This window comes from Schistocerca serialis, chromosome 7 (assembly GCF_023864345.2).
Source record: "Schistocerca serialis cubense isolate TAMUIC-IGC-003099 chromosome 7, iqSchSeri2.2, whole genome shotgun sequence".
NCBI classification, from domain to species: Eukaryota; Metazoa; Arthropoda; class Insecta; order Orthoptera; family Acrididae; genus Schistocerca; species Schistocerca serialis.
In genome coordinates this window covers 318,616,148-318,688,236 of record NC_064644.1, presented here as the reverse complement: position 1 = coordinate 318,688,236, position 72,089 = coordinate 318,616,148, and positions in this window count along the sequence as shown.

Below are 72,089 nucleotides of genomic sequence, written 5' to 3'. Positions count from 1 at the left end.
ATCACGGGAACAATACTGCTCTGTGTACCTGTGCAGCTTCGCAAAATCATTGAATCTTTCCACAAAGTATTTCACTTGCCGAAAACCAGACACATCTAATGGTACAACCTGGAGGAATGGTAATCACGTCTACTCCCGCACTAAAATTGTACAATGCCTGATCCTTTTGTCCTGTATAGCTGTCAAGGAGTAAGGCAAAAACTTTGTCCGCGTAAGGAGCAAACACACGTTCATTAAAGTCTTTCACTAGTCTTTTCTCCATTTTTCCTGACGCACTGCAATTCACAATGACATTCGGCGTTTGCGCAAGTATCCTATTCACCTGTTGCTGAACTTGCGGTCCAAATACACCATATTTCCCTGCAAACATAAATTAAATGTAGGTAAAAGAAATCCTGCTTTGTTCAGAGCATATTGTATGGTCTAACTATGTGAAGTGGCATGCAGCTGGTGTTCAGTACATTCCGTGTCGCCTTCTCCAACTAACGATAACGTGCGGGTTGATTTCATTTCATAGTTAAAACCGGACTTATCTGTGTTGATAATATATGCGTCTTCATACTGTTGGAACCTGATGTTATTTTCTGTGACAAAAATCTTGGAACATTCTAAAAGTTCTTCCAGTTCATTCGCGTAGTTCTTGCTTACATATTTCGTAATCTTCCTGCTCGTAATTTTGTATTTTCTTTTGAGCGTGACAAGCCAATGAGATGAAGCCTTGAAGCCCAGGCCGATTTGTTTAGCGTAATGCAATCCCCAAATCTGTAGGTCTCTATCATGCACTGCACTTAATTCATTTCTGGCTTTAATAAATTGTCGGTATACATGGTTTCATAGTACACTGAATTTCTGTCTTCGGGTTCCACCTCGTTCCACAACTTCTTTGCAATATTTAATTGTGCTATTTTCCTCCATCCCTTTAAATTTCTTAAATTTATGTTACTTCACTCCATAATCTATATTTGCATCTTTTAATTGGTTTGGACAGTAACCTGTATAGAAGCAATTCTTTCATGTAACCCAAAGAAATACCATCAGATTGAGGTCACAGTATTGCCTCTTCGTGTTCTTCGTACGGATCGTCAACAATCTCATCATCTGCTACATACAGCCCCGCAGCAATCAGCAAGGTATCGTCATCACCACACGTACTGTTTATCAGCAAATGTAGGAAATAATCATACAAATGTTTGACAATCGTTCGATCCCTTAAGAAACTTTCCGATTTCTTACAGTTCGGAAAATATTCATTGACCTTGTTATGGAAGTCGCGAGCTATATTTGCCGGATTCATATTGCCCACGGAATACATCTCAGTATTTAATCCACTCTCGTCCAAAGTAGCCAACAGTCAACTACGGGCCAGGGAGCCTCGTTAGCAGGAATACTCTCTCTTCCGTGCGCTGTAGTCGACTGACGTCGTGTGTTTCGATGTTTGTTTAGGTGTAGCGTCCCCATGCTACGGCGCAGTTACCTCGCATCGGACGGACGGACGGACAGATAATAATTGTCTGAAAATAAAAAATTAAACTCTTCACTCAAGGGAACACTTGAACCAGGGACCTGTCGTTCCGCAGTTGCTCACGCTAACCACGGGACCACGGCGCTCCTGAGCTCACACCATCCTTTCTGTTGCTTATCTTGCACATGGACTACTCAGTTTGTATATTTTGCTTATTTCTTACATAGTCCCATACAACTTCTTCCTGTTTTCTCGATTGATCAGTGTTGAGTTTCTCAAGGCCTATCCACTGTGCCAGCTTATAACTAAATCTGATGGGGGTGCGATGGGGAGATTCCTTTGTCAGCATCCTTGCTGAAATAATTTATAACCTAGAAGTTCTTTTAATTTTCTTAGAATGTTACCAGAACTGTTCACGTTTCTTCTAAATACAGTCAATTATGCGATAAGGAATAAAGGTACTCTAATGCATGAAGCACTGTCGCAAGGAATGAAATTACAGATCATATTGCGTGCATTAAAATCGAGAACAATGCAAAAACAGACATAATGTCTTATGGGATAACAGCAATCAGTGATTTTATGTTACTTTAAATCCGTCTTGATTGCAATTTTTTTTTTTTTTTATTATTCATATGACCGGTTTCGGTTCATTCAGAACCATCTTCAGATCTGATATTTAAGTTACAGGAGTAACCCGTCCAATTCAGCAACTTTCACGTGCTACGTGAAAGTTGCTGAATTGGACGGGTTACTCCTGTAACTTAAATATCAGATCTGAAGATGGTTCTGAATGAACCGAAACCGGTCATATGAATAATAAAAAAAAAAAAAATTGCAATCAAGACGGATTTAAAGTAACATAAAATCGAGAACACTCGGCATGCTATAACATAAGATTTTAGTTGGTGATGACGCATTTTCATTAACACCAATAATTATTAGTATCAACAGTAATAATTATTAACATAGCATCAATAATTACTCGAAGCAGGCCACAATAAGAAGGGAAAGGTTTGCAAACTACTCTCTAGAAGATACAATTGTACAGTGGTAATATTTCAAAATTGTAACATATGTTAACGGAGAGCACTGTGGCGACGTTTCAAATAGATGAATATTGAATAAAGAATGCAGCTTCTTCAATATGTATAGCCTTCCTTCCTTAACAAAGATTTAGCCAACACGAACGATGGAATTTTAGCTTGTAACCGATAGCATTGCCACAGCTAGAATTACACTTGCTTCTACATTTCTTAATTAAATTGTGTATGTGCTCCTAACTCAATAAGTTCTGACCTGCAGCTCAGATATTGTCAAACCATCGATGTTATTATCGCACATGACTGTCTCAGCGGCAGCAATATGTTGATTATTTTTGTAATCAGCATCACTGAAATCCCACAAACACCTATGTAAAGCATAGATATCGAAAAAGCGAAGATTATTCTCCGGTCCCCAATCCATATTACGTCTACACTATACGAACACACATAACCTCAAAACTCACGCAACTACTGTCGCCAAAGTTGGAACACACTGAAAGTGTTAAGTTTCACCAACCAGTTGCGCAAACGCGCGGTGCGCATGCGCAGTGGCCGGTAGCGCAGTTGCCTCCAACCTAGTGTCATCGTGTAAACTAGGCTTAACGTAAATAAAAAAGTACGCAATAATGTGATTTTATTTCTATTAGCTTCTTAAGCTGGCTTCTCCGACCCCGGGTTCGACATCTCAAATTGTTCAGTTGAGCGTCCTCTATGACCTGTTAAACTTTTGCACACTCTTACAGCAACATCCTGCATATTAGGGACAGCCGGATACACGCGCGGCGTGCAACCTTTCCCGGCCACGTCCGCGCTGTGTGTGTACAGCGGCGAGTGGCGCAGCTGCCTGCTGGCGGGTTGCCCAGACAGCCGGCTAGGACCGTGCCGCCAGCGACACATGCTGCGGCTACCCGCGGACAAGTCCCGATGCAAAGCCCTAAAGCGAACAATCGTATCACCCAAGGAGAAGCCCAGAATGCCATCACTGACACAACAGAATGGAGACCACCTGAACCTAAGGAAATCGTGACAGCTGTAACGGTTTCAGCACAACAGACCTCGAAAGATAATGGGAAACGCATTAATTCCTCCGTTGTTGAGAATGATGTTATGCAAGAACCAACCACATAGCGAACTGATTCTCCTACTGAGACTGACATCCAATGAGAGCACTAGAGAAAATTTGACTCGAAACACCATCCTATTAGGACACTTGAAGAGTACTGAGAAAGACAACCTTAGACAGCAGCTGGTAAGAGCCCTGAAGAGATCCAAGAAATGGGGGAAAGCTCTCACGTACCAAGAAAATTCTCAAAACAACGCATGACCTGGTAGATGTCTGAAAAACAGACAGCCCAAGCCCGAAAAAAGACTTATATATGAACCTGGCCTCTCCGATTGAAGACCCCATGGTAACGTGCGACCACTATGGATCCGATAAGGGGATTGCGTGGTCTGATAACACCGAGTGTGATTAGTAGTACCACTGAACGACACCGGCCTATGAAATTCCTATGCTCAATGTAAACAGAACTGTTTTTGACGTGAAGATACAATCACTAAAGGACTACATACGCGCCGCCGACATTGACATGGCAAAGATGCAACAAGCAGTTCAATGAAAACTGCAGATGTATGCGAATATGAAGCAATTTTGAACTTAGGTAATGAGTACGGCCCGGGATTACTGTTCAAAAGAGGCATCTCATGTACCGCACTGTCTATATTTGAATCTGGACGAGGAATAACTGCAAAAGAATATGATCTACCTCTCGTTAATGTAAGTGCTCCATTCGGATCCAACGGGAAATGTGCAGGAAGCAAGCGGTTCTGTGCTGAAATTGTACCATAAATAAAGTATTCTTCACTGAACATAATTGTGGGTGGTGAACTTAACTGCGTATTGCGGCAAGGAGATTATGTTCCGAACTTCAGTTTTTGCGAGGAGGTGTTGTTGCTATCTAAAGGACTAGATTTAAAAGATACTTGGTACCATGTTCGACCGCTTACAAGAGGATACACGCACGTCTTCAGTACTTCGGCAAGCGGACTAGACAGGCTGTATGTACCAAAAGGCTTTATGCATAATTTAATTGACAGTGGCCTCTGGCCCATTAGCTTCTGGGAAACCAAGAGAGGTAAACAAAAGTTCCTCCTCACTTTCAACGACGAACGGGGCCACGAACTCAATAAAAAACTACATGCTGCTATATTATACCCACTATTACGCCGAGTCGGCAACTTATTCGACGGCAAGTGAGTCGCCTTATCTTACATTCAACCAACGATCAATCTGAATGACAACGCCAACCTTGTAGCCCACATTACCGTTGAAGAAATATCTACCATAATCAAAGATTCACGCACAAAGAAATTGGCTGGTTTAGATGGCCTGCCAAAGGAATTTTATGCTTGCTTCTGGAACGTCATAGTTCAGCAAAATGTAGGACGAATAATTCCGGAACGTGCAGATGCCACCTCAGTTTATGGAAAGACTGGTTGCCCTGATAACTGAAAAGACATGTAGTACTACGCTGAAGGATTTTCGACCACAGACTCTACTCAGTTCCGACTATAACATCTTCAGCCGTCTTATAAATATTAGAATGAAGTCGGCAATTCCGAAAATCATTGACCCTTATCAAACGAGTGCTGTCCCAGGGAGATCTATGTCAAATGAATTATATGAATATTGGCAGATTATAAATTCGTCGTGGCTATGTAAACGCAGCGTTGGTCACATGTTTCTAGAGTTTGATAAGGCATTTTACCGCATCAACCTCCACTTCCTACAACCTCTAATGCAGCGGATGGGGTTGAGTGATTATTTTGTTCAGATCATACGCAAATGTACAGTCGGAACTTCCTCTATAATCAAATTAATGGCCAGCTAAGTTCAGCAGTCCCGATTAAGCAGTCTTTGACACAAGTCTAATATTTTTCTATGACACTGAACGCAGTCGCCGTAGAACCATTCCTGTTAAACCTGCATCACAGGTTACAAGGTTTACAGATGTCGGGTACAAAAACCGTGTGTCACGCTTATGCTGACGATATCATTGTAATAGTTAACACGAAATCTGAAACTGAGATAGTTCAAGAAATAATCAATGGTTTCGTTACCTCTCCTGTTGCCAAGCTCTATGATCAGAAATCGAAGATCTTACCTGTCGGACCCCATAATGAGAACACGCAAATAACATGGCTACAAAGAGTAGAGAAGACGAAGCACTTAGGTATTACTTTAATGCCGAGTTAAGGGGAAACGACGCCTGCCAACCGGAACCATAAACTCAATATATTCAGGGCTACTCTCCTTGAACGTAAAATTAGAACTTTTAAACAGGAGAGCTCTATTGATGAACAGCCATGGCCTAAGCTAAATATATCACACCGTGGCCGTGTTATCAGTATCCACGGGCAAAGAGCAGATTATTTTACCTGCAACGTATTGGTTTATCTGGAATGGAAATATCCTTAAAGCCACCATGTCAACCATGTACTAATCCGCCTACTTCGCAAACCTCGAAAATTAATAGGGCTCCTCAAGCATCCAACACATTTTCTGGGAAAGGTTATTTTCTGTGCGGCGCCCTCGATCCCTTGGTGCGTGAGTGTTCGTTAGCACGAGCTCCTAGACACGGCAAATGACGCCAGGTGAAGATGGGGTAGGGGGGTTGTTTCCGTCCGAGGCGTGAGCCATGGTGCGCTCGCATTCAAGCTCCCTCCGATTCTTCCCGTTCTCTTATCTTTGCCAGTCAATGACAAGAACCCTTATGCACGCTGTTGGATTCTGGCAGCTCCGTGTCCTTGCTGAATTATTATTGGTATCTGGAGTTTTGGTGTTTACGTAAATTATCTTACGTAGACCAGTACCCTCAGAGATGTTATGTGGCCAATGGGCAAGATTGGTCTCTGGACGGCGAGGTGCGCGGTAGTTAGTCAAATTATAATTTCTCATTCCCCGTTACGCCCTTGCTTGTTAAAGATGTATCGCTCAATTTGTGGTTCGGATGAGATTTTACTCAGAAAACTGGATTAGTTCTCGAATTTGCAAACCCTAACTTCTCTTTTAAGTTTCCGCCTAGTAAGAAGACAGCAATTTGCTCTTGCCGTTGCGCAAATGTGGGAGTTTCGGTAGACTGTAACTCCGGTGAATTGTATGTGGCCCATCTTCAGGGGCGCCAGGCAGGGCAGTTGTTGTATTTATAAGGGAGTTTCACGAGGTTTTCTCTAATAACTTGGGGGTCACTAACGTCATAACCACCGTTTTTTCTCGTTCCTAAAGCTCAGGGCCAGGACTGCAGGTTGATAACAGACTCCTTAAGAAAGAGGTAATCTGAGAATCTGTCCCCGTGCAGGACCTTCACAACTGTTTTACGTAGTACTTGGGGGCTAAGTGGTTCTCAGTGCTTGATCTCAACCAAGCTTATTATCATACTCCTCTTACGGAGTAGTCTAAAGATGTCACCGCGTTCTGTACTGATTGGAACCTTTATGAGTTCAAAGAGGCGCCGTTCGGCATGTCCACTGGGAAGACGATTTTCTCTCGTTCGTTACAGCATATCATGGGCTACTTGAAATTTTCTTGTGTCTTTAATGACCTGGAGGATGTTGTCATTTATAGTCGTTATCATATTTCCCATCTTAGGGAGGTCTTCTCCAAGATTCAGGATGCGGGGTTCACCGTTAAGCCAACCAAGATTACACTTGTTAGGAGACAGGTGTCCTTTCTGGGCCATTTAATTTCCGGAGACGGCATTGAGAACGAGATAACGTGTTGAGGAAATTTCCTCTGCCTCGAAATAAGGAGAAGATAGGCAGATTTATTATGATGGTGAATTATTTTCGTGTTTTTGTCATTGATTTGGTCCAGATGGCCGCCCCCGTGAATAAACGGCGTAGCGGGATCGAGAGGGGTGGAGCCAACAGGCGACTTTTAAAGCTATCAAGACCGTTATCATCAATCGCCGGTCTTAGCCGTCCTGGATTTCGGTGAAAGATTTATCGTTTAAACTGATTGCTCCAATGCAAGTATTCTTGCTGTGTTGTTGCAGGAGGATCAAGGTAAAAGACCCGCTTCAGCGCCTGAAAGGTTGTGTGGTCCTGTTAACGAGTGCGGGGTGCTAGCTGCTCTTTTGGCTTTAGAGAAGTTTCAGTTCTATCTTGAGCGTATGGAATTTGATCGCGAGACGGACAACCAGGTCCTAAGTGTTCAGGAAATGTGGTAGGATGGCAGTCAGTATCTCTGCGTTTCATTTCATTGTGGGACTCATGAATGTTCTAACAACTAAATCGCCCACGCCCTCAGTCGCATGTCTCAGGAGGAGGGGGCTGTCGAGTGCAAGGGCGTTAGTATATCTCACCCCGTTGAGTGACCAGTATCAGCTGAAATTCCCAGTGGTTTGTGGACCTTACAACCAGACAGGATCAAGATTCGTTGTGGTATCCATTAAGAAAGCAACTCTTATCCGTTGGTGAGGTTAGCGACTACTCCATCAGGAATGGCATACCTTGTAAACACATGAGCGAAGTCGGGTGAGCCGTGTGGCTCGATCAGCGATATTCCCGCCGCCAGTATGGGTCATCTTTCCGCTGGTGTGCGCAAAGCGAGCGGTGGCGTCACCTACCGGGCCGATCGGGGTGCAAGAGGTAAGCTCTAGCAAGTAGCGTGGAATTGTGCTTTGGGATGCCTACCAGTAACTTTGTTAGCCAAGTCTGGCGGACCGTGCAGGTGCCGTGCGACGCAGCAGGATGAGCACATCTAAAAGGGGTGTTTATCCGGGTGACGGCGCCGTAGGAAATATCGACAGCGTGAAGCAGTCACGTTACTGGGAAGCCGTTGGTGTATTTCGTTTGCCATATGTCTCCTGGCACCAGGATCTGCGGCAGCTGGCTTCATCAAACAAGCAAGAGGGTAAGGGCCTTGCTTGCGCTGCAAATTGTGGCCGGAATCAACTACTGGTTTCTGTGCTGTTGACTTCATTTTCTTCGCCGGCCGCAGCTACTCGTACTGAGTCTGTCCTCGAATGTGTTTAATTTCAACTTGCTTAGTACGCAATGTTCTAGTGAGAGCTGTATGTGATGTGATGATTAACAACATTTAATAGGGACTGGACTGCTGATACATTCTGTTTGTAAGTTGCTACTGTCAGTGTTTAACCGCCATTGAAAACAGTCTGGTTGGTCCTTGTCTAAGGCCGCCTGGTTATTTTAATTATATCACACGACGGAGTTAAGCTGGCCAGTTGCTATATATATACATGGATAAAATCTTCCCTGGATATATTTTGCCGTGAATTGCAGTAACATAGGATTAGCCGAGCGGTCTGAGGCGCTGCAGGCATGGACTGTGCGACTGGCCCCGGCGGAGGTTCGAGTCCTCCCTCGGGCATAGGTGTGTGTGTTTGTCCTTAGAATAATTTAGGTTAAAGTAGTGTGTGAGCTTAGGGACTGATGACCTTAGCAGTTAAATCCCATAAGATTTCACACACGTTTGGACATTTGTTTTGCAATAACATTACTGTTACGTTTCTATGTGAAGTGATAGTGTGTCTGAGAGACACGTGTCTAACTCTAAATGGGTATTTCCATGAATTCTTAAATGTTACAGAGAGGCAAGTTGTTATTGTGTGTTTAAATAGTAGAAACTGAGTCTTTTAATGAAAGTACAACAATTCCTTCAATGACAGTATGAGGATATGGTAATTAATTGTGATTTAATCAGAAATTGAAGTGTGCCTATTTGCTGTAAGTCGCCTTTCGTTTTGCGTCGGGGGCCGGGAGAGGGGGGGGGGGGGGGCGTTCTCGATATACCGGTAGCCTGCACACTAGCTACTTGTATTTGATCGCATCTTATCGGGACTTCTGCTGTTTGTCTTGGTAGCGGGTGCGGGGTACTGGGTAGCGTCCTGCTTGTGCTGCTGCATATTTTCCGCTCCCTTTGCCCGCGTGTGCCGGCTGGGCGTGTATTTAGTTCGCTCGCGGCTTAATGTATAATTGGCCTTACACACACAATAGATTTGTACTACTTAGTTGGTGTTCATTAATAGGCCAATTAATTCTACAGTCATGTGCTGTAATGAATTATTGTGTTTCTAGTTACTTAAGGCAGTAAAGAAGTAGGCGAGTGTCAGCAATATGTCTCGTGGTCTTATCGTGGCGTGTTTATCTTCTGCCGTTAGGTCAGACGATAGAAATGCCACTTGCACGCTTATAGTAGCTGATTGACGGTGACCAACTTCAAACAGAACTTGATTAATTTTCACACACATTTATTAAAATAATAAGCATAAAAATTACTTAACTTGGTTCTGGATACTATTTACAATCGACAATCTGACGCTCCTTTGGTATTGGTACGTTAATCTTATTCTCACATATATCTCTGATACTTGACAAAAGTGTCTACACATTTATCTTCATGGCTATGTACAGGAATATGGTAATTTTATTAGGCGCAGACTGAAACTTGACTATAGACTGGTACAGACTAATGCAGACTGGCACAGACTGTTGCAGACAAATGCAGACTGCTTAATCGGAGGTCTGTACACTCGTTCTAACACCTCGCACGTTCATGTATCACTGCGCGAGTGTGATCCACGAGGAGAAAAGGTTCTACGTTAGCGGCAATCTCATTGGCTGCGTTACATATTAATACGCAGATCGTAGGAAGCAGAATTTGGTCCGTCTCTATGGCAGCGCCATCTCTTAGTGCGGAGACAGACGAGCGCTGCGCCTGCGCTGTTGTGCTTAGCGGGCCGCGCTCTAGTGGGAAAGTTGTGTACGCGCTGACTATGCGGAACTATGTACACAACAGCCACAAAACCCTGTTTGTCAACATAATTTACGTTCAGTGCGATGGTCTCACGTCACCTTAGTGGGAAGGACTGTATGCCTGCGCGGTACCACTCCATTGGTCGCCGTCGGAGTCAGTATCTTGCTGTTTCAAAAAGGGGCCCCATTATCCACGCACTGCTTCCGGCGGAATGCGTTCCTTAGTGGGCCAAACAGAGGAAGTCGGAAGGAGCAAGCTTCGGGCTCTAGGGCAGATGAGAAAGAACTGTCCAATGGAGTTTTGTGACGATTTTAGACGAAAAATTATCAATCAGCCTTGTAACGCGTAAGCATTCACTAACAGATGGTCCTTCAGTACTCTTTATGTTCGTCCGTCAGGGGGTGAGAAGCCCAGCGAGCACAAACTTTTGAGTTCTCATATTGGTGGATGAGTGGCAGCACTGCCAAAAGGGGACGTCCAGCTGTGCAGGGAGGTGTTTGTGATCAGTCTGCTGGCCGCTGTGACACAGCGGTTATAGTCGCTCCAGTCAGCAACGGCGCTATTTCTAGGGTCGCAGGTTCGAATCCTGCCTCGGGCATGGATGTGTGTAATGTCCTTAGGTTAGTTAGGTTTAAGTAGTTCTAAGTTCTAGGAAACTGATGATCTCAGATATTAAGTCCCATAGTGCTTAGAGCCATTTTTGTTATCAGTCTATCATTCCGAATAAGAGTGTCCTCACGTTCCAACATTGCAGGAGTTGAGCTGTTTGCGGCCGGCAGGCATGCGACAGATCTGACAGGTTTGCGCAACCTTGTTGTGATGATGACAGACACCGCTCCTAATGACTCATAGTGCCTTTGTTCGCTATCACATCTCCGTAAACACTCTCAAGTGATTATGAATATCTGCGATGTTCTGGTTACCTAGCACAAGAAGCTCAATGGCAGCTCTCTGCTTGGAACGCACATGCGCCAGAGATGCCATTCTGAAGGCTGCGTAAAGCACGTCAAAAATTGGAAATTTGTGGTATGGTCTTATGGAACCAAGCTACTGACGTCATTGATCTCTAAGCTTACGCACTACTTAATCTAACTTAGACTAACTTACGCTAAAGACGACACACACACCCATGCCCCAGGGAGGACTCGAACCTCCGACGGGGGGAGCCACGCGGGCCGTGACATGATGCCTGAGAACGATCGGCTATCCCGTGCAAAGCGCCTCAATCGGAGCCTCATGAAACTCTGGGGGTTGAAGCGGGGTTATCCCACGATGTCCTCCAACCAATTCCACGTCTTTTCAACCAAAATTGTCCGAGAAAAGAAATGTGGTGCATCACTTATTGATCGCCCCTCGTATTATAGGTCACAATCAATAGTTACAAATCCACATCTAAGACGAATTATTCCCGAGGACTGTCGGATAGTGAAAGAAAGCTATTTCCGTTGGGCATTATTGACCTTGCGTAGAGGGTGACTTCAATCGGGTCAGTTCTAAAGTGGAAATTTATTGCCTGCCGGAGTGGCCGAGCGGTTCTGGGCGCTACAGTTTGGAACCGCGCGACTGCTACGGTCGTAGGTTCGAATCCTGCCTCGGGCATGGATGTGTGTATTGTCCTTAGGTTATATATAATTGCATAGGCTTCCGCGGCCAGAGTCAGTCGACATAAATGTTTTCAGGGTTTGGTACCGCGACATAATGTACAAACTACTGCTGCTATAGAAAAACCAACGTTGGTTTTTCTATAGCAGCACTAGTTTTTACATTATGACGCGGTGCCAAACCCAGAAAACTTTTAGGTCGTCCTTAGGTTAGTTAAGTTAAAGTAGTTCTACGTTTTAGGGGACTGATGACCTGAGAAGTTAAGTCCCATAGTGCTCAGAGCCATTTGAACCATTTTGGAAATTTATTGTTCCCTTGTACTAGGATACTAACAGACACCATACAACAGCAATGGAAAATTTGTTTGATAATAAATTGGAATAAGTATATAAGTTACTCTATACTATGGTAATTCTTCAGGCTTTCCCGGCGAGGTATTTTCATGTGCATACCAAGGAGTCTGACTGCCGCAACTCAGACCGCAGACGGTGCGCCTAGCAGAACATAGGCATAAAAGCTGGACAGACAGCACCTGAAGAGGACTGAAAATCAGTCGAAGTATCGTTCAAGAAAGACGCGAGTAACCGGCAGAAACACGATTATTCAACATGACAACATTGTACTAGTCTGTGTGTAAGTGGAAAGATAGGGGGGGAGGGGGGAGAGAACGGAGAATTAGGGGCGAAATGGGAAATCGGAATGCTAATTATTTTCCCAAAGATTTGAGTGAAGCACAGAAGAGAATTAAGATCCCACTGAGAACGACTTGTTACAATCAAACCGTGGTTAGGAAGGTCTCGTTTCCCATACAGAGTTGACAGTGTACCTGGCAGAGCAATGATTCTTCAGTATCAAACGGCAGAGTGCCGAAGCGCACCTGTTTGGCAAGACTAGAGACTACGGTTGCTTGGACGTTAACACGGTGCGGTCACAAATTACGTTGTAATTGGACCGCCAAATTACGTGCTCGGCCGGAGCCATAAATTAGGTGTCCATTCCGGCGGCCTTGCGAGGTGGCGGTGGCGGCCGGCCACCGACGGCCGCTACCTGCAGCTGGCCCTGACTCGCCGCCGCTGCCGCCGCCCCCGCCGCCCCCCGCCTCTGCCCCTGGCAGTAGGGACTGCTAATTGGCCGCGCCCGTAATTGAACTGACCGACCTGGCGCGTCCCTTCGGAAGCCGCCCCGGCGCCGGCGCCGCCGCCCACCGCAGTGCCGGCCAGGGGCGGACGTGCGACGGCTCGACGGCTCGCAGAGATCAAAACGGCGCTCGCCGCTGCGGAGCAAAAGCCGGACACGCCGCACTGCAGCAGCAATTTCCGTTGCTGCTAGATCACTCTGCAACGGTTCGATGAACAGCACAGCGCGAAGTTGGTAAACTTTCACAGAAATACCGGTACGCTCCTTTATGTCTTAACCCTTTCGCCGCAACAGACGTGCTTTCTGCGTTCTGTGCAGCCAGTGGCTTTGTTGTCGCTGTACTGATCACCAAGTGTTGCTACCTGTTCCGAGTGACAGCGTCCTATTCTGTGAAAAAAAAATGATTTTTGCACATCTTATCTTGATCGATAAAAGACAAACTCCTTTCATCATTCGGTACAGTTACTGCGTTGCATATACACTGAGGAGCCGAAGAAATTTGTACACGCGCCTAGTATCGTTTAGGAGCCCCGCAGGAAGCAGAAGTGCCGCAACACGACGTAGCATGGGCTTGACTAATGTCTGAAGTAGTGCTAGAGGGAACTGACACCATGAATCCAGCACAGTACGGAGTTGAAGATCTCTTCTAAACAGCAAGTTGCAAGGCGACCCAGATATGCTTAATAATGCTGATGTCAGCGGAAGTGTTTAAACTCAGAAGAGCGTTCCTGGAGCCACTCTGCAGCAGTTCTGGACATGTAGAGTGTCGCATTGTCCTGCTGGGATTGCCAAAGGCCGTCGTAATGCACAATGTACATAGACAGATGCACGTGATCAGACAGTATGCTTACGTACGTGTCACCTGTGACAGTCATATCTAGACGTATCAGGGGTCCCATATCACTCCAGCAGCTCACGCTCCGCAGGAATACAGAGGGTCCACCAATTTGTACAGTCCCCTGCTGACATGCAGGGTCAGTGGATTCATGACGTTGTCTCCATACCCGTACACTTCCATCTGCTCGATACAATTTGAAACGAGACTCGTCCGACGAGTAACGTGTTTCCAGTCCTAATTCGGTGTCGATGGGCCCAGGCAAGGAGTAAAGCATTGCGTCTTGCAGTCATCAATGGTACATGAGTGGGCCATCGGCTCCGAAAGCCCATATCAATGTGATTCGTTGAATGGTTTTCACGCTGACGTTTGTTGCTGGCCCAGAAATGAAATCTGCAGCAATTTGCGGAAGGTTTGCACTTTTGCTACGTTGAACGATTCTCTTCAAAATGGGTCTCAGCACTATGGGACTTAATATCTTAGGTCATCAGTCCCCTAGAACTTAGAACTACTTAAACCTAACTAACCTAAGGACATCGCACACATCCAAGCCCGAGGCAGGATTCGAACCTGTGACCGTAGCAGTCCCGCGGTTCCGGACTGCACGCGACTAGAACCGCACGGCCACCGCGGCCGGCAACGATTTTCTTCAGCCGTCGTTTGTCCCGTTCTTGCACGATCTTCTTGCGGCCGTAGCGATGTTGGAGATTTGATGTTTTATCGGATTCCTGATATTCCCGGTACAGTTGTTGAATGGTCATACAAGAAAATCCCCACTTCATCGCTACCTCGAATATGGTGTGTCCCATCGCGCGTGCGCCGAGTGTAACACCACGTTCAAACTCATTTAAATCTTGCTAACCTGCCAATGTAGCAGCAGTAACCGTTCTGACAACTGAGCCAGACACTTTGTCTTATATAGGCGTTGCCGAACGCAGCGCCTTATTCTGCCTGTTTATATACGTCTGTATTCCAATACGCATGCGTATATCAGTTCCTTTCGCGCTTTAGTGTAATTTAGTAATCCATTGCATGAAATTTTAAAAAGTTTGCGGTGTAAAAACGTATTGTATAAACATTGCAAAAAAATGGTTCAAATGGCTCTGAGCACTATGGGACTTAACATCGATGGTCATCAGTCCCCTAGAACTTAGAACTAATTAAACCTAACTAACCTAAGGACATCGCACACATCCAAGCCCGAGGCAGGATTCGAACCTGCGACCGTAGCAGTCCCGCGGTTCCGGACTGCACGCGACTAGAACCGCACGGCCACCGCGGCCGGCAACGATTTTCTTCAGCCGTCGTTTGTCCCGTTCTTGCACGATCTTCTTGCGGCCGTAGCGATGTTGGAGATTTGATGTTTTATCGGATTCCTGATATTCCCGGTACAGTTGTTGAATGGTCATACAAGAAAATCCCCACTTCATCGCTACCTCGAATATGGTGTGTCCCATCGCTCGTGCGCCGACTGTAACACCACGTTCAAACTCATTTAAATCTTGCTAACCTGCCAATGTAGCAGCAGTAACCGTTCTGACAACTGCGCCAGACACTTTGTCTTATATAGGCGTTGCCGAACGCAGCGCCTTATTCTGCCTGTTTATATACGTCTGTATTCCAATACGCATGCGTATATCAGTTCCTTTCGCGCTTTAGTGTAATTTAGTAATCCATTGCATGAAATTTTAAAAAGTTTGCGGTGTAAAAACGTATTGTATAAACATTGCAAAAAAATGGTTCAAATGGCTCTGAGCACTATGGGACTTAACATCGATGGTCATCAGTCCCCTAGAACTTAGAACTAATTAAACCTAACTAACTTAAGGACAGCACACAACAACCAGCCATCACGAGGCAGAGAAAATCCCTGACTCCGCCGGGAATCGAACCCGGGAACCCGGGCGTGGGAAGCGAGAACGCTACCCCATGACCACGAGATGCGGGCTGAACATTGCATGTGCTCATTTTAGCTCCTACATTGCTGTGTATGAAATGAAAATAATGTATCGACTTATTATTTAAAATTGGGTCTTTTCGTTTTCAATTCGTTAGTTTTTATATCTGGCGACGTGTCGCATTCGGTGCGAACATTTTCGTTCTTGCGCAACGGGCATCATGTGGTCATAACAACCGTCATACTACATGAATGGCTGAAGCTATCGAAAAGAGGTTTGTGGCAAATGGTAGCACTCAAAGGGCCACGTTCACTGAGGTACGGAAGTAACCCGTCCACAGCATTGAGAGATCATCGAAACGCGATGCATAAATACGTTACGTCAATAGCACTTAAGGAAACCCCAGGGGCCGCGTTTAAACGCGTCGTCAGCAAATGGGGGTGGCGGAGCATGAGTTAATTCGTACCCGACAGTCAGAGGTTAACTAAATACTAGTTGAACAAGTCACAGCAACTAACATGTTTTCTGATGCAAGTGCGGGAGGACATCAGCTCACCCAGTGTGAAAGAGTGGTAATGAGCCTGTTTATCCCAAATGAATTAATTACACACCCCTCAGAATAATTAATAATAATTCACTTACTGCTAAATGAAATAATATTCATAATTAATTATGTCCACTACGTTAAAAATATTCTTCAATGATTTCACAAGCAATGGTAATTCTAAAGTAAAACCTTGTCGCAGTTGAAAGATTATAATAATGACGTATAAAAAGTTAAACAACTTGAGTTGCGAAGTTGTACCATGATCGTCATTATGTGAGGATAAAAAGTAAGTGTTATTTGAGAAGGGGAATGTTTTACGTCTGTGAGCAGAGCTGGAAGCAAACTGGTCATCCGAATCTGAAAGCAACTATTGGACCGAGCGAGGTGGCGCTGTGGTTAGAACACTAGACTCGCATTCGGGAGGACGACGGTTCAATCCCGTCTCCAGCCATCCTGATTTAGGTTTTTCGTGATTTCCCTAAATCGCTTCAGGCAAATGCCAGGATGGTTCTTTGAAAGGGCACGGCCGATTTCCTTCCCAATCCTTCCCTAACCCGAGCTTGCACTCCGTCTCTAATGACCTCGTTGTCGACGGGACCTTAAACACTAACAACCTTCACCACCAACTATTGGAGTGGAGCTTGAAGTTACTGAAATTCCATAAAAATGACTTTACTGTCCTTATGGATCGTCTCAGGGCCGCGGCTCGATATCACCATTTCGACCTGCAGATGGAGGCTGAATAGGCTACAGAATCAGTCATTGGTGGCCAACCATTGACCAGGCTAAGCTCGAATTAGCCCAAAATCTTTCCAACAACCTCACTTCACCCTTCCAGAGATGGACACCGGTGGCATTGCAGGCCAGCAGAGGAGAAATCTGCCGGTAAAGAAGGAGATGAAGAAGTCAAAGACGCAAATGCCGAAAATCGAATGAATTTTTACCGACAGCATCTGAACAGACGAACTTCTATTTCTGCGTTCTGCGTTCCATACTCTGTTCGGGTTGGCTGAGTTATGGGTGTTGCTGTAAAAAGATTTCTTAAAAGAGGTAAGCCCTATTTCTGAGACTTTCTTCAGGTGATTAATGAGTTAAGCGTTTCCTTCCATGTAGTAGTAGTAGTAGTTGTTGTTGTTGTTTTCAGTCCAAAGATCTGTTTGCTGTAGCCACCACGCTCCTGTATCCTGTGCAAGCCTGTTCATGCCCGAGTGACTACTGCAACTTAGATTCTTGTGAATCCGTTATTGTATTCGCCTCTTGTTCTCACAAAAAAAATTTTACACCCCACACTTCCATCCAGTTTTAAATTTGTATCGGAATGTGTCCTACCAACCGATCACTTCTTGTGGTCAGATTGTACCTAAACGTCCTTTTCTCCGAAATTGTCTTCAGTATCTCCTCTTTAGTTATGTTATCTACCCCCTAATCTTCAGCATTCTTCTATAGCACCACATTTCAAAAACTTCTGTTCTCTTCTCGTCTAAGGGGTTTATCGTCTATGTTTCACTTTCATATGACTACACTCGATACAAATATTTTCAGAAAAAGACTTCCTAACGCTTCAATCTATATCCGATGTTAACTAGTTTCTCTTCTGCAGAGACTCTTTCCTCTCTACTTCGGACATCATCAGTTTTTTGCTGCTCAAATAACAAAACATCTCATTTCGTAATCTTAGCATTACCTAACTTATTTAGGCTACATTCCGCTAGACTTGTTTTGTTTTCGTTAATGTTCATCTTACATCCCCGTTTCAAGAAACAACTCATTATGTTCAACTGCTCATCCAAGTCCTTTACTGTCTCTGAGAGAATTACAGTGCCATCAGAAAACCTTAAAGCTTCCATTTCCTCCGCCTAAACTTTAATTCCTACTCCAAATATTTTCTTTCGTTTCCTTTATTGTTGGCTCATTGTACAGATTAAATAACATCGGCGATAGGCTACAAAACAATGATGCCCTTCTCAACCACTGCTTCCCTTTCATGCCCCTAGGCTCTTGTAACTACAGTCTGGTTTCTGTACAAGTTGTAAACATCCTTCCGCTCCCTGCATTTTACCCCTGCTACTTTCAGAATATCAGAGAGTATTGCAGTCAACATTGTCAAAAGCTTTCAATAGTCTACAAATATTACAAACGTAGGTTTTCCTTTCCTTAACGTATATCCTAGGGTAAGTCCTAGAGCCAGTAATGCCTAGTGTCCCTACATTTGTGCAAAATCCAAATTGATCTTTCTCGTGGTCGGCTCCACCAGCTTTCCATTCTTCTGTCAAGAATTCGTATTAGTATTTTGCTACCACAACATGTTAAACCGACAGTTCGTTAAAATTCACGCGTCTCCGGTCAGTACCTACCATGTGCTGCTGAAAAATCCATCTCACTCTTTCTCCATCTCATTCTGTGTACAATGAAATGGGACTAGAGCAACAGAGTCGATTATCTCGCTCTAACGTCTAGTTTATTTACGTTAACCAATGGTGGAAGGTCTTGCGTTGTGAAAAATTTCGTTTTTGTGCATTTAATTGTTAGTGGCGTCCCACCCTTAGAAAGAGGTCCCAAACTGCGGGCTCACACTACACTTCATGGACGCAATCAGTGTCCTCCGGTGCGCCCAGAATAAAAGCAGCTTTCTACATTTTGTTAAAAATAGAGCGTTTTCTAGACGTCGCTGGAAACAGCATTTCATCTGTTTCCACCTTAAGAGACGCAAAACAGTCACTGGAGGTGGTTTACACCACGGGAAACCGCATAGTTATAGTCTGTGGGGTGCCCGGCGACCAGTTGCGCTATCTCAAAAGGAAATTCTGGTCGAGTGAGTGGCATGGAGCTCCGACCCGTCCAGCTTATCCAGGGGTCTTTCTGTCTGGCTACAAAGCTTAGCTAATAGCCTGAGCGTTGGCAGCTCGCCCCTACGTGCTTCCAGTTGCTTAATACTTTCATACACGTTGCAAATACGAATGAACACGTAAATTAAGATTATTAACTACCGACAGTCATTGGTACTAGTATGCATTTTATTTCTCGGTGTTAAATAATGATTACTATCTAATGAATCATTTTATTCTGATTTCATATTAGTTGTGGGACAGTTTTGCAAAAAATCGTTCTCAAACTACCTTTCCAACACGCGAAAAGAATTTTTAGTGCTGTACTACCAACAGCACCGTTTAGTGCGGAAAAAGTACTGCTATTTTGAGTAAAAAAAAAAGGTTCAAATGGCTCTGAGCACTATGGGACTAAACATCTATGGTCATCAGTCCCTTAGAACTTAGAACTACTTAAACCTAACTAACCTAAGGACATCACACAAGACCCAGCCATCACGAGGCAGAGAAAATCCCCGACCCCGCCGGGAATCGAACCCGGGAACCCGGGCGTGGGAAGCGAGAACGCTACCGCACGACCACGAGATGCGGGCTATTTTGAGTAAAATTATTTTGGTAGTAGACCGTGTCATTGTAAAACATTAACGTAACTTAACTGGCAACGATTCGACTGGCATGGTGCGGTCATTATCACGGCACTTAACTGCTATTTATTGGTTAATGTGTTCCTTTATACACAGTCTGGTTTGGTTATCTAGTGGCCACCGACGTCACATACCTGAAATGTCAGTGGAAAATGTGAGCAGTAGTTGCTATGGTGGTGGATGGTTGTACGTTAAGCTATTCTCTTTGATATTATGCTTATTGATTCGAAAGCAGCTCTAGTGGGTGATTAGTAGGAAATAGCTTGTCGGCAAGCTGTAACCTGTGCCTTGTAGCAAGTGACTTGTACGCGAATTTCATGGTGATTTTTGGGTAATAGTGAATCGGCAGCTTGTATCCAGGGGATTGCGTCTTCCTGCAGCGAAGCGTTAAAACCGGAAGGCCGCTATTTATGCCGTCAGACCCAGGTCAAGTGGTGATGCTATGTGGCGATCACACACTTCCCGTCCGGAGTATTCGCTGGCAGCCAGACCGTAGGTAACTGAGCCATAATATCTCTTCATCCTATTAGGGCGTTTGAAACTTTCAGTAGCCTCTCCATCTTCCGCTGCTGCATACATGGCTGCCAGGAATCAAGCGAGGCTCTTGGAAATAAACGTAACTGCAACGTCCTTGTTGATGTTCAGCTGCAACTGACCTGTTGTTTTCTTCCAGTCGTATGTAACGTTCAGGCTTCTACATTCGAGTACTGATGGGCCTCTCGGCTACACCAACACAGACGTCACCAAATTCACACAGAAATTCGTAGACGCCTGACATGTAAAGAGCATCTGTGGGATCCTTACCGGACCTCAACAGATCTGTGACATGGCAGCCATTCTGGAATTTGGGTGTAATTCCTTCGCAGAAACTTTCCTACAGAAGCCTCTCACTTGAGGTGTACAAGCAACCAGTTTGTTGTGATCTTGGTCTGTTTCGTCTTCGCTGTAGCTCGTACTCGTTGTATGTCCCTCTTGTTGCATCCACCCACACGGAAAGGTCAAGTAATTGTCTTTAGCTCGTTCCGTTAATGTGCTACGTGGTTAGCGGCAATCATGTAGTGAGCTCATGTTGGCGTACGGAGCACCGTTTGGTTTTTTGCTGGATGGCAGTGCGACGCCGCATGCAGATACCTGTTGGCGTGCTTCGGTTCCTGCAGACTTTATATCCTTGATTGCCGATAGGTATTCTGTACTCCTGCACATCCAGATAAGGAATCGCTCATCTGTCTCCCTATTATAACGAGAACTTCTGTATGTCTTCTTACGAAGGCTGTTGCGGTGCTCATGAAATATGCGTCTACATTTGTTGTTGTCTTCCTGTCACCAACGACATTTGCCTAATCGACACTTACTAGAGTGGCACAGGCAATAGACTTCCTATACTCGATTTCCTACGAGTCACTTACTGGAGCTGCCTTCCAATCAGCCACGATATATTACAGGCAATACCAATACTGCGCAGGCACACCCTCCACAGAAGCCGTTCTTCTAATTGTCCCTGGGCGCTGATGACCACGCTGTTTAGCGCCCGTAAACCTCAAACACACACAAATTGTCCAGTGACATCACAAATATCTGTCGCCGGGAGCTACGAGATAACCGAAATAGCTAGTAAATAACCGCTCTGAAGAGACCGCCACATATCGATACAAATTTTGGCATTGCAGTTGCTTTAGAATTTAATAATGACGCCGCATAACACAGACATCGTTTTATTTAAATTGAGAGTGACTGTGGAAGCCTAGTGCTTTATCTAGTGGATGTGACCGTGTGCATCGGTTGCGTGCTACTACATTAAACTCTTTTCCCAAAATTTGTTTATTTCTTAGAGTATACTTTAATAACCGTACACACACAATCATGCTTTGGACGAGGCGTGCTTTAGTTTGAACTAGACTAGTTTACCATTTACTACAACAAAAATTTAAGCAAAGCTTTCGACGATATCTCAGTACAGCGACTGCCTCACGACGCTGAACGCTACTTACCCCTTGACTGAGATACGTATGCCAGACGAAATAACTTTAGTACGATCTGATGAGCTGAAATATTGTGACACTGCTCAGCTCGAGATAAAATGCCACCTAGCGACGTGGAGTGCGCCTGGTGCGTTAATGACAGTACGCCAGACGCTTGGAAACGACCAAGCTGGTCGGCTGTTCACGTGCTGCTATCGTGGGCATATGTAAATAGCGATCGATATACGGTAAACTACTTGTAGGGGACACGCTTTATCACAGAAAGTGGAGACGGAAAGCTTGTCCCCTTTGAAAAACAAGGTAGGGAGCGATATCAGGCCGGTTTAACGACAGAGTACAATTCTGGCGCAGGCTCAGCTTCTTCGGAACATACTGTTCAATGCACGTTGTTCTGTTTGAAGCTCTTGACCTTACGATCTCTACATGTTCGTCCAGCGCCATAGTCAGTTAAGGTCGCAATAGGCACGTACGTTGAATAGGCATCTGCGTTGAATCGTGGTTCAGTGGAAACGTGTCGCCTTGTCTTCTCACATAAGGTCAATGGTTGTACCCGGGTACGTCGTCGTCTGGGTGAACAATGTTCCAATCATGGCCAATATTATGTGATGGGGAACATTCACCTGGACTTCCCAGGGATCTGTGGTAGCAATCGGTGATACCCTAACTGCTCCAGACTTAATGAGGACCGCCTACATCTCTTCAAGAATGATGTCAATGGAGCCGAAAAATGCCAGCTTCGTAAGGCGTGAACCATGTTACGATGGTTAAGGTGCGTGTTGCCGAAATCACAATGATACCTAGTTACCAAATTCACCTGACAATAGGTGATGGAGGATATTTGGGACGCCATCACGTGCCGACTGGGTAAACGACGAATCACCCGCCCAAAATCGGGTAACCTGTGTGTAGACATTGGTGCCGCATACATCCGTAAACCTACCAAGCGCTTGTCGAATCGAAGTCACGCAAAATCGCTCCTAAACTGCATTCTAAATGTATACCAAGACAATGACGATGACACGGAAATAGTGTAATGCCTCACCGGTGTGGTGTTAAAAAGAGAACATTACCATATAATGTATATAGACAGTTTGGAAGTTTGTACAGATTGTGTTCCATGGCCAAGGTCACTGTAAAAGCTACGGTAAGAAAAAAAAGTGACATCAAAGCCAGCGATGTCAGCTGCGGGTAGCAAAGCTCGGTCCTTCAAAGACTGGAGACAAATATTCGGCCTGGAATAAAATCTCTGTGCTAATTATCACGTTAGGCAAAGCTCTAAGGGATGCGTATTTACAGAAAAGACTGAGCGTTATCGAAGTGAAGCCAGAGATCCATCTGCAGTGAAGTGATGTGAAATTCAGAATCAAACTGTATGGTAACATGTTAATGAATTAAGAGTTTCGGCAATATAAACTGCAGTCTTCAGATCTGTAAACGAAAATATATTGAGGTTACAGGTTTAAAGTAAATTAAAAATGTAGTGGAGCATACAAGAAAACTCAGTGACGGACAATGATCTACATCTTCCTGTCACAAGAAGAACATACACTGTGTTGTAAGATAGCAAATATCTTATAATTCTGTTCAGTGGACGGATGCAATCCAAAATCAAAGTACAATAATAAAAATATCTAATAAGGAAAATTAGACAGAAACCATAAGAAGGTCTATGCATTGCAACAACATGTCCGACAGGCAACCATAATGCATGTAGAAAATGGGATAAAAAAAAATTGGAGATTTGTGGTAAGGTCTTATGGGACCAAACTGCTGAGGTCATCGGTCCCTAAGCTTACACACTACTCAATCTAACTTAAGCTAAGGACGACACACACACACCCATGCCCAAGGGAGGACTCGAACCTTCCACGGGGGTAGCCGCGCGGACCGTGACAAGACTCCCTAGACCGAGCAGCAACCATGGTATGAACAAAAGACACATGCCGCATAATTTGGTTTTATGATCACAGTTTTCTCTGGCACCGCACCACTTACAATCTATGACTTTTTATCTTCTTTCTACATACCACGGATGTGCAAAAAATAACCATAAATAACGAGGTATCAACAAAAGTTTAAAATGACGGTAAGCCGTTGGTTGCCAGAACCATACTACTTGTCCTAACTTTAAAACTGAGTACCTCACCAATGCAGCCAATATGACTGTCAGATATTGGTCACTGTTGTGTGTTGTAGGATAGGAATAGGAGAGTTATACATTAGCATCTTTATTTAAACGAACACTGTGTTCCCCATGCCGCGACAGGCCGTGCCGGGCATTGACCGAGGACGGGTCGTGGTCACTGGGTCGCGCCAACTCGTCCCACCTGCTAGCCTCGCCTCAGTGCACACCGCGGCTTGCGATGCCGTAGCGCCGTAGCCCGCAGCCACGGAGCATGCGCCAGAGGCATCCACACCGGCCGGCTGGATACGTCCAGCTCAGGGACAATACTGCTCAGAACTTTGGCCGAGCACTGCATGACTCATGCGGACTCACTCCATCCATCTGCCGTGCGCTGTCCACGTCTGGACTGCCCAATGCCACATCACCAGTTTGAAATGCAGACAGTTGTTTGTGACCTACACTGATCAGCCAGATTATCATGACCACCGACGTACTATCGATATAAAACAGCACAGGCGATAGCAGTTTCACTAAGTGAAGAACGACTGCTAGTCAGACAAGCACGGTGCATGTAGTAGAAGTGGGCGTGCTGTACATGTGTAGAATGCGGAAGACGCCCGATCTACGTGCACGAGAGCAGATTTTGATGGCCTGTGCGCTCGGTACGAGTATTTTGGAAACTGGATGTTCGAGGAGCGTTGTCAGAAATGGTTCAGATGGTTCTAAGCGCTATGGGACTTAACATCTGTTGTCATCAGTCCCCTAGAATGAGAACTACTTAAACCTAACTAACCTAAGGACATCACACACATCCATGGCCGACACAGGATTCCAACCTGCGACTTTAGCAGCAGTCTGGTTGCGGACTGAAGCTCCTAGAACCGCTCGGCCACAGTGGCCGGTCGAGGAGCACTGTGGTGAGTGTCTTCAACATGTGGCGAAACTAAGATGAAACCACATACAGACGTCTTGGTGTAGGGGACCACCACACATTACAGACGCTGGACACAGGTGTGGCTGAACACACAGTGCACCGAACACTCCTAACAATGGAACTCCACAGCCGACGATGCATGAATGTGCCATTGTTAACACGACTACATTGGCAGCTCGAACTGAAATGCGCACGCGATCATTGTCACTAGACGTTAGCGCAGTGACAGAGTGTTGCGTGCTCTGATGAATCCTAATACCATCTTCATCATAATGATAGGAAGGCAAGAATCCGTAATTCCCAGGGCAACAGCTCTTTGAAACCTGTATTGCGGGACGAAGGCAAGGTGACACCGACTCCATCATGTTCTGGGAAATATTCACATGGGGATTAATGGGTCCAGTGGAGCTCGTGTAAGGCACCATGACGGCCAAGCTGTATCGTAAACTGATTGCAGATCACGTACACCACTTCATGACAATCATATTTCCAGACGAGAGTGGCATTATTTAACAGGACAATGCGCCATGTCGCTAGGCCAGGTGTGTGACGGAGAAGTTCGAGGGAAGTAGCGAGTTCCAGTTGACGTGCTGGCCCCCCAGCTAGCCAGATCTGAACCCGATCGAACACATCTTGGATGTGATTGAACCTGGCGTCAGGACTCATTGTCCCCCTCCCTGGAATTAGGTGACTTCCATGTGCAGATGTGCTCCCAACTCTCTCCAGCGACCTACCAAGGCCTCAATGCTTCCTTGCCACGAAGCGTCGCTCATGTTATCCGCGCCAAAAGTAGACTTACACGGTATTATGTAGTCGGTCATAATGTTCTGGCTGATGAGTACGTAGCTGCCTACAGGCAGTGCGCCCATTACGTGTGTTTTATCGCTTACGATCACTCTAATTTTAGAGCGATCCGCAACCCTATTGTTCTGAGTACCTTTATGATCACACACCGACCGCACCTCTAGTACAAATCTTTTCATAGTATTGAAATACACTCCTGGAAATGGAAAAAAGAACACATTGACACCGGTGTGACAGACCCACCATACTTGCTCCGGACACTGCGAGAGGGCTGTACAAGCAATGATCACACGCACGGCACAGCGGACATACAAGGAACCGCGGTGTTGGCCGTCGAATGGCGCTAGCTGCGCAGCATTTGTGCACCGCCGCCGTCAGTGTTAGCCAGTTTGCCGTGGCATACGGAGCTCCATCGCAGTCTTCAACACTGGTAGCATGCCGCGACAGCGTGGACGTGAACCGTATGTGCTGTTGACGGACTTTGAGCGAGGGCGTATAGTGGGCATGCGGGAGGCCGGGTGGACGTACCGCCGAATTGCTAAACACGTGGGTCGTGAGGTCTCCACAGTACATCGATGTTGTCGCCAGTGGTCGGCGGAAGGTGCACGTGCCCGTCGACCTGGGACCGGACCGCAGCGACGCACGGATGCACGCCAAGACCGTAGGATCCTACGCAGTGCCGTAGGGGACCGCACCGCCACTTCCCAGCAAATTAGGGACACTGTTGCTCCTGGGGTATCGACGAGGACCATTCGAAACCGTCTCCATGAAGCTGGGCTACGGTCCCGCACACCGTTAGGCCGTCTTCCGCTCACGCCCCAACATCGTGCAGCCCGCCTCCAGTGGTGTCGTGACAGGCGTGAATGGAGGGACGAATGGAGACGTGTCGTCTTCAGCAATGAGAGTCGCTTCTGCCTTGGTGCCAATGATGGTCGTATGCGTGTTTGGCGCCATGCAAGTGAGCGCCACAATCAGGACTGCATACGACCGAGGCACACAGGGCCAACACCCGGCATCATGGTGTGGGGAGCGATCTCCTACACTGGCCGTACACCACTGGTGATCGTCGAGGGGACACTGAATAGTGCACGGTACATCCAAACCGTCATCGAACCCATCGTTCTACCATTCCTAAACCGGCAAGGGAACTTGCTGTTCCAACAGGACAATACACGTCCGCATGTATCCCGTGCCACCCAACGTGCTCTAGAAGGTGTAAGTCAACTACCCTGGCCAGCAAGATCTCCGGATCTGTCCCCCATTGAGCATGTTTGGGACTGGATGAAGCGTCGTCTCACGCGGTCTGCACGTCCAGCACGAACGCTGGTCCAACTGAGGCGCCAGGTGGAAATGGCATGGCAAGTCGTTCCACAGGACTACTTCCAGCATCTCTACGATCGTCTCCATGGGAGAATAGCAGCCTGCATTGCTGCGAAAGGTGGATATACACTGTACTAGTGCCGACATTGTGCATGCTCTGTTGCCTGTGTCTATGTGCCTGTGGTTCTGTCAGTGTGATCATGTGATGTATCTGACCCCAGGAATGTGTCAATAAAGTTTCCCCTTCCTGGGACAATGAATTCACGGTGTTCTTATTTCAATTTCCAGGAGTGTAGACGCCTGTATCGTCCGCAATAAGGGTCGTTCGCGCACAGAGCAGGTTTCCTCACTGATGCGAAAAACATTATTTACTAGGGAGCCTTCAGAACAGTAGTTCGATGGAGTGTGATCCACATCATTTCAGTTCATGAACATAGCATTAACGACCGATCCCTTTGATTTTGTAGATAGCCTTTCTATTACTTTTTTGTGCTTGAAATGCAACAATACAGAGTTCGGACAAAAATAATCAAGATAACCCTTACAACAGCGAGTTTCAACGTAAGACACCGGTACTTAGCGCCAACCAGGGTAGCTAAGGGAATGAGCGATATTCCCCACTGTCAACAACGTCGTTTTCTAAGGACACCTAAATACAGCCCTCAATCTGACGAGGTATTTTCGTATTTTGCTCACGTACTGTCAAGGCTTAACATTGTCAGTCACAGAGGAAAAGTCGAGGAACGCAGTATCTAGTGCATGCTGCGTATCGTGGATGAACAGAGATATCTCACTCTCACAGGATCATTTTTTATATAATACATACTGATATGCTGCGCCCCCCTCCCATCTCTCCGCTCCGTCCGTCTGGGAAGGTACTCAAAAATTTCACAGCCATCTGACGTCACCGATATAGTCCTTTGAGTGTTTCAGCTCGACGACATTGCATGAGCAAAAGATGTCTTTAATAGCGTGTGGACCGCCGTTTTTGTGCACAGTATGGCGCCCATTGATAATTGCACATATCGGACAAGCTGTTGACGCGTGTTAAGTGCCTGGAACCTATGATCTTCAAACCAGCAGACGATTCTTCACCCAAATATATTCAGATGAAAATTTTTTCTGCTGAATCCGACGTAAGTGCAGAAAACGAGAACTCAGAACTCACAATGAGTATGAGTTGATAATTGAACACCATCCAGCAGTCCTTAGGTCCATAGTTTGAACTAAGAACCAACCGAGCCGTACTGCACTTCTATGAACACAGTATAGGCAACAACAGTTTCCGTGGCAACTAAACCAAGCTGCTTAACAGAGAACACTTAATGTATCAACACACATAATCATTCTCCCATCGTTCCAGTTGTGAGTGGAACAGAAACGTAGACGACTGACCGTCACACAAAATATATTCCACCAAGATATGTTCCACTATGAGTTGTGTGAAGGGTTGCAGTGCATAAATGTTGATTCGATTTTTGAAATGTGAACGTACTGTGACACACTTTACACCACTTGTCAGAGCACTTGAGGAAGACAATTAACAGAGTCAAATGATGGAATAATGCGAAATAAGTAGAATCATTTGCATAGAAATCCGAACACAAACTATCAGTAAACCACATAGGGGAAACGTCTGAACTCGCGTCATCATAGCGAACATGAAAGTAAAATAGAAAAACGGGTCGTGAAACCACATATCAGGAAGAATCAAATACTTTGGAGGGGGGGGGCGAAGGGGGTACCTAGGAATAATAAGATAATTTCAAATGTTTCGCGGTACAATAAACTCCAGTCACACGTCTTGCAAACAGAGTGATGTAGTATTCAGGCTGGCATCGCAATTTTTGAGTCATTCCTCACATGAACTGTTTTTATGTTATACAGAGGACACCCAACATTTACAAAGGATTTCTAATGGTACGGTACGGTCCAGTAACGTTAATGTGACCACCATGTGTGCTGCCATAGTTGGAGCATACCATGCATGCCCCAATGCCGCTTTCCAAACCTGGCGCCGAGGTACTAGAGGTGCACCGCGAATCACAGATGACAAGTGTGAACGACGGCTGCGGATATGCGTATGCGTGAAGAGTCGTAGAACTGTTGAGGAACTGGCCACCCAGATGAACAAAGTGGCTACCAACGACGTCACTCAACAACAGTTCAGCGAAAGTTGCTGGATACGTGCCTCTGCAGTAGCTGCCTGTTTCATGCACCCAAGCTGACTTCTGTTCATCGGAGAACAAGCCTGGGAGGTACGGGCCAGTAACGCAAGCGGATGTTCACACAGTAGTGACAGACCACCATTTTAAGTTAATCATACTTTATGCGCCATTGGAAAGATTGTCTTTGGCATGTATCGCTATGTAGTATTCTTCGGAAAGGTCGAGGGTGGAGGAGGGAGCATTATAATCTGGGGAATATTTTCGTGGCATTGCCTAGGTAATCTCGTGATTTTTCTCAGTATGATGGCATCTAAGAGCAGAAAAATGCAATACGTCACGCAGGTTCCAATGTATTTGTGTAGTTTAAAGATCACTAAGAGTTTACCGCACTTTCCTCGCCTCCGAACTCTGCGGATTTAAACCCGAACGAGGGTCCGTGGGACCACGATTATGAGGCTGTTCGCGCCTTAGTTGCACAACTGTGAAACTTAGCGCAGCTAGTTAGCAGCTCTGGAGTCGTCATGGCTTCTTATTGTGAGTTAATGAGCACTGCGCTCTCATTTAAATATATGGCCGAAAGATCACAGCCTACAAGAATTGTGAAACGAACCCTGTCGTCCAAGACCGCCTGCCACAAAGGATGCAGATTCACTTCGAGATAAGGAAACGCACAGGTGTCTATTGTCTATTGAGGCCTAAGCACTGTAGTGTGCGAGTGGGACCCGAGAACTTACGGCTTAGGGTAACCCACTAGATGCCTTTTGTTGCCAAAGAGACGTAGCAATGTTAAATATGGCGGACCTCAGTTCGGCCATAAAGGGGAACATTAATGAAAACTATTTAATTCTGTAGTAATGCTGGGAATGAAGCAACAGTAATTTTAATCTGCCATCCTCCATAAATTGTGAGGGTGATCCCAATAAAACCTGAATATTGATCATATCTATAATAGTTTAGGATTTACTGTGAGAGTGAAATAAACAAGTTTTATAACAAATACCGAAATGCTAAAATCTGGACGCTTTGGTCGATCTTAACGATGGATATGTCATATAGAAGCGCATCAATAAAGTGACAAACGTTGTAATTATCAACTCTATAAGTTTATTTGTTTAAAAGCTGTAGTAAATTTAAATCATCAGTATTTACAATTAAGCATCAGATAATAATTTCCTCCACAGAAAACACCTTGAACGATGACAGCGTGACACCCTATCGAATCATAAGATAATAGAATATTTGATGTAAAGTTTAGTGCATAAGACTTACTTTTGTTCTTTATTTATTTATCAGAAAGCACATGGGTGCAAGGCTACTGGCCGTGACATTCAGAGTTAAGTAAGAAATTGTATTGGTTTTATATAAAACAATTTATCGTTTATTATGTAACGGATATTATGTTACTTTATTTAGAACGTGAAAGTGGTCAAGCTTTGATTATTTAAATATGTTAAAATGTAAAATAATGTAGAATAAGCTGTAGCCAATGAGATGGACGGCTTCAGGAAAGGGAACTGCCCTAGTCAGTTGAGCGAGGATGTTCGGCGCTCGTGAAACGGGGACGGGCAGAGACACAGTGCAAATGCAGACGCGAAAGTAGACAGTTCGGCTGGAGACACCAAAGACGACAGTTCGGATAGAGACACGAAAGCAGACGGTCGTCTGTAGGCAGCTAGGAAGTGAAACATCTTGGAAAATTTCGCGTTGTGTGGTATAGCGGGACTTAGTCTCTGAGCGGTGAGCAGCAGCGCGTCTGGTGTGAACTTTTCACGTAAATAGCTTTTAATTCACGATGAGACTGAATGTTCGACTGTCAAATGGATAGGCGTTCGAGTGTAACAGTAACTCTAAATACGACCACATTCGCGATTAGATTTTTCTAAATAAAGATTGTTGTTGTTGTTGTTGTGATCTTCAGTCCTGAGAATGGTTTGATGCAGCTCTCCATGCTTCATCATCTCCCAGTAATTACTGCAACCTACATCCTTCTGAATCTGCTTAGTGTATTCATCTCTTGGCCTCCCTCTACGATTTTTACTCTCCATGCTGCCCTCCAATACTAAACTGGTGATTCCTTGATGCCTCAGAACATGTCCTACCAACCGATCCCTTCTTCTAGTCAAGCTGTGGCACAAACTTCTATTCTCCCCAATCCTATTCAATACTTCCTCATTACTTACGTGATCTACCCATCTAAAGTTCAGCATTCTTCTGTAGCACCACTTTTCGAAAGCTTCTATTCTCTTCTTGTCCAAACTATTTATCGTCCATGTTTCACTTCCATACATGGCTACACTCCATACAAATATTTTCAGAAACGACTTCCGGACACTTAAACCTATACTCGATATTAACAAATTGCTCTTCCTCAGAAATGCTTTCCTTGCCATTGGCAGTCTACATTTTATATACTCTCTACTTCGACCATCATCAGTTATTTTGCTCCCCAAATAGCAAAACTCCTTTACTACTTTAAGTGTCTCATTTCCTAATCTACTTCCCTCAGCATCACCCGACTTCATTAATTACATTCCATTATCCTTGTTTTGCTTTTGTTGATGTTCATCTTATATCCTCCTTTCAAGACACTATCCATTCCGTTCAACTGCTCTTCCAAGTCCTTTGCTGTCTCTGACAGAATTACAGTGTCATCGGCGAACCTCAAAGTTTTCATTTCTTCTCCGTGGATTATAATTCCTCCTCCTAATTTTTCTTTTGTTTCCTTTACTGCTTACTCGATATAGGGATTGGAAAACATAGGGGAGAGGCTACAACCCTGTCTCACTCCCTTCCCAACCACCTCTGCTCTTTCATGTCCCTCGACTCTTATAACTGCCACCTGGTTTCTGTACAAATTGTAAACAGCTTTTCGCTCCCTGTATTTTACCCCTGCCACCTTTAGAATTTGAAAGAGAGTATTCCGGTCAACATTGTCAAAAGCTTTCTCTAAGTCTACAAATGCTAGGAACGTATGTTTGCCTTTCCTTAATCTGGCTTCCAAGATAAGTCGTAGGGTCAGTATACCCTCACGTGTTCCGATATTTCTACGGAATCCAAACTGACCTTCCCCGAGGTCGGCTTCTACCAGTTTTTCCATTCGTCTGTAAAGAATTCGTGTTATTATTTTGCAGCCATGACTTATTAAACTGATTGTTCGGTAATTTTCACATCTGTCAACACCTGCTTTCTTTGGGATTGGAATTATTATATTCTTCTAGAAGTTTGAGGGTATTTCACCTAACTCATACATCTTGCTCACCAGATGGTAGAGTTTTCTCAGGACTGGCTCTCCCAAGGCTGTCAGTAGTTCTAATGGAATGTTGTCTACTCCCGGAGCTTTGTTGCGACTCAGGTCTTTCAGTACTTTGTCAAACTCCTCACGCAATATCTCCCATTTCATCTTCATCTTCATCTACATCCTCTTCCATTTCCATAATATTGTCCTCAAGTACATCGCCCTTGTGTAGACCATCTATATACTCCTTCCACCTTTCTGCTTTCCCTTCTTTGCTTAGAAATATGTTTCCATCTGAGATCTTGATATTCATACAAGTGTTTCTCTTTTCTCCAAAGGTCTCTTTAATTTTCCTATAGGCAGTATCTACACTCCTGGAAATTGAAATAAGAACACCGTGAATTCATTGTCCCAGGAAGGGGAAACTTTATTGACACATTCCTGGGGTCAGATACATCACATGATCACACTGACAGAACCACAGGCACATAGACACAGGCAACAGAGCATGCACAATGTCGGCACTAGTACAGTGTATATCCACCTTTCGCAGCAATGCAGGCTGCTATTCTCCCATGGAGACGATCGTAGAGATGCTGGATGTAGTCCTGTGGAACGGCTTGCCATGCCATTTCCACCTGGCGCCTCAGTTGGACCAGCGTTCGTGCTGGACGTGCAGACCGCGTGAGACGACGCTTCATCCAGTCCCAAACATGCTCAATGGGGGACAGATCCGGAGATCGTGCTGGCCAGGGTAGTTGACTTACACCTTCTAGAGCACGTTGGGTGGCACGGGATACATGCGGACATGCATTGTCCTGTTGGAACAGCAAGTTCCCTTGCCGGTCTAGGAATGGTAGAACGATGGGTTCGATGACGGTTTGGATGTACCGTGCACTATTCAGTGTCCCCTCGACGATCACCAGTGGTGTACGGCCAGTGTAGGAGATCGCCCCCCACACCATGATGCCGGGTGTTGGCCCTGTGTGCCTCGGTCGTATGCAGTCCTGATTGTGGCGCTCACCTGCACGGCGCCAAACACGCATACGACCATCATTGGCACCAAGGCAGAAGCGACTCTCATCGCTGAAGACGACACGTCTCCATTCGTCCCTCCACTCACGCCTGTCGTGACACCACTGGAGGCGGGCTGCACGATGTTGGGGCGTGAGCGGAAGACGGCCTAACGGTGTGCGGGACCGTAGCCCAGCTCATGGAGACGGTTGCGAATGGTCCTCGCCGATACCCCAGGAGCAACAGTGTCCCTCATTTGCTGGGAAGTGGCGGTGCAGTCCCCTACGGCACTGCGTAGGATCCTACGGTCTTGGCGTGCATCCGTGCGTCGCTGCGGTCCGGTCCCAGGTCGACGGGCACGTGCACCTTCCGACGACCACTGGCGACAACATCGATGTACTGTGGAGACCTCACGCCCCACGTGTTGAGCAATTCGGCGGTACGTCCACCCGGCCTCCCGCATGCCCATTATACGCCCTCGCTCAAAGTCCGTCAACTGCACATACGGTTCACGTCCACGCTGTCGCGGCATGCTACCAGTGTTAAAGACTGCGATGGAGCTCCGTATGCCACGGCAAACTGGCTGACACTGACGGCGGCGGTGCACAAATGCTGCGCAGCTAGCGCCATTCGACGGCCAACACCGCGGTTCCTGGTGTGTCCGCTGTGCCGTGCGTGTGATCATTGCTTGTACAGCCCTCTCGCAGTGTCCGGAGCAAGTATGGTGGGTCTGACGCACCGGTGTCAATGTGTTCTTTTTTCCATTTCCAGGAGTGTATCTTACCCCTAGTGAGATAAGCCTCTACATCCTTACATTTGTCCTCTAGCCATCCCCGCTTAGCCATTTTGCACTTCCTGTCGATCTCGTTTTTGAGACGCTTGTATTCCTTTTTGCCTGCTTCATTTACTGCATTTTTATATTTTCTCCTTTCATCAAATAAATTCAATATTTTTTCTGTTACCCTAGGATTTCTACTAGCCCTCGTCTTTTTACCTAATTGATCCTCTGCTGCCTTCACCACTTCATCCCCCAAAGCCACCCATTCTTCTTCTACTGCTTTTCCTTCCCCCATTCTTGCCAATTGTTCCCTTATGCTCTCCCTGAAACTATGTACAACCTAGGTTTAGTCGGTTTATCAAGGTCCCATCTCCTTAAATTCCCACCGGTTTGCAGTTTCTTCAGTTTTAATCTACAGTTCATAACCCATAGAATGTGGTCAGAGTCCACGTCTGCCCCCGGAAATGTCTAACAGTTTAAAACCTGGTTCCTAAATCTCTGTCTTACCATTATATAATCTATCTGAAACCTGTCAGTATCTCCGGGCTTCTTCCATGTATACAATCTTCTTTTATGATTCTTGAACCAAGTGTTGGCTATTATTAGGTTGTGCTCTGTGCAAAATTCCTCCAGGCGGCTTCCTCTTTCGTATCTTACCCCCAGTCCATATTCACCTACTATATTTCCTTCTCTCCCTTTTCCTACTGACGAATTCCAGTCACCCGTGACTATTAAATTTTCGTCTCCCTTCACTACCTGAATAATTCCTTTTATTTCATTATACATTTCTTCAATTTCTTCATCTGCAGAGCTAATAGACATATAAACTTGTACTACTGTGGTAGGCGTGGGCTTCGTATCTATCTTGGCCACAATAATGCGTTCACTATGCAGTTTGTAGTAGCTTACCCGCATTCCTATTTTCCTACTCATTATTAAACCTACTCCTGCATTACCCCTATTTGATTTTGTGTTTATAACCCTGCAGTCACCTGACCAGAAGTCTCGTTCCTCCTGCCACGGAACTTCACTAATTCCCACTATATCTAACTTTAACCTATCCATTTCCCTTTTTAAATTTTCTAACCTACCTGCCCGATTAAGGGATCTGACGTTCCACGCTCCGATCCGTAGAACGCCAGTTTTCTTTCTCCTGATAACGACATACTCTTGAGTAGTCCCCGCCCGGAGATCCGTATGGGGTACTATTTTACCTCCGGAATGTTTTACCCAAGAGGATGTCATCATCATTTAACCATACAGTAAAGCTGCATGCCCTCGGGAAAAATTACGGCCGTAGTTTCCCCATGCTTTCAGCCGTTCGCAGTACCAGCAAAGCAAGGCTGTTTTGGTTAGTGTTACATGGCCAGATCAGTCATTCATCCAGACTGTTGCCCCTGCAGCTACTGAAAAGTCTGCTGCCCCTCTTCAGGAACCACACGTTTGTCTGGCCTCTCAACAGATACCCCTCCGTTGTAGTTGCACCTATGGTACGGCTATCTGTGTCGCTGAGGCACGCAAGCCTCCCCACCAACGGCAAGGTCCATGGTTCATGCCCGGGAAAAAACATTATTCTAATCAAATCGCAACTGCGTGACCTACATCATTCACGGGTTGTTAATTTAGTTTTCGATATTATTATTACTGTTATTATATGTTATATTAACTTTGTTTATCGCGAAATTGCCATCAGCCAGACCATTTAACTAAAGCGTCGCAAGTGTCTAATTTACGGCGTGTAATGCGACACCTGCGGTTCAACCCCTAGACGAGTCTGAGCGAACAAATTTCGACGAAGAGAAACCGCTTGTGATCCCCAACGTCTTTGGGATATTGGCTGGCGTCATTCCTGTGGATACCTTCTCCTGACCCTTCTCGCATGTTCGCGTTGCAAACGGTGGTTATTCAGGATTTCGACAAGTTATCACATATACGCTACTGGACTGTATACATTCTGAGTTTGAACATCAGATGGAGTTGTGAACCATGGAGTTGAGTCTCATTATAACGAAGATCAACGCGGGTACTTCATGGATTGACGTCGCGAGAGAAGATCTGTGATATTGTTTCTTACTTAGGACATTGTAAACATTTAGATCGACGTCTCTAGTTGGTGATTTCGATCAGTCGATTTCTAACACCTCTGTTATGTAAGATGGCAACAGTAGCGTAAAAGTCTTGTACACACAAGCGCTGAAAATAACTCTAGATGTCGTAGCTTTCAAAGCCCTCTCTAGAGTGGGACGCCATCGCAACTAAATAGGTTTTAAGTATTTCAAATCTAGTTTTCGTATGAACCGAATACTTATAGTCAGATGCCAGCTTTCCACCGTTGTTAGTTATATTTATAAGAACCTGACTATTATCAATAGACGTCTCACTCTCCAAGGCAATGAAAGCTAGCTCAGTGGGGAAACAGACAAACGGAGGGCAGCACCGTCAACGGTCCAGTCTTAACAGCATGCTGCTCTGATGTCGCATCCAAGAACAGAGCAAACCATTAGCTCACCTAAGTAACTGGCTACAGAAATGTGTGCATAGATCAGATACAGTCTCTCCAATTCCTGCCAGTGATTCAAAATCGCTCTAGCTATGAAACTGATTTATATCCAAAAATGGTAGCAAGTGTACTGGAAATGACTGGGAAATGCTGTACTTCGCATTCTGCCCCCTTCCCTTCCCCGACATAGATTTTAATTTGATTGACTCTATGGTCTGAGGGTAACAAAACTTTATTTTCCAATTTTGACTCGAAATCAGGGCATTTTTAGGTGTAATTAGTTTTACAGCTATTGGTATCTACCATAAACGAATCGCGGTCCACACAGCCGCTTTTCTAAAGTCGTAGGTTGTACAGGGTGAAAATCATTGAACTATATGAAAAAAGGTAAATTAGTTGCAAACTACGGCGTGCACACACGTTTATTCAACATGTTAACGTCACTACAGATATCCGGATTTAGGTTACGACATGTTCGATATGCCTGCCATCATTGGTGACGATGTGACGCAGACGATTGCGAAATACTTCCTGACCCGCTGAAGTGTTGGAACATCAATGCTGTCGATGATCTCCTGAATGTCTGTTCTCAGCTCAGCAAGGGTTTTGGGGTTATTGCTGTATACCTTATCTTTAATATAGCCGCACTAAGAGGAGTCGCATGTGTTGAGATCCGAAGAATACGCCGTCCAATCGAGGCCCACGGCAGTGGCCTTTGGGTACCACAGAACCAGAATGCGGACCCCAAAATGCTCCTCTAGACAAAAGTTCTCCTGCTTGGATGGGTCCGAGCTCCGTCTTCATGAACCACATCTTGTCGAAATGAGAGTCACTTTGGATAACGGGGATTAAATCATCTTTCAAAACCCTTACGCACCATTCGGTAGTCACCATGTGATCTTAATATCACGCCAATTATTAAATGACAGGACAGTGCACATCACAGTAGCCCATTGAGAGTGAAGAGTGTTCTCGATCGCGAATTGCGGATTCTCAGTGCCCGAGATGCGCCAATTTCGCTTATTGACAAACCTACCCAAATGAAAGTGGGCTTCATCACGCAAGCCAATCACGCACGCCCATATTAATTCCCATCAAGCCCCGTGGCCAACAGCCCAGTTTGAACGTCCTAACGCAAACCGTTCAGAAGTTATGACGATTTCATTTCATACAGTTCAATAATAGTCACCCTGCAGCTTAACGCAAGTGGCCTCAAAGTCATGTATTGTAAGTACTGCAAATAGTTGGAGTCGTGAAAGTGTAGGCATTGTGATTGGCGGAAGTCTTGAACTCATTTATACTACGAGGGCTATTCGGATAGTTAGGAACGATATTTCGCGAAATGGAAACACTGAAAATCAAAACTGTTTTATTTGAAACAGTTAGCTTTAATTTCCAGCTACTTATCTCCATAGTCGCCGATCCGACTTAGACGTTTGTCGTAGCACTGTACCAACTTCCCAATACCCTCGTTATAGAAGGCAGCCACCAGTGTTTTCCACCAATTCTCTACGTTGGCCTACAGCTTTTAGTCTGTGCCAAAACGTTGTCTTCATAGCCCGCGGTTCATCTGAGCAGCGATGAAACTATGAGGGAGATAATTATGGGCTGTATTGTGGGTAATCAAACATTTCCAATTGAAACAAATGGAGGAGAATCTTCAATGCCCTGCAGAATGCGGTTGAGAACTGTCATGAAAAAGAAGACGCACGGCAGTTATCTAATGTTGGCTGCGTAGCTTCAGGCGAAATTTCTCACCAGACCTCGTACTCGGCGGGAGACACTATTGTTCTAGGCATCTTTATGTGCTCCCTGTGAACTCAGAACTAAAAGGAAAGATTTAACGTGATCGACGGGCATACTAGAGACACTTCGCGACACACCTGTGCAAAACGCCATCGGATTTTCACTGTGGTTTCCATTTCACGACCGATCGTTCCTAACTTCCCGAATAACCCTCGTAGACAAAGATTAGTGTCACAGGGCTGCGATCGAAGAAGACACAAGATAACTACCGAAAAGAGTAGAATATGATCTTGCTATATACACTATTACGTCTACATAAAGAACATAAGCCGATTTTCAATGAAATCAGTGAATTTCATGACAAGATCAAATCGTATAAAAGACCGCAAGGGAAGTGTCCGAACTTAAAAGGGTAGCCGCATTGGTCTGCAGGATACCCACCTACAAGCACTTTTTTCTATCTTAAATCTGCTGACTGCACGAGTCCCTCTCCTGTACCAACCTCTTCATTTAGAGTCATGTGGTACAGACGTCGAATACACTGGGGCGCAAAACTTAATGAAAAAATAGCTTGTGCAAGATGTGCCACTGCTAAGGAACGCAACTCGGTAAGACTTGGGACGATTAGGAATGAATCTGTCATTCAAAGACAGGAACTACACTGCATTCGCTGCCATTCATGATGTCCCCTTGAACCTTAAGTAAAGACAGATCATCTTTCTTGATAAGGTACGTGACCATTGCGGACAACAGTTCATACTCTACAATTTGGTCCCCTGTTGGACAGAAGATAAGCAAGGAGTTCTCAAGGTAGGCCGTTCCATGCTGCACCAGCACGGTTGACAAAAGCAAGGTTTCTGGTGCATGTGGATAAGCTGTAGTGCGTCTCTCCAACGCATCCCATACGTGCTAGAAGGGATTTAAGTAGATGGAATGATCGGATAAGTCCATGGGGCGATTGTCCTCTCGTTCAAGGGTTCTTGCAACTATGCTGTTCGCCGGCCGAAGTGGCCGTGCGGTTAAAGGCGCTGCAGTCTGGAACCGCAAGACCGCTACGGTCGCAGGTTCGAATCTTGCCTCGGGCATGGATGTTTGTGATGTCCTTAGGTTAGTTAGGTTTAACTAGTTCTAAGTTCTAGGGGACTAATGACCTCAGAAGTTGAGTCCCATAGTGCTCAGAGCCATTTGAACCATTCGAACCATGCTGTTCGAATCGGTCGCGCATTTTTATCCATAAAAATTGTGTTAGGATCAAATACGCCTCTGAAATGTCACTCATGGGGAAGGAGTACAGTGTCACAATGTTGACAGGCGTATGTACCGTGTTCAAAGATATGTGTATCAGAACCATATGCGAAATAATGCCTCTCCACATAGCACCTGGACCACTGAAACGACCATATCTGACAGTGCTTCATGTTCCATCATATAGCCAGATGTGGGATCACGGAACACACACAGGAATTTACCGAGTATGATCACTTCCTTGATGTAGGTGTTACGGTGTGGGAGGTATAATGTTGCTCCAAATCTCTGAAAACTGTACACTCACTGGTGAACGTTGTTGTTACACAGAGTCCCTTTTCCACGTGCATTTTTCAGTGTGGCATTCGCTCCTTTCTTCACTTTTATGTAAGAAAACGGACGGCACAATTGAAGAGTGTAAGTGAAAGACATGTAGGCTGAGAAGATATCCGATCAGTGGATTGGCTTGCTCATTCCTGGGAGTTAAATCCCACCAAACACATGTGACAATCGTTGGGGGGGAGGTTACAGCACATCCAAATGCACCATCGACAACACAGCAGTTGTCAGCTGTGTTGGTGTAGAATGGAACGCTCTACCACCAGAACTCCCTGTCAGCCTTGTGACCAGCGTGGGAGCATGCCTGTGGTGACAATACACCCTGTTGGAAACAATGTCCGTCCTTTTTAATGTCCAGGAGGCCGTCATGAGTCGCTGTGTTTCTGAGTGTTTTCTGTCTTTGAATAAGCGACATATCTGTTCGTCTCATTCCGTATTTTTCAGTCACATTCTGTATTAGACCGTAGCAGTCTTTTTCTGTGTATTGTCCAAATTTTGTCTAGGTATGTTATTTGACAGTGACTCATCATACGAATGCTACCTTCGTCCTTAAGTTTTCCACACCAGTGCGTTTTCACACGATTTTTAAATCAATTCCGGATAATACATGCGTGTCTCCTTCAACAAGACATTTGTGGCGTAAGACCTTTACTGACTGAAGTTGTGAATCGTCATGATGTTGGGGATCTCCTATTGTGTCTTATACTGAACTCCACATGATATTCTTACAGGTTTCCCTAATAGCCATCTGACATAATTTGTTTACACAGTTGTGTCACGTAGAATTAACCTCCGATAACACACTGGATGCATTCAGATCAGGCGAAGTGATGACAATAACATTAGTGTCAGTGAACCTCCAAATTCTGCACCCCAATTTGAATCTTATGACGGAGACATATTATAAGGATGCTTGGGCAGGTGGTCTCTTGTTGATCATCAAGGCATGTCTGAGTATATATGATATGAAACAGTCGAACAACCGTCTTGGAGAAATTACACAAATCTCCTAGGTTGTAGGACACTGAAATACGTTTGACTGTAGTGAAAATATTGGCCACAATCATTGAACTTGTGATTTAGGATTGTGGGGAGTTCGATTTTATGAAGAATGCTCTGAAATACTGCAGACAAAGAAAACATAAATATTGTATGCCTTTACCAAGAGAAGTCTGCAACCTGATTATTATACGTATAACTGCAATGTGCTACACTTGAACATTGACCGTGGTGCTGTATAATCATACAGTGAGTGTGGAAGGTTATTCAAGCACATGGAAAATATCACATTGGCCATTCACTTTCAGGGATGTATCTGTAATCGAATATAGAAGGATAATCTATTAACAGTTTGTTACATTATATTACAAACTGTCAATGTGTTACAACCTAATACTGTCATATATAGTTCCTTATTTTGTATTTTCATTGCGAGGGCAGTGTAACAAATTATAAAAGAGGGGTGGGGGTGAAAGATGTATTTGCAGGTTCTTCGCTAGGATAAATGTAAAATACATTTCATGACACTTCAGTGATTTTGCCAAACAAGGAAAACCGATTCTACCGACGACCCTAATCCATCTGTATTTAATGTTTATAAAAATTCTCGACATGCTGTTGAAATATCAACGAAATATCCATAGGGAACAGTTGTCGCTGTAAAAGAGGAGAGCTGAAGGCGAGTCTGTGCTGTGAAAAGCTTTCAAACCCATTCCTAGGCCTCTACAGAGTTTGATTGGAGATGGAAAGCTATTAACCAAGGAGAATAAGAGTTCCTAGCAAATAGCAGGTTGTCCTTAATGGTGAGGAAACTTGTTCTACTTGTTCACGACACTGGATGGCAGTGCATACCGTTCTCTACGTCATTATCACATCCCTTGACTTCCGGTCAGCGCTGTCACCAAAGAATGAAATACGGAAAATTAGACCAGATTAATAGTAGGAGTATGTTCGGAGCAGGGACCACAGTGGTATCAACTCTCACCACCACTTGCCTCTCTCCACAGTAGAAAGCCATACCACTTTAAAATTAGCGTAGGGTTAAGTGTCAATGTATATAGGCAGCTGCATTGAGCGGGGGAGGGGAGAGGGGCCCACAGACTATATATAGATGTCAAACAACTGTCTGCGTTCCAATGTGACAGCATGGCACTGACTGGTCCAAACCCGCAAACTGCTGGACGATGTGAATTATCTGGGATGGAGTCAGCATTGCCGTGTGACTTTGGGACGTCTTATGGTGCTCAGCAGATGTACTGTTCTGTACTGGCAGCTGGCCTGGACACATCCCTCTGGGAAGGGCACATGGCATGGGGTGCTATGGGTGACGAGCCATGCTGCATGGTGTGATGAAGACAGCAGATGTAGTTGTGTGAACCAGTTCCCTCGACCCAACCTATGGCAGGGCATGGCACAGCGTGGCGACTTTGGCATATGTTTAAATTAGGACAAAAGTGTGTAAATCCCCTATTCCTGTATTTCCACACACGACAGTGACGACTGTTTTACAACCACATTGGTGGCATCAGTGAGCTACTGAGTTTTAAATTTCTGACAAATGGTGCAGTATGGAAAACCAGAGGGCTTCCTACAGTTTTAAACATACAGTAAGTGGATATCTTACCATTCTAAAATTAGGAATTACGGAATTTTTACGTGCTGACATTTTAATCTTACATTAACTGGGCTGGCGGCATTTGTTAAACTGTAATGTCACAGGCAAGAGAGAGAGAGAGAGAGAGAGAGAGAGAGAGAGAGAGAGAGAGAGAATTGTTTAAACATAGCACAAGTGGACTTAAACTTAAGGCAAGTTAACTGTAACATCACAGAAACCCTTATTCAAGCAATAGTAGTTTTTTAAGAACAGTGCCAGGGGTCTTCAACTTAGGGACAATCAGGTCCCAACGTGGGGTGACGATTGTTTAAACTATGTTGTCAGAGGAATGGGGGATATTGTTTAAACTTAAGACCCCTGAACTTTAAGTTGGGACAAGTGGTATGAGATGTTATGGGAAAATCAAGTAGTCATTTTGAATGCTGTATTAAGAACACTTAAACTGAGAACTGAGCAGATTGAATTAGTGTGACTTCTACAATAGCCCTGTAGGCGTCTACACACTGAAGGAATAATAGTTTTCTACCTGCAAGGGAAACACGTTAAATTGTGCCCCGTGTCGCTGAAAATAGGTCAGTTATAAGTAGCAAAAAATTTCAGTCTGGTTGCTACCTGTCAAGTGAAAAATTTCATATAGATATACTAAATTTGTTCATGAGTATGCAGATGTGTGCCTGTGTGGGGAAAAATTACTTATGTCTCAGGTGAGACAGTGGTTTTATCCCAAAACTGGTACAGGGGGACGAGTGGAGGGGATTGACCTTGAGTCACAATACCCTTTGTTCTAGAACCATCACAGGTCCACCAACCGGATTTGCGTTGGATTTCAAACCAGTGAGACACTGCAAAATTTATGGTTCCTCACCACTTTATACTTCAGACAACAAACTTACTTTCGCACTTAAATTATGGGGGCAGAAGAAAACCCTCTAACACAAGTGGTCTGCTCTGACACTCCCAAAATCTCTGCAATTCCAAATATTTTTTAACTGAACACCATTCTATATGTAGGACACTTGGCCAATACCAGATGGTAGGAGGCAGAAGTGGGGAAATCTGGCAACAGCAGATACTGTCATAGGGGAAGGGTGGAAGGGGAATCCGGCAACAATACAGCAGTGCACTCTGTGCTATAATGCTGTGAAAATTCTAGAAAGGGCAGTAATAAAAACGCTATTATTTATGTTAATCCACGTATCCCTCTATATGAAATCTAAAATACGGTATTATCTCTTTGCCATTGTAACTTAGCATTTCCTCCTCTGCTTTATGCCAGGGAGCATGCGTACTCTCTATGGTGACGCCTTATTGGCGATGCTCACGTGCCACTGAGCTTACTCTGTGTTTTGTTGCTGATAAATGCAGAATCGCAGTTGAAGGACAATTGCTGTCAGTTGTCAGGGACATGAATGTTATCAGTTGAATATCACCTCGAGTTGGTGGTTCTACGAGCCTGAAAAGTACATTGCTCCCATTAGGTGGAAGATGGCCTGGGAATTTGTTTTGCTGTTTTGATCCGCAGAGAACAGCGGCAAATTGGATAACTGATCTGTAGTCATTGGCACTTCTTCGACACATTTGGCTAGCAGATGTGTGTGTAACCTGTGTGATGTATAATTCATGGCTACCCCCTGTACCATAGACTACATGTTGAGGTTTCGAGTTAACCCCTTTTATTTAAAGAGTTTACCAATTCTTGCTCGATTAACTGACATAGCTAAAACTAATTACAAGGTTTGAGCCCTGTAGCTAATTTATCATTATTATTCGTGCTGTTTTTGTAATATATTTGGCAATCAGGGTCAATGTAAGCTCAGTTATACTAAGTGCTCGTTTTAGTTCAAGGAATGTGCGCCTATTTACTTGTTTTATCCATACATTTTTAAAGGAACTGGCCTGAGTTACCTGCACACTACTTAGGGCCGTTTTGTAATATATGTCAGCTTTACCTGAATATTATATTTTAAATTGCTTTTCAACTGCTTATTTATTGTTCTGTTAAGCTGTGCATATATAGGTTTCTCGATGTGTTATGTAATTGTTTAGTAATGACGTACTTTTGGTACATGTATTAATTGAAATCTGTTCTGTGTGTTCCACTAGTGCCTGAATATATACGGTGCTTCACTGAAATCATTTGAAACGGAATATCTACGCCAGGTCATGTTTTCATACCTCAACTGAAAATTCCTCGAATTTAATGTACTAAATATATCTTGCTCAGGTTACTTACATTCATTTGAGACCGATGAATTTCACCACTTCTTAAATAAGTTTGTGTTTTCTGGGTGGATAGTTATGTTTTTTGTGGTTTGATGCGATACCACCCCTCACTTGCTAAAGTATTTCCATGCCCATGAAAGTAATAAAATGTTGGAAAATAGGACCCAGTTGTGGAAAGTAAACTCTAATACAGATATGATCTGGTGAGGGATACGTTCAAAACGGTTGAAATGGCTCTGAGCACCATGGGACTTAACTGCTGAGGTCATCAGTCCCCTAGAACTTATAACTACTTAAACCTAACGAACCTAAGGACGTCACACACACCCATGCGCGAGGCAGGATTCGAACCTGCGACCGTAGCGGTCTCGCGGTTCCAGAATGTAGCGCCTAGAACCGCTCGGCCACCCTGGCCGGCCGAGGGATACGTGGTCGAAAGTATAGACAAAGGAAAATATGTAAAGGAATGAACATATGAACACCAAAAGTGTTCAATAAGGTATGTAATGATGTAATGGACACGCAGAATGAATCACTTGTAAAGGGGCAATAAAGCCCATCTGCCTCATGGTATTAAACAACGCCAATCGTCAGGAAAAGATCTTGAGTACACTGCAGGTTACAGTGATTTTCCTAGAGACAGCGATACAGTAAGTCGCATCCACAAATAGAAGTACAGAAACTAAATACTTCTGCGTGAACAAATGAAGTCGAATGGAGCACAAATAACACTAACCTCCATCAGCAAATTGAATGAAGAACGTGATATGGGCAGTTAGTTAGTTTTAGCATATTCTAAACCATGTATAAAATTCCAGCAACATTAATGAAACACTAATGCACAAAGAAATTAGCAGTCTAACGAAATCGTTCTAAAATGCATGTTTAATGTGCTGTTCCCATCTTTAAAAATGCAAGACTAGTGTTTACTTTAAATCAATTTGTGGTGTCACCGCCAGACACCACACTTGCTGGGTGGTAGCTTTTAAATCGGCCGCGGTCCGTTAGTATACGTCGGACCCGCGTGTCGTCACTGTCAGTAATTGCAGACCGACGCCACCAAACGGCAGGGTTTGAGAGACTTCCGAGCACTCGCCCCAGTTGTACAGCCGACTTTGCTAGCGATGCTACACTGACAAATACGCTCTCATTTGCCGAGACGATAGTTAGCGTAGCCTTCAGCTACGTCATTTGCTACGACCTAGCAAGGCGCCATTATCAATAGATATTTAACTTGTGATGCCTGTACCGTCAGACCGATGTACACCAATTATGGATTAAAGTTGAGTATTACATCAACTATGTACTTTATTTGCTACTATAAATTCCCTTAACTGTTCCAGATCTCACGCCAGTCTGCGTGAGCTTAACGCCTGCATTTTGGCCTCCTTTAGCAACACGGTGTTGGCTCTTCTGCCAACACTACACAATTTGACGCGGAAGTAGCAGCCAGCATCCTGAGTAGAATTTTAAGCAGGCCAGTGTATTGTATTCAGTTTCACTATTTGCGGTCTCCGAACGGAGTTTCGGTGTCCAGTCTCTTGATTGTCTGTCACAGGTCCAAGTTCTGTAAGCGACAAAGAGATGTCACTCAGTGTCATCGACACACGCTTCGCTGACAGACGAAATCACCGGTGACAGAGATTCTCTCAAGAAACTAACGGCTTACGTTAAGCACAGGGATGAGAATAATACGATATAAAACAGTGCAGTATGCGAAAAGGAAGAGAATGAGTCTCCTATTTGGCTATCATCACGGCAACAGGTAATAGCATGGAGGTGGGGCAACGGCAATGCAGGCACCTGCGTCGCCGGTGATCACAAGGGGGCGATGTCTGAGCTGCGGGCGGCAGCTGACTTTGCTGAATCGGGCTGCTGTCGGAGGTGTGAACAGTGAAGCAGTGCGTATCGCATGAAGAAAAGCCTCCGCCGCTAGCAGAGGTGCCATGGCGCCGGCCCGAATAGTTACAATCAGCATTGCAGACAGAAGGCATCGCAGTGGACGTAGCTAATGACACAGCAGTCAGTCGGTGAAGATCCAAATAATACGCAGCCTTCTCTATAGTTCGTGCACCGAGGCAATTGAGACAGTTAAATGACGCAAGTGAAGGTGACTAGCTGTGAACTGAGTTTAACGAATTGTCTGGCTTATTACACGATGAGAGGTCGCGAGTGCAGTGTGATGTATGGAGGTTACTGTGTTTGCTGGCTCACTGTACGTGCGATTTTTTGTGAAGCTGAGAACCATATTTCTCTGGCTGCTATTATGCTACGAGCATAGCTGAAATTGTATATGCTGGTGTAGAGAACTGTAATTACCGTATTTTCGTAGGTAGGATTTGACTGTATTGATAGTAGTGTCGCTTTAGTGAGCACCCCAGTGATGGGAAAGTGTAGCCGACCTAGAATTAATTGGAATGTGTATGTAGGGAAACGAAACCAGTTTGAGACCTGTTATTCTCATTTATTGCTTGTACTATTGGTAATTTGAGGAACCTTTCATAATTGGCGATTAATGTGGTTTTGATCAAGAACCTGTGTATTTCGAACCAATGAGTTATTTTTGTTTGCCAGAGTTTTAAAATAAGTGTGGTAGTGTAAATCTAAATTGTGCTATTATTGTGCTGAACGTAGTTTGCTCTTCAGCTGTGTTACCTTTATGCTCTGGCCTTTGAAACTATGACTGGTTTACATATTAAATTCACTGATATTACTATTTCGTCAATTCTCTAGGAAGATTTTCTTTCTTGTTTTTGTTTCATAAAACTGTTTGTCAAATTAAACAAACGCCTGAACATCCAAGCCTGAACCCCACTGCACCCAAAGACGAAACTGTACACGAAGCAACCGTGTTTCATTACCGTCCCACTCATCAAACAGTTCAGTGGATTGTCCCTCATTGAGGCCATGGCAGAAAATATTACACAAATTGTTTGGGTATCTCTATTTGTCGCTATACAAATTTTGTTTATTATAAAGAAAGGAACTCTAGAATCTATTACCAGAAAGACTTTCTCTATCTCTAAAACATAGAAGTAAACCAACTTTTAAGGCAAAGGTTAACGCAATTAGATGGAGAAAAGGGTTCAGTATAGGAAACGAGTCTTAATAAATAAAAATGGAATCCTATGGTCAATTGACCATATTATGGAAACCATTTATTCACAAATATTCCAACATTCGGTAAAGGATATAACTGTGATAACATGACAAAAACACATACTTCAATTTCATTATGCAGAATTAATATTTCCTAGTATCTACTAATGTTCATTTTGTTACCCTGCTAATATGGTAATTATGTGTTCCTTAAGTATTGATTTACATCATAAAAACAAAACAAAAAACAATTTTTTCGTAATAGTTCTTGCCGGTCTCTACAATACGGATGAGCACACTTCAAGGTTTAAAGGTTTCACACTTAAGAAAGGTCACAAATGACTATCATTGTCCTCTTCGTGGAATATGTTTCTGAGAGGACGAACATAAACGTGGAAAATACACAGATGCAGACGCTGCTCCTCAGTAATAAGGAGGACGGTGAAGGACAGCTGTTCAGCGATGTCTCCAGCTCTAGTAGTGGACAACAGTGGCGATAATTGGAGGGCTGCTGCATTACCTAAGGTGATCGGTGAAGGCGGGTAGCGACCAAGAAATTGGAAAACAACAGTTCTTATGTTCATTTCTGGATGGTAGACATAAGTACAGTCGAATTACACATATCACAACCATCCTGTACCGTTGGGCTTGGGTAGTTGCAAGACTGTCCTAATGCATCATCACGTTGCAGCAAGTGCCGACCCGTCACCTTATGTCATACCTCCCTATCGATTGACATGATTTCGCAGGCGATCAAGTACGTAAGTATACGTATATCAGCAGTCCCTTCCGCAGCTTTCAGTTTCATGTACTCTTTGCGAAGTAATTTCGATGTGACATGAATTGTTTGTGCACCACCCGTCTTCCCCAACAACCTGTAGCTACTGGTTAAACAGCTCAGATGCCGTTTCCAAAGTCCGTTCAAAAACATAAAAAAATTATATCTATTGATCTAAACATACCTTACAACAAGAACTGCAGTTCCTCAGCAATCAACTGATATTGTACATGCACCAATTAATCTCTGAAGCAAAACTTATCAATACAACTCCCATCACATAAGATCTGTATGCATACCAGACATAACTTAACACATTAAATGTGTTAGCAAGATAAAACACGAGTAAATGTTGTATTACCCTATTCAAAAGAAGAGCGTACGACATACTAAAGAGCAAAAGAACATAAACTTTTTTCAACTCAATCACATGACAGTCCACTATACACCTCAGGCCATAATTAACTTTCTAATTGACCTGTCAGTGATTCCAGTGCGATAATGCATGTACTAAACTCATAACATGTCCAGAAAAGAATTATGACAGTCTGCAATATGTCACAGAATTATCACAAATTAATCCTGAGAAGCACCCTGTAAATTAAACAGACTACTGCGGAAGATGGATTGGAGTCTGATGTTCTGGTGGATATGGTAAAAGGGCTGATGATGTAAATAAAGAAAAAGAACCACCATAGCCGCACCATCAAAGGAATATACTTCAGATTACTAGATTCGGCGCAATGCGTACACTGTCTTCAGGTCCACCAGAAAAAAGAAAATGGCCGATGTAAAATAGTACGCATATAGTGTGCTTTCATCTCTTGTTCTTGGTAAACAATTTGTACCCCCACACATTCCTCGAATACTAAGTTGAAATTGCAGAATTGGTGGTCTCTTGACGTCTCAGAGTATTTCCTATCAACCGATCCCTTCTTTTAGTCAAATTGTGCCACAAATTTCACTCTCCCACAGTTATGTTCTGTACCTCCTCATTACCCATCTAATGTTCAGCATTCTTCTGTAGCACCATATTCAAAAATCTTCTAATCTCCTTTTGTATGAACCGCTTGTTGCCTACGTTTCACTTCCAGATAAGGCCACACTGCAGGCAAAGAGCTTCCGAAAACACTTCCTAACACTTTAAACTACATTCGATGTCAACAAATTTCTCTTCATCAGAAACGCTTTTCTTGCCACTGTCAGTCTACATTTTACATCGTCTCCACTTCGTCCACAATCAGTTATTTCACTGCACATGTAACAAAACAAATCCAATACTTTTAGTGTCTTGTTTCCCGGTCTGATTACCTGAGCATCGCCTGATTTCACTTGGCTACATTCCATTATCCTTGCTTTACTTTTGTTGACGTGCTTCTTATATCCTCCTTTCAAGATACTGTAAATTCATTTCAACTACTCTTCCAAGTCAGTCGGTATTTCTTAAAGAAGTAAAATGTCACCAGGAAACCTCGAGTTATTAATTACTTCCCCTTGAAATTTAATTCCTGCTACAGTACCTAATGACCTGAGAGCTGAGAACGTGTATGGAGGGAATAGTAAGTTTCGATGTCGTCGCCTCTGTCGTCACATATCTAGAAGTACCGCATTTATGTCGCCATACCTGAACTGCTGAAAAGTGCTTACAGAAGACAGTTGCCGTCGTTGCTAATGTATATCCTGAACTGATGGCAGTATATAAGTGAATGGAATAAGTTTTCGTGTATCGTAAATATGAAGTATTTACGCATGGTGGTATAGTACAAGTGTTGGAATTTATGAATAAAGGAAAAGTTGCTAGATAACACTAGAAGAACAAATGTGTGATATGTGCTGTATGCAGTAAGTGACGCACAGTCGTGGACAAAACGAGACCCCTCGCCTTTTCGTTATACTGACCCGCACAGCTTTAAAGTCTGCTACACGGCATAACAGCAAGGCGACGAAGTGCTACCAACATACTACGCACAGACGTGAAATTGAAAAACTATCCGAACTTTGTCACATTGTTTTCAATCATTTGTAAGACTATATTATTGCTGATTAGTGTGTTAAACACATGTAAATATAAGATATAAATGAAACAAGAAACGCTAATTAGTATGAACTGTACTAATAAAAATGATTTTATCGAGATAACATAACTGGTTTAGTAAGACGAAGTACCTCAGACTGTTGCGAATTATCTACATACTATGCGTATTCGGCCGCGAAACAGTCTGTGTCAACGTTCAGACCATTCATACTGGATTACCGTTACTGCCCTACCACGAAAGTGTGCAAATTTAGCAATGCGTGAAGATGCATAACGAAATTCAGTTAAAAATCACTCAGTGCCACATTTAAGTCAATTCAGTTATTGACAGAAACCGAAAAAGTAGGCAGTAATGAGTACGAAATTCTACAAGAGTTTCATATTGACATCCACAGGGCGCCAGTATAGAGTAAAGGTAGCAATAAAACGTACTGGGGCGCGATAATTTCTTTAAATTGCTTTACTGATAGTCTATCTTCTTCCATCGAGATTAGACCCGAAAAACACCATACCTCCCTTGTAGTAGCAAACACCTTTCACTATGCTAGCGGACAACCAAGGCAAACAGCTCTCTATTATTACCCCAGACATGAATAAGCCAGTAGATTCGCAATGAAAATGGCAAAATGATCTGCAGTTCATGTTGCATAGAGCTTTCTGGACTCTAAAACATGAATTACCTACTTTTATGTCATCGCTCATGTGACCATCATTCGGGATGTTTATCGACATAACAAAATGCTGCTATTAGTGAGTAAACTTAGTAGGGTAATTCTGCACAACCCCAGGAAATAAACGGCGACATAGGTGCCAAACGTAGTCTACAATGTTTCGATTTGTCCATTACACTCGCCACAACCAGAAAACGTTCATTAGTCAAAGTGTTTCTTAAGCTAGCTAGCAACGGCAATGCTCTCACTTCTAAAACGCGGTGGCATTAATACTGGGATCTGAATTTCCACGTGTATAGGCAAATGGATTTTATTTGCATTCCTGTAAACGTGATTTGGATCGAAAGCGTATCTACGATTAATATGCTGATGCATCGACTGCAACTAGAACATCTCGAATAAAGAGTAGGTGGAACTATTAATGCGGCTCTCATCTTCAGTAACTGTCGTAGCTATTTTCGTTGTTAGGATTTCGCCACCTAAATCGGTAAAAATGGAACCCTACTAGTCTCACTTTCTTGACCGTCTATCTGTCTACCCAACCCTTAAAACCTGTTTACCTCGAGTACGGATAGACATAATAAGCGGAAATGTGTCGCCCTTCCTGCCGTACACGGTCCCATGGTGGTGTAAAAAAGTGAGCTTCTATGTCAACGTAATCTAAAGATACGGCCGTTTATGTAGAGAAAATTTATCTGAAAGGTCAAAAAACGTCTCTGAGAACTATGCAACCAAACTGCTTAGGTCATCAGTCCCTTAGACCTAGAACTACTTGAACCTACCTAACTTAAGGGCATCACACATATCCATGCCCGAGGTAGGATTCCAACTTTGCTACTGAAGGAGCCGCGCGGTTCGTGACTGAAGTGCCTAGACCGGCTCGGCCGCCGAACGCGGCGAAACCCTTTTCACCTGATGTATAATGATAATATATACTGTCTACTGAGAATAAACTGTATTCGCTAGGAACTCAGATCGTTTGATCACGGAATTTTTACGAAGCGAAATTCAGATTTTCTTCGAAGTCATCTGCAATATCCACTTATAAACACCATAGGAACGTCGTATGCGATATTCACTTCTGAAGACGCTGACAGATAGTGCAGTGCCATAACACGTACTTAATAATTTGTTATTGGTCCATGCATCATTATTTTAGTATCAATTTAACTCACGTAGGTGTTTGTCTATGGCTGAAAATAGTGAAGACGCGCGGGGTAGCCGTGCCGTCTAGGGCGTCTTGGCACGGTCTGCCGTCGGAGGTTGAGTCCTCCCTCGGGCGTGAGTGTGTGTCGTCCTTAGCGTAAGGTAGTTTAAGTAGCAATAAATAGTGCGTAAGCTTAGGGACCGACGACCTCAGAAGTTTGGTCCCATAAGACCTTACCACAATAACAAAAATAATGAACAAAAAATAAATAAACAGCAAACAACTTCGATGTTCAAGTCAAATGTATCTCACATGTCGCAATTACAGCACAATTTTGTTGTTACATCTACATGACTACATCTACAGGATTTCTTTGCAATCCAGACTTACGTGACTGGCAGAGGGTTATTGAACCACCTTTGGACTATTTCTCTACCGCCCCACTCTTTAACAGCCTACGTTTTATTGCTACCTTTATTCTGTACTCGCCCCAGTGGATGTCAATATGAAACCGTTGTAAAATTTCATACTTATTACTGCCTACCTTTTCGGTTTCTGTCAATAACTGAATTAAGTGTGGCACTGAATAATTTCTAACTGAATTTCGTTATGAATTTTCACGCATTGCTAAATTTGCAACCTTTCGTGGTAGGTCAGTAACGGTAATCCAGTATGACTGCTCTGAACGTTGACACAGACTGTTTTGCGGCCGAATTCGCATGACATGTTGCTAACTCGTAACAGTCTGGGGTACTTTGTCTTACTAAAACAGTTATGTTATCTCGATAAGCTGAAATTTATTTCTATTAGTACAGTTCATACTAATTAGCGTTTCTTGTTTCATTTATATCTTATATTTACATGTTGTGTTTAACACACTAATCAGCATTAATATAGTCCTACACATGAATGAAAACAATATGACAAAGTTCGGATGGTTTTTCAATTTCACGTCTGTGCGTAGTATGTTGGTAGCACTTCGTCGCCTTGCCTGTTATGCTGTGTAGCAGACTTTAAAGCTGAGCAGGTCAGCATAACGAAAAGTCGAGGGGTCTCGCTCGTTTTATCCACGACTGTACATGAGACTACTCGCCGTTACTAGATACATGTGTCAAATTAAACTTTCTAACGTCCCGTCAGAGCATCACTATACACACTTCTGAAACTTCATCGTGCGGGTGACATAACGATTAAGTCACGTGAACTGCGGATGGCGAACTGAAAGGTGGATACTGATTCTCACGTGTCCTAACGAGAGTGAAAGTGAGAACAAAAGCACAAAAATTTTCCACGGCAAAATGCAACCATGGTGCTGAAAGTTGATGGTCGAGTGCACGTGTATCAGATGCACAAGACAAGTGTCTAAATCACGTCTGCTCAATGTGCTGCCAGGGAGCTTAACTGCAGAAGGCGTCCAACTGAAAATTATGCACCCATTACAACGATTGGCCGGCACCGATCAAAGCTTTCCAGTGTCGTTAAGAGCCACCTGCCTGTTTATGTTGCAGTAATGCAACACTTCAGCAGTCAGTGTAAGCTCGTGTCCGATCGTCTTTAAATTGGCTGGTGACTTGCGCGGCACGTTATGCGCGATTATGAAAGACCCTCGTGCAACAGAGGCCGTATTTCTGGCTTGGGTAAACAGAGAGGAGAGGACAGATAATGCAGTGCTGGAGAATAATATGTGAAACAATCTCACATGGCTCGGACGCTATACGTAAAAAGCTCAGTTTCTTGAGGGATCACAAGACAAATGTTACTGTAAATTAGAACTTCTGCCACACATTAATCACGCCTAAGCACTATACACAATTCATAATAGGTTTATACATTGTTATTTTCAAAGACATTTTATTTTCAAGGTATACTAAGGAAATGAAAAAGATAATGTAAAAGACCACGACCACGATCATGAATGAAACGAGGACCATAATTACTGTTATAATTAATGAACGCTATTTAACTATATTCGAAACTAATGATATAAAAACAGCATTAACTACATGCTGGTAACCAACACACCGCAAGGTCTCTAGGTGATGAAGCGACATAAAGCAACCTACATTTCAAAGAATTAAGTTACGAATCGAAAAAAAATTGTCAATATCTGGTTTCTTCGTTTTATCATCTTCATTCACTTTTTATAAAAATCAGTGGGCAGTTATTAAACAAACATTTAGTTACTTCCAGTTTCAATAATTCTGATAATCGTCAAGTAGCATAAAACAGTCAGTAACAAATAATAAACTACTAATGGTATCTCATAATTTTTTATTTATTACTGTGTCTGATAGAAGAACAGTTGTAATAACCTATTCCTAGTCAAGAGAAGCCTACTAATGTGAAACATTGTCCTTAATTTGAGGAAGGAATTTCTGAAAATGTGCGTCTGGAGAACAGCATTGTGTGGTACATATATGGACAGTGGTGAAACTGGAACAGAAGAGAATCGAAGCATTTGAAATGTGTTGCTACAGAAGAATGTTCAAAATTAGGTGGACTGATAAGGAATGGGGTGGTTCTTCGCAGAATCGTAGAGGAAATTAATATACGGAAGACACTGACTAGGAGAAGGAACAAGATACCTGTTAAAACATCAAGGACGGAGCTGTAGAGTGTAAAAACTGCAGAGGAAGACAGAGATGAGGTTCTGAGCAGAATCGGAAAGGAGTATAAAACACTGACAAGGAGAAGGGACATGATGAAAGGACATCTATTGAAACGTAAGGAAATAACTTTCACGGTACTAGAGGCAACTGTAGAGGACAAACGCTGTAGAGGACGACAGAGATTAAAAAATGTCTGGCAAATAACTGTGGGCGTAGGTCGAAAGTTCACTGTGAGACGAAAATTTTGGCACAAGAGAGGAATTCGTGGTGGGTCGCATCAGACCAGTTATAAACGCGATCACTCTGAGGGAAAAAAAAAGAAAAGAAATCGGTACCAACATTGAACCTCTCTGACTACAATCGGCTGAAACTGGTAACGTATGAAACTTTGCTTATTAGCCACTTATGCTGTGGTATAACATTTACTTTTTTTAAATGTTTACGAACTGTGTAGCAGTGCATGCACTAAACACATTTACATGAATTAGATTGACCCGTGGAATGGGAGTCATAGTCTGTCCATATTATAGCGGTGTTCTGGATTCCTTATTGTGCGGTACTTTCGTTGGTGACCATGCGACACACGTGCCACAATCAGAGAAAGGAGATCCGCTAACTCTTAAGTATCCGTGATCCATTCATTTTGATGATTCGCTGGAATCAGTTCTTAGAGTTTGTTACGGTATCCGTTATGTGCAGAGGGTATTCAGTGCGAGGGTATACCGGCCACATGAAATGATGAAATACTTGTAAAACTATACGGGGCTCAGAAGACATCAAATGTTACGCTAAGGACATAGGAATTGAGCTCAAGAAACGAGTAACTCCTTAATCTTGCAAGGTGCAGGCGAAAATACAGATTTTATTTTAATGTGATTGAACGCAAACTACTGAACAGAAGTAGAGACCACACGAGAGTTTACATGATTAATGAACAGACCTACCTTTAAACTCTGTGCACCGAGTGTCTTAGTTCTAATGTCGGAATTAAGGAAATGAAACGGATGAACTTCATTCAAGGGTGGTGGAACCTTTTAGAATAAACCAATAGCCGGTCAGGACTGATTTGGAGGCGAGACACTGGGCTATAAAACTGTTACGTTCGGGAGCGCGTTAAGTCGCCCTCGTCTACTGGACTGATAGAGCTGAAAGGATGCTGCTGATGGGATAGGAGGCGAGGGCGTGATGGCTTTAGATTGCGGATAAAGGTCGGTGGGTCGGCCAGTAGCGCAGCCACTCGACTTGGTAACTGGCTCGCTGCTTCCAGAAGTCCAGCATAAGACGCAGGAAATCCGAGGGCGCCTTTAGTGTGTTAGTGGCTTTGCCTGAGGTCATACCTCACCGAAATGTGCTACACATACGATTTCGAAATGTTGATCAATACTCGTAAATGTTTCCATGACGTCAAAACAAAATCCCGAACTATGATATGCTGAAAACCGTTATTTACAGTTACACAAACAACCGGGTTAACCACAGGAAAATGGATTGTTGCACGGAAACCTAGCGCCGAACGTTGCAACCTCAGATTCGCAGTACCAGTAAAATATGGGAAAAACCGCAAAAGACAGAAAAAAGATGTAGCGAAAAATCACGAGAACTTACAAAGCGTGGCATCAACAATCTGAGTTGAGTTACATAGCGCACCCAAGAAGAGCGAAACCAATGCAGATATTCTAAAAGGACTCGGACTACATTGTTGTTGTTGTGGTCTTCAGTCCTGAGACTGGTTTGATGCACCTCTCCATGCTACTCTATCCTGTGCAAGCTTCTTCATCTCCCAGTACCTACTGCAACCTACATCTTTCTGAATCTGCTTGGTGTATTCAACTCTTGGTCTCACTCTACGATTTTTACCCTTCACGCTGCCCTCCAATACTAAATTGGTCATCCCTTGATGCCTCAGAACATGTCCTACCAACTGATCCCTTCTTCTAGTCAAGTTGTGCCACAAACTTCTCTTCTCCCCAATCCTATTCAGTTCCTCCTCATTAGTTATATGATCTACCCATCTAATCTTCAGCATTCTTCTGTAGCACCACATTTCGAAAGCTTGTATTCTCTTCTTATCTAAACTATTTATCGTCCATCTTTCACATTCATACATGGCTACACTCCATACAAACACTTTCAAAAATGACTTCCTGACACTTAAATCTATACTCGATGTTAACAAATTTCTCTTCTTCAGAAGCACTTTCCTTTCCATTGCCAGTCTACATTTTATATCCTCTCTACTTCGACCATCATCAGTTATTTTGGTCCCCAAATAGCAAAACTCCTTTACTACTTTAGGTGTCTCATTTCCTAATCTAATACCCTCAACGTCACCCGACTTAATTCGACTACATTCCATTATCCTCGTTTTGCTCTTGTTGATTTTCATCTCATATCCTCCCTTCAAGACACTATCTATTCCGTTCAACTGCTCTTCCAAGTCCTTTGCTGTCTCTGACAGAATTACAATGTCATTGGCAAACCTCAAAGTTTTTATTTCTGCTCCATGGATTTTAATACCTACTCCGAATTTTTCTTTTGTTTCCTTCACTGCATGCTCAATATACAGATTGAATAGCATCGGGGAGAGGTTACAACCCTGCCTCACTCCCTTCCCAACCACTGCTTCCCTTTCATGTCCCCCGACTCTTGTAACTGCCATCTGGTTTCTGTACAAATTGTAAATAGCCCTTCGCTCCCTGTATTTTACCCCTGCCACCTTTAGAATTTGAAAGAGAGTATTCCAGTCAACATTGTCAAAAGCTTTCTCTAAGTCTACAAATGCTACAAACGTAGGTTTGCATTTCCTTAATCTTTCTTCTAAGATAAGCCGTAGGGTCAGTATTGCCTCACGTGTTCCAATATTTCTACGGAATCCAAATTGATCGTTCCCAAGGTCGGCTTTTACTAGTTTTTCCATTCGTCTGTAAAGAATTCGCATTAGTATGTTGCAGCCGTGACTTATTAAACTGATAGTTCGGTAATTTTCACATCTGTCAACACCTGGTTTCTTTGGGATTGGAATTATTATATTCTTCTTGAAGTCTAAGGGTAATCACCAACCGAAAAATCACCAAACCAAGCCAAATGAGTTGTCTAGAACCTAAGCTGGCCTATATAGCTCCAACAGGCACAACAACAACAAGAAATAGATTGTGAAATCATGCCGCGCGGGATTAACCAAGCGGTCTAGGGGGCTGCAGTCACGGACTGTGCGGCTGGTCCCGGCGGAGGTTAGAGTCCTCCCTCGGGCATGGGTGTGTGTGTTTCTCCTTAGGATAATTTAGGTTACGTAGTGTGTAAGCTTAGGGACTGATGACCTTAGCAGTTAAGTCCCTTAAGATTTCACATACATTTGAACATTTTGTGAAATCGTTAAACTAAACTGACCTACTTAACTCAACTTGGCACACTGTTGCTGAAGGTTGAATTCTGAGATAAATTGCACTACAAACATAACGCAAACTCATTAAAACTGACGAAACGCTGTCTCGACAAAAATCACACACACACACACACACACACACACACACACACATAAAAATAAGAATAAATATAAAAGAAGACGTAAAAGTGCATTCGCGACCTCAGCGCATTTTCCTTCGTGTGCTGATGTTAATAACAGTTCGCGTGAGAAATGATGGAACCTAAACGCGACCATTGATGAGAGGAATGAGTATAGCTCTTGGGAGTATCATTGGAAACTTCCTTTGCTATGTAGATGAACTCAGCAAACATTTTGTTACCTTTACAGCAAATTCATCTACTGATAATTATTTTCACTCGCAGCAGTTTTAGCCACGTCCTTAGCTTCCTCGTAATTCGCAACATGTTGGTGGCAAAATTTGTGATAAGAAAAACTGTAGAGTGGAATTGACCAACTTTGTGGAGCACTGAGCAGTTTTCGTAACAAAATTTCCAGTTTTTCTTGTACCATGAACTATGCGGTAAATAGAATATCTATTGTCACAAGGTTACTCCCAGCTCAGGAGAACACTGTGACATGAAGTCTACGACAGGTAAAGTAGTTTTAAATTAGTCTTTCACAAAGCCAGCCGGCCTTGTTTTTCTTTACGACACACAATTATAATTTTGGTACAAATTTACCTAGTTTTATGAGTTTTGTTTTATTCTTAAGCAGACAACTATTTGTAACGAACTTTGTCACTTCGGTTGGTTTTGTTTTCCAAATGTCCTTAAAATACAAAAATGGTCACCACAGCTACACTTAACGCAATATTCTCTAAGGAAGGTACTTACATAAGAATGTTAGACACTTACTTGTAAGGTTAGTTCTATGAGAGAAAAACAAAACCACGATTCTGCGCAACACCATGCCACATTTAGAAAGAAAGCTATAAGAGGAAATAAATTAGTCTTTTTTTTAATAAACCATTTAAACGTCTCTCATTTCATTAATGGGGTTCGTTTTCTTGCAATTCAGTGCTTATACTTATTTCTAGAGGTATGCGTGGTGTCAAAAATTTACAACTTTAGGCACCACCTTAGTGAACGGAAATGACTTTGTTCATTTTCCAGTGGCTGAAGAAACTGTTGGTAAAACTGAACGCTTTTAGAGGGTGGTCAGCACATATAACTCGTTTACCAGAATATTGAGGTACATTAATTTAATTAACTTCACAAAATTACAGGTAGTAGATGAAAATTACCGAGAAATCCACGAACACATTCCTCCACCTACAAACGAAAACTTTTGACCAGCCCAGGTGTACTACACGTCCTGGGAAACTCAAACACCAGTGACAACATTACGCAAGATCACCTTGCTGCAGATCTATCCGTTTTACGTTAACTCTGATTACAGTATTTGAGAATAAAATACTAGACTGCGCTGTTGTCACAAAGTAATAACTTAGTCACGAAGCTGACCAATTTTATGGTCAGCACGATCACTACTGTTAGGTCCAAACATAAACAGGAACTGGGAAATACCTCTTATATAAGTCACTGCAAAAGACCGCACTGTGAATGAGGAAATAGTCTCAATGGACTAGATTCTGTAAAACTGATATTTCGCTTCAAAAATGTGTAACTCATTTTTAAAAAAAAATAAGGATAGCCTAGCAACTGTAAGATATACAAGCTACTTAAACAGGTGATTCAGATATATATTAGCAAATGTGTAATTAATAGCATGTTGTTTCAGGCCTGGTTTTCACACTAAATTATTGTATACACTGTGGTGACAAACATCGTGGGATACCTCCTGACATCGAGTCGGTCATCCTTTTGCTCTGCGCAGTGCAGCTATTCCAAGTGACATGGGCTCAAGTCGTTGAAGTTTCCTGGAGCAAATTCATCCATGCTGTCTTTAAGGCTGTCCATAATTCCGAAAGTGTTGCTGGGACAGGATTTTCTGTACGAACAGACATCTGGATTATGTCCCATAAATGTTCGACGGGATTTTTGTTGGATGATCTGGACGGCCAAATCTTTTGCCCGATCTGGCCAGAATGTTCTTCGAACCACCCACGAACTATTTTGGCCCGGTGACATGGCGCTTTGTCATCCATAAAAATTCCATCGTTATTGGGAACATGGAGTCTATGAGTGGCTGCAAATTGTCTCCAAGTAGCAGAACGTAAACAGTTCCAGTCAATAATTGTTCAGTTGGACCAGAGGATCCAGTCCTCTCCGTTGTGGAGTCAGCTTGCACTGTGCCTTGTTGGCAACTTGTACCCATGGCTTGGGGGTGTTTGCGTCACACTCTAAATCTACTATTAGCCGTTACCCACTGAAATCGGGACTTTTCTGAACAGGCCGCGGCTTTCCAGTACCTACTGTCCAACCACTATGGTCACGAGCCGTGGAGAGGCGCTGTAGGCGATGCCGAACTGTAGGCAAAAGCACGCCCGTCGGTCGTCTCCTGCCATGGCGCATTAACGCAACATTTCGCTGAACTGTCCTAGGGAATGTTTTCGTCATACGTTCAACATTGATGTATGCTGTTATTTCACGCAGTGTGGCTAGTCTGATAACAATGACGACTGTGCGCAAACACCGCAGCTCTCAGTAAGTGACGGCCGTCGGCCATCGCGTTGTCCGTGGTGAGAGGTAATGCCTGAAATATAGTAGCTGAGGGCATCGGCAGTTGCGTTGTCCGTGGTGAGAGGTAATTTGGTAAGTGAAGGCCGTGTTGTATATTTGCCTCATCTCCCACAATACTTTTTTTTGCCAAGAATACTTTTTTTGCCAGGATCTCTCTATGTTCGATGAGTAACTTGATTGATTTTAGTTCTGTATTTCATTTTGAGGTCTTGAAACAACATAAACCTACAAAATTTGTGGTAAACCAATAGTAATACTAAGGGGCCATGCAGCTACTGCTTTTATATATTCATTCAACCGTCATACGGGAAATCGAATTCGGTACAACGTACTTGCCAGATAACGTGAAAGTAAGTGTGAATCACAATAAATGTTAAATATAAATGAGGGATTCAAGAAAATAACGGTCAAGCACCAACAAAATATAAATTTGAGCTCATAATGCCATCTTATATAGAAGTGGACACACTGTGGCAAGTCCTTTTGTCTGTAAAATCGATCAAAATGTTCAAAAATCTGTGCTACCGTTTTGAAATACGTGAGACAAACAATCAAGATAAACTTAAAAGAGAGGGTGTTACATAATGTTTTTATTTCAGCTACAAATGGTTGAAACGGCTCTGAGCATTACGGGACTTAACTGCTGAGGTCATGAGTCCCCTAGAACTTAGAACTACTTAAACCTAACTTACCTAAGGACATCACACGCATCCATGGCCGAGGCAGGATTCGAACCTGCGACCATAGCGGTCGCGCGGTTCCAGACTGTAGCACCTAGAACCGCTCGGCCACCCCGGCCGGCTTTCAGCTACACACCGTACTCTTATTCAATAAGTAATTTAGCTATATCGTTACCATCCTCAAGACCTGAGAACAAAACCTTTTCTAACATATCTGGCCGAAATAACTAAGTACGGTACAGCCGAAAGACGAGAACGTGTCAGTTTCGTTTATGTCCGACAATCGACTAACACATCGAGTTACTTTCTACATCTACAGCTAAATCTACATCTATACGCTTAGTCCAAAATACAGTGTGGTGTGTGGCAGAGGGTACTATGTACCAAGGCTAGTCATTTTTTTTCTTGTTTCATTCGCAAATAGAGCGAGAGGAAAACGACAGTCTGGTGACCTTACGCTAAATATACATTGGCGACTAGTCAATTGTTCTGCAGTCGACCTCAAATAGTGGTTCTGTAAATTGGTATTAATTATGTGGTTCCTTTATTTTACTCTTCTTACATACAGCAGTCACCTCCACCTTGTTTCCAGTCGCTGGGGACGTTGCGCTAGGCCAGAGGTTCGCTACAATTGCAAGCTAAGTAAGGGGCCAATGGCGTACTTTCTGTAAAACCAAACAAGATTCCATCCTGACCTGGTAACGTATGTGTTTTCAACTCTGTTAGTTGCTACTCTACGCCAGGGAGACCTACTAACACGTCTTGCATGCAGGAGTGTGCGACTGTCAAACGGCGGAATGTATGTGTGACTCTGTTGTGCGAAAATTTCTTAAATTCTAAATTAAAAACTGCAGATTTCCATTTTCTATATTTTACTACACCAGGATAGTCAGTGAGTGACTGGATAGAACCCTTCGACGTATGAAAAGAATTTTCTTGGATCCTCGGCAAGTTTTTTGCTAAGGTATGACTGTCTTGGTTGTTGTATGAATCGCACACCGATCCTTTTGGTAGCAATCTCTAGTATCTTCTGTCTGTCGTTAGTTCTTCTTTTGAACCGAGAGTGCAGCCGTTCGTACTTCCTCGGCATTTTCCGTGTTCTGTTATTAAATCACTGTGGGTCTTTTCTACCCTCAGTCAACTTACTCGGCACATATTTCTCCAGAGCTTAGTTTAAAGCCGTTTGAATTTTGCCCACAATCCCTCTCCGTCCATCATACTGGAACTAAAAGATGTCCGATCATTGTCTAAGTCGGATGCTAACAACTGCTTATCTGCTCTTTCTGCCAGAAATACTCACTTACATTTCTTGACCTGTCTAATACTTTGGTTACCATCGCCGCTACGACGACATCATAAACACCAATATCTGCCTCTACCGTCGATAAGGTCTGGCCTGTTTGTAGCTACAAGGCCTAAAATATTTCTACTGTGTGTTGATTATCTAACTTTCTTTCCAAGATAGCTTTCGGAGAATATGTTCAAAAGTACTCGGGCTTACAGCCGGGTGGCGGTGTCTTCAAATTGCGAAGACACCGCCACCCCGCTGGAAGCCCGAGAACTCTTCGCCAGCTGTATACGCCGGGAAAGCATACATTCAAATTTGTTCAAAAGTACTTTACAAGACTGCTAGTCCATACACCTTAAAATGATTCCACGGACGTCCCAGTCCATACCCGGTGGGTTGAAGCCGCCTCGGTTGATGTCGTATCCTGCTAATAATGCATGATCTGGATATTTAAGCCTACTGACCGTAGACTTCCTTTGGATGACTCTAAAAACTGTGACGGCGGAATCGAGTGGCAGGTAACAACATCCAATATTAGATTGATTTCATTTACGCATGTTACACTTTGAGGTTCGCCGATGACATTGTAATTCTGTCAGAGACAGCAAACGACTTGGAAGAGCAGTTGAACGGAATGGACAGTGTCTTGAAAGGAGAATATAAGATAAATATCAACAAAAGCAAAACGACGATAATGGAATGTAGTCGAATTAAGTCGGGTGATGCTGAGGGAATTAGATTAGGAAATGAGACACCTAAAGTAGTAAAGGAGTTTTGCTATTTGGGGACCAAAATAACTGATGATGGTCGAAGTAGAAAGGATATAAAATGTAGATTGGCAATGGCACGGAAAGCGTTTCTGAAGAAGAGAAATTTGTTAACATCGAGTACAGATTTAAGTGTCAGGAAGTTGTTTCTGAAAGTATTTGTATGGAATGTAGCCATGTATGGAAGTGAAACATGGACGATGAATAGTTTAGACAAGAAGAGAAAAAAAGCTCTCGAAATGTGATGCTACAGAAGAATGCTGAAGATTAGATGGGTAGATCACATAACTAATGAGGATGTATTGAATAGAATTGGGGAGAAGAGGAGTTTGTGGCACAACTTGACAAGAAGGAGGGACCGGTTGGTAGGACATGTTCTGAGGCATCAAGGGATCACAAATTTAGCATTGCAGGTCAGCGCGGAGGGTAAAAATCGTAGAGGGAGACAATGAGATGAATGCGCTAAGCAGATTCAGAAGGATGTGGGTTGCAGTAAGTACTGGGAGATGAAGAAGCTTGCACAGGATAGAGTAGCATGGAGAGCTGCATGAAACCAGTGAAGACCACCACAACAACATGTTACACTTCTCCTGATAGCTGACAGTCACACTCCAATTCGACCTCAGTAGAGACGATATTCTTGTCGACAGCAATCAATACTCCTCCTCCGGCGGCTAATCTGTCTTTGTAAAATATATTCCATGACTAGCTAAATATTTAAGAGCCTTCTACTTCAGGTATCAGCCAACACTCGGTCCAGAGAATAATATTATGGCATGAAAATTCCCTGACAGACATTACATTTGGGAACTTAGTAAGGAACACTTCAGCAAATTACTGATAAAATTTTGACTATCTATTGTCATTACTCTCAACGCAGATAGACCTGCAGCAGATGAGTTTTCGTTTGGCTTCACTGATTTGTGTATTGAATCACATCCCCTTGAATAAATGTGGAGGGACCCAATTAAGAGCATTTACAGGAAACAATATCAAAGAACTGCATTCATAATTCGAGAATCCCCGATATAATTGATATATCGTGAGTGGTTATCGACCCCAGACCTCTTGCGTACCCTATCCAATTAGGAAAACTGGGAACGCCTGTAATTTTCAGTGTATTGATTTATCCAGTTTCCCAGTTGTACTGCCTCCGGACACTCACGCACAGGCGACAGACCTACTGTAGCCGATTTCGAATGTAACAGTGTCGAAACTTCTTATAAAGTGAAGTGGATGTAAACGTACGTCAAACACTCACAACAAAAAATATCATTCATCACTGTTGCATTAATAGTGTCGGCTTTATGCTAGTTTTAACAGACAAGTACACAGTTCTGTGAGAATACAGCACTCGTACTTCTCAGTTGTGTAATGCACACAAATAATTAGCACATTCGTGGTGTTGTGAATCAATCACATTAATATGAAGGACGATACGATGCCCCAGGTGTCAAGCATACGCCTTTAAACAAAAAAAGACTTCTTTTTGCATGTGTGTAGAAGTGCGACAACTGTAGCGGAACAACCTTGCAGTCCAGCTTAGAGAACCTAATTACTCGAATTGCTTAAAAACATGCTATGCCCTTAGTGGAGGAGTTACAGTGTCCCTTCAGGCCTTTCAGAGAATCACAGCTAGTTACCTTCAGGACAACTGCAGAAAACAAAATAGACCTCATTTCGTTGCTGTTACTCGTCTCATTAACGCCCATGACTCTGTAGGCTGTGAAATTTCCTGGAAGATTTTAGCACAGTGTGGCTTTCAGCAGAAATTTACTGCCATCTTGAAATTGCTCTACACAGATATGGCAGCAGCTGTTACTGGTAACGACTCCGTTAGTGAATGATTCCGCATCAGCAGTTGCGTCAAGCCAGGATATGTGATTGCCTACACGTTAATTCCCTTATACGTTGCCGCAGACGTGTAGTTAGTCAAAGACGATCTTTCTCCAAGAATAGAGTTAACATAGAGAATGGATGCGAAGCTATTTAATTTGAGCCGTCTGACAGCAAGAATTCAAATACTTTCTGCTGCTTTATTTGAGTTAGAATATGCCGACGAGAAGCAGTTGCAGCTCATCTTGAAGAAAAGCTATATCTAAGTATACATCAACAAGACAAAGAAATATGTCTCCATCGGTAGATTGGGTCTTCAAGTAGTGAACACTTTTCTTTACTTTGACAGCATCGCCCGTAGAGTGCAAATATAAATTCAGAAATTTAACATAAAATTAACATTGCTGGAGCATTGTTTGTCAGACTAAAAAATGGAGAATTTGACAAACATGATGTCAGTGCTTCACCAAAGATATTTGAATTCAATTCTGTTTCAGTTCCCAGTCTCCTTTGTAGGTCTCAATCCAGGCCATATCGCAAACTACGCTATTCATTGGCTGTTCTTGTGGAGACTAGTCAGTCAGCGTATTTTAAAGAACAAACAACTTCTGCTGAGGTGAGGATTCTACTCGGTATGTAGGCCACGCTAGTGTTTGCTTGTATACTACAGACGAAAACTGAAGTGGAAGAAAATTTAGAATTAAATATAAATACAGTATTCGCAATAGCCCCACGACGGGCTATGTGACTTGCACAATCATGTGATACAACGCACATAATTTTTGTGGCTGTGTGAGCACAGTTTTCAAACAAGAAATACGTTAGGTGAAAGTATCAACTAACAGTAATTATAAGTGCGAATTTGCACACACACTATACATGATAATTTAAGATTATAAAACAGAGATTCAAAGAAGTAGTTAAAATGCCAGCAACCTCATCCATCATAAAACAAAAAATCTTGAAGAATGGTACACTCTGATACTGATATATTTTCAAAGGTCACAGAAATTTACACACTATTTAGCAACAGTAATTTTGGAAAGCTGATAGTGTAGTTTGTAGATGAAACGGAGGTGCTGAAATTTGAAAACTTCCATTTGTTTTCCTCAAGTTTCCTCCAGCTTTCTAAAGGAACTGTAGCTCTTCTCTACTTCATCGCTTCTACTGAGTAGCTGACGAGAAATAAATCTATGAGAGTAACGTTAAGATCTGTGTATCTGCGCTACAAGGACCGTTAGACCAAAGAATAGGATATCACTCGCAGCCTGATGATAAAGGAATAGGAAATGTGTCATTTTTTCAAGATAGTTATAATATCTAGAGATGTTCACCATTTACGTGTATCGCATGATGAAAAACTTTTTTTTCACGAAACTAGCTGTGATATTGCCAATTAAGCGTTCTGACGGTATCGGAGTTATAGAAACAATCATTTATTCAGAATTTTCCGTAACGCTATGTAACATCCATCCCTAAATTTTCCTGTGGTGATTTAGAGTTCGTCGGATAGAAATTTACTTTCGGATCCTTTCGATACGAATCCAGTGCTTGAACAACTGCTTCACTTCTTTTTCTCAGTGACCTACCAAACGAAACAGGTGGATGTAGAAATGATCACGGTTTTTTTTTTCAGATTTATACACGAATTTTCACGAAATGTTCGAGTCAGGTTTTATAGGCTGCAGACGTTACCGTAGGTTTTCAGTGTGGGGAGAATGTTGCATAACTGTTAGGTACAACTATCCGCTACACATACAAAAATTCCTTGCATCTCAATTAACATTTATTGGTATGTGCCACACGCTGGATCAGTACAAAAGCGCCCTCACCGCACAGTCTTAACTTCATACATTACATAATTGCTGGTATGTGTCATCAGATCACAACCGGATTAAGAGATAAGTGCTTGCTTCCCATTTCCGAAACCGTGTATTATCCATTTTCCCTAAAAACAGTGGCACTAGTTATTCATCAGAGTTATTAGTTGTCATCGGCAGGGGCTTAGTGATCGACTACAGAACCTCTTTAAACTCCCATTGTTTAGCTGGAAACGGCCCATGAAACAGGAATTCTCTCCCCCACTGGCTTTGTATCGCAGTACTTGTTTTTTTAATCGTTTTAGTAGTTGTCAGTGGAATGAAAATCAGAGGTGCTAAAAGCGACAGTGCTGTCAATTGAAGAAAACTTTTCACCGGAAATATAGTAATGGATTTTAAAACTTGTTTGAAACTATATTGTCTGCAACTTAGGGGAGTTGGAACGCCCTGTCCCGAAAATGTTAAATTTAGTGACTTGGCTTCCTGTATTTCAGGAACCACTGTAGCCATAGACGTGAAACTATTACAGGACGTTAAACTGTATGTTCTGAGTCTACTGAACTACAATAATTGCATTTTAGCAACTAAAGAAATGTTCAAACGTGTATGAAATCTTATGGGACTTTACCGCTAAGGTCTTCAGTCCCTAAGCTTACACACTACTTAATGTAATTATCCTAAGGACAAACACACACACCCATGCCCGAGGGACGACTCGAACCTCCGCCGGGACCAACCGTTTTAGCCACTGCACTCGGAAAATTTTGTATACTTCTTTGTACGTTATCCTAAATAATTTTAATTATAATAACATTATGCTTTTCTTTTAGTTCAGTACCCTCAGGATATGTATGTTATTACTCCCTGAAAATTTGAATACTCTATTCGAAGTGGTTTCTGAGATTTAGAGAAATATGAGACAGAAAATATAAATTTTCAGGAACGGCTTCTGAAGTTACAAAAGACTGTAAATCACATACTATATGCTTATTTTTTTTTTATTTTCACTCAGAAGCACCCTGCACCATACTGTATATCACCCTCTTGATCTTTTTCCAAGTTTTTTCCTCTTTTCTTGTTTCTGGACTCCTTAGTGGTCAACTGTGCTGCATACTCTGCTTTATCAATGTGAACGTTGTTCATCCGTTCAAGTTTGCTCCAGGATTAATTTCCATACGCTGTAGCACTTTCACCCAACCAATGTTGCCATAATTAAAAGCAATAACAGCATCACTGCCCCCCCCCCCTCCAGTTTAGTGTTTTCATTTCAACAACAAAATTATAGGTAAGTGGGTCCATATAAGATTATCGAACGACTCATTGTGATTTTGAGTCTGACCATGCAGACACTTCTTTAGTAATTCAAGATTTTCCAGGTCTCTGTAAATATGTTTAATGATTTCCATGACTGTTGCTGGGGTGGAATGTTTATGGCTGTATGAACTGATTGAATACTGGGAATTGAGGTAATTGCACTATGAACCATGTCCAGGTGGACAAAGGTGGTGTACTGGTTTTTCATCAGTTGACAGTCTGTGGAAGAAGGTAGCCCATACTGCCTGTTTCATTGTCAACAGATCGTCAGTATTATTTCTAATGGCCATCCCATAATACTGCTGTACTTAATCAGTCATTTTGTCTGTCAGCCAGCCTCTTACGGTTTTACCATCAGAAAATTTCATGTCTCTCAAACTTTGTTTCAACTTCCTCAACCTGGTGCCCATCCTCTTCTATACATGACCAACACATTCGAGTTTTGTGATAATCTTGTCACCATAAGGCTGAGCGGCTACTACACTGTTATTGCTTTCGAGCCACCATCACCTAAGAACTTAGTTAACACACTCCCCTTTCGTTCACAGATCGACTAAAAATTACAATAGCTGCAGAGGCCTCCATAGCACCACATGTTCATTCATATGTACTGTCACAGATAAAACCTTTTTCATTCCCTGATTTACACTTATAACAATGCTTGGCTAAAATCTGGGAACCCCTACCTTCCCAGTGTGCACACTGGTAACCATTGCAACAGAATTCTTAGGACTGTAGCAAAGTGCCACTAAAAGCTACTTGTATGTCAGTCATACCATCATTTATTTCAATAGCTTCGTTTGCAGCACCCTTCATTGACTCACATGCAACAGATTACGTAACCTACCATGTACATCACTTTCGTTTTGAGAAAAATGTGCGTCACAATGTTTTATTTTAATCTTCGAAGCACTAATGAGTGTGACTCTGTATGCTGACGAGTTTGCCTGTATTTCATTGTCTGTAACTTCCCATGCCACATGTTAAACTCACTCTTTGCCTTTATTCGAAAATCTATTAGCATGAAACCCAAGTTTCTTAAAAACACTCCGTTTTTGCGTCATACTTTACTTTTTGAGAGATTTACCAACCTATTCGTCACTTTTCCTCGGAAAAGGTCAGCACTTCGATATATAACGCTTCTTTATACTGTGACACGATATGATAGAGTTTTTGACGTAATTTAACCTTTATAACACAGCAATCCACAGGCTTCTATATAAAAAATTACCGATCTTATTAGTTCTTGAAGTAACGCACTTAAAAACTTAACATTTTCAATCGTGTAGGTTATATTTAAAACATAAAGTAAAATGCTTCCCATGTGAACTTAAAAAAGTGATTATACACTCCTGGAAATGGAAAAAAGAACACATTGACACCGGTGTGTCAGACCCACCATACTTGCTCCGGACACTGCGAGAGGGCTGTACAAGCAATGATCACACGCACGGCACAGCGGACACACCAGAAACTGCGGTGTTGGCCGTCGAATGGCGCTAGCTGCGCAGCATTTGTGCACCGCCGCCGTCAGTGTCAGCCAGTTTGCCGTGGCATACGGAGCTCCATCGCAGTCTTTAACACTGGTAGCATACCGCGACAGCGTGGACGTGAACCGTATGTGCAGTTGACGGACTTTGAGCGAGGGCGTATAGTGGGCATGCGGGAGGCCGGGTGGACGTACCGCCGAATTGCTCAACACGTGGGGCGTGAGGTCTCCACAGTACATCGATGTTGTCGCCAGTGGTCGGCGGAAGGTGCACCTGCCCGTCAACCTGGGACCGGACCGCAGCGACGCACGGATGCACGCCAAGACCGTAGGATCCTACGCAGTGCCGTAGGGGACCGCACCGCCACTTCCCAGCAAATTAGGGACACTGTTGCTCCTGGGGTATCGGCGAGGACCATTCGCAACCGTCTCCATGAAGCTGGGCTACGGTCCCGCACACCGTTAGGCCATCTTCCGCTCACGCTCCAACATCGTGCAGCCCGCCTCCAGTGGTGTCGCGACAGGCGTGAATGGAGGGACGAATGGAGACGTGTCGTCTTCAGCGATGAGAGTCGCTTCTGCCTTGGTGCCAATGATGGTCGCATGCGTGTTTGGCGCCGTGCAGGTGAGCGCCACAATCAGGACTGCATACGACCGAGGCACACAGGGCCAACACCCGGCATCATGGTGTGGGGAGCGATCTCCTACACTGGCCATACACCACTGGTGATCGTCGAGGGGACACTGAATAGTGCACGGTACATCCAAACCGTCATCGAACCTATCGTTCTACCATTCCTAGACCGGCAAGGGAACTTGTGTTCCGACAGGACAATGCACGTCCGCATGTATCCCGTGCCACCCAACGTGCTCTAGAAGGTGCAAGTCAGCTACCCTGGCCAGCAAGATCTCCGGATCTGTCCCCCATTGAGCATGTTTGGGACTGGATGAAGCGTCGTCTCACGCGGTCTGCACGTCCAGCACGAACGCTGGTCCAACTGAGGCGCCAGGTGGAAATGGCATGGCAAGCCGTTCCACAGGACTACATCCAGCATCTCTACGATCGTCTCCATGGGAGAATAGCAGACTGCATTGCTGCGAAAGGTGGATATACACTGTACTAGTGCCGACATTGTGCATGCTCTGTTGCCTGTGTCTATGTGCCTGTGGTTCTGTCAGTGTGATCATGTGATGTATCTGACCCCAGGAATGTGTCAATAAAGTTTCCCCTTCCTGGGACAATGAATTCACGGTGTTCTTATTTCAATTTCCAGGAGTGTATGTATATTACACCATTTTATTTGAAAAATTGCAAATTTTATGAGAAAAAAATTCGAAAATTTGAAGAAAATTTTTCAGTTCTAACCCCCCTAATGTAACGAACATTGTTGTTGTAGGACTCGATGTGAACACAGCTCGCCATATAAAAGAATAATACTAATTAAGTCTTTTGAACTGTGACTTGAGACCACGCTATCCCCAATAACCGCGGATTACAAAATAGATATTTACAGCAATAGTTACAAAAGACGCAAAAACCGGATTATATTATGTAGAACCTACTATTAAACGAAAGTTTACGACTGCAATGTAATGAACCTCTCTGTGTCAGAAGCTAGGTGCCATCGCGGACTGCAAAGCTGTAGCCACGTGTTCGACTCCTACCAAGCGATTAGATGAGCCTTCCATTTGT